General features: G+C 41.5%; 3 protein-coding genes across 5 annotated transcripts; 2 read left to right on the top strand and 1 right to left on the bottom strand.

The window, feature by feature from the left end:
* The first annotated feature begins 877 nt into the window (after positions 1-877).
* On the top strand, positions 878-3,271 carry LOC136463015 (uncharacterized protein At2g34160-like). The gene is made up of 5 exons (XM_066462064.1): positions 878-1,148; positions 1,413-1,461; positions 2,629-2,691; positions 2,770-2,834; positions 2,949-3,271. The coding sequence occupies exons 1-5, from the start codon at positions 1,002-1,004 to the stop codon at positions 3,042-3,044; spliced, it is 420 nt and encodes a 139-aa protein (XP_066318161.1). The 5' UTR covers positions 878-1,001; the 3' UTR covers positions 3,045-3,271.
* Positions 3,272-35,543: 32,272 nt separating this feature from the next.
* On the bottom strand, positions 35,544-37,097 carry LOC136463014 (adenine nucleotide transporter BT1, chloroplastic/amyloplastic/mitochondrial-like). Its single transcript, XM_066462063.1, has 3 exons — positions 36,489-37,097; positions 36,197-36,358; positions 35,544-36,065 (listed from the first exon to the last, which is right to left on the bottom strand). Exons 1-3 carry the CDS (start codon positions 37,095-37,097, stop codon positions 35,544-35,546), a joined length of 1,293 nt encoding a protein of 430 aa, XP_066318160.1.
* Positions 37,098-39,553: 2,456 nt separating this feature from the next.
* Positions 39,554-62,437, top strand: LOC136466851 (nuclear pore complex protein NUP205-like). Of its 3 annotated transcripts, XM_066465369.1 has the most exons (44): positions 39,554-39,933; positions 40,038-40,133; positions 41,963-42,037; positions 42,137-42,241; positions 42,326-42,436; positions 42,926-43,085; positions 43,261-43,343; positions 43,452-43,571; positions 43,666-43,866; positions 45,653-45,742; positions 46,187-46,342; positions 47,423-47,539; positions 47,606-47,812; positions 48,423-48,524; positions 48,631-48,762; positions 50,868-50,998; positions 51,101-51,220; positions 51,421-51,526; positions 52,259-52,456; positions 52,546-52,664; positions 52,813-52,963; positions 53,047-53,159; positions 53,237-53,318; positions 53,405-53,491; positions 53,573-53,650; positions 54,039-54,230; positions 54,771-54,863; positions 54,925-55,038; positions 55,131-55,289; positions 55,377-55,432; positions 55,506-55,578; positions 55,675-55,865; positions 55,970-56,102; positions 56,177-56,254; positions 58,281-58,445; positions 59,472-59,771; positions 60,206-60,349; positions 60,428-60,550; positions 60,642-60,734; positions 60,900-61,022; positions 61,238-61,338; positions 61,457-61,576; positions 61,658-61,733; positions 62,166-62,437. In XM_066465369.1, the coding sequence occupies exons 1-44, from the start codon at positions 39,787-39,789 to the stop codon at positions 62,247-62,249; spliced, it is 5,505 nt and encodes a 1,834-aa protein (XP_066321466.1). In that variant the 5' UTR covers positions 39,554-39,786; the 3' UTR covers positions 62,250-62,437. The 3 variants fall into 3 exon arrangements, with proteins under 3 accessions (XP_066321466.1, XP_066321468.1, XP_066321467.1); XM_066465371.1 differs by lacking the exons at positions 60,206-60,349; positions 60,428-60,550; positions 60,642-60,734; ... (3 more) ...; positions 61,658-61,733; positions 62,166-62,437 and having other exon boundaries at positions 59,379-59,522; XM_066465370.1 differs by lacking the exons at positions 59,472-59,771; positions 60,206-60,349; positions 60,428-60,550; ... (4 more) ...; positions 61,658-61,733; positions 62,166-62,437 and adding an exon at positions 58,608-59,369.
* Positions 62,438-71,567: the final 9,130 nt, after the last annotated feature.

The following is a 71,567-nucleotide window of genomic DNA, read 5'->3' as shown; positions in this document are numbered from 1 at the left end:
ATCTTCAATTTTTAGATTTAGGCATAGTATGAGATATGTCTAATTTTCTGAAATATTTTAGTTCACAGCATATCGGATTGATTAATGTCCTTGCATAAACCTTGTTATCTATATTATTATGTAAAGAAGTTGCTTTTGACGTTTGTACCAACACACACACACACATATATATATATATATATATATATATATATATATATATATATATATATATATATATATATATATATTTTGATACATGAACAATGTATCTACTCATCTGATACACGATGCTGCAGGGTAGCAGCAGCCTGTCGCCACCGAGATCAGCGTCTCATGCTGGTGACGCACACAATGGCGATATCGCTGCTAGGAGGCCAGAACGCACGATGTCCGTGGAAAGTTTTAAGGTCCGTAGTAGTTGGTGACATTGCAATTTTTTAATATGTAAGATGAGAAATAGCAACTCTGTTGAAAAACTCTTTTTTTAGGAGTTCTATATTTTATAAAAGAGCTAAACTATAAAATTTAGCTATTTATTTTAGCACATCTGTTGGAGTTGCTCTTAGAAGCAAGGTTAATAATACAGCCAGCTGCTGGCTGCAAGGATCCTTGCAGCCTACCTCTCAGCTTAACCATACAGTAGTTAACTCTTCGGTATTAATATATGACCCATATATCTCAGAGTTTCATGATTTTTATGTCTAAATCAACTATAAATATATAGCCCGTTTCTTCTCTCTTTTTTCTCCTCTTTTCTTTACATCAACGTTCTGCCGGCTTATAGCATGCTATTATATTTCTGTAAACACGAACAGACCCTGAGCCGGTGCTGGATACGGACCCTATTTTAGGCAAAAAGAAATAACCGGTGACCCCGCCGACCGCCGTAAGCCCGTAACCCTACCCCGTATAAAACACGGCAGCGACAGGGCTTCCCTTCCAATTCCATCCATCGCCGCCGAATCCCGTTGCCTCTCTCGCGCGTCACCAAGCTCTCAAGTTTCCTCGCGGCGACGGCGATGGAGGAGGTCACCGAGGCCGTGAGCAACCTCAGCATCTCGGGCGGAGGAGCTGCGGCCGGTGCCGGGGCGGAGGAGCACAAGAAGAACCGCATCCAGGTCTCCAACACCAAGAAGCCCCTCTTCTTCTATGTCAACCTCGCCAAGGTGAGGAGGGGGGAAAATAATCCCAATCTTCTCTTTCGCGGTGGAGGATAACACAAGAGTTTGCGGTTATTTGCGATTGCTTGTGGTTAGGATTTCGATTTGTTCGCGGGGTTTATATAAAGCTAAATAAAAGGGTTTCCCTTTAGTTGGGGTTTTGCCTGACGAGATGTATTTGCCGGCGATTTGACTGGATTTGAGCGTATTCCCGAGTATAGAGGATGCAAACGGAGGCCTAATCTGCTGTCTGATGTTGTTCTTGTGCAGAGGTACATGCAACTGCACAACGAAGTGGAGCTGTCGGCCCTCGGCATGGGTAAATCTTTTGCCTCCTGAAGCTTTTCCGTTTATTTGTTATATTTAAATCTCCTCATAGCTATGCCTGCGAGTGATTGAGGTTTTGTAGAAGGTTTGTGGAAAGATGTGTAGCATTGATTCATTATTCCATCCTATGTACATGATTGTCAATGTGTGGTATCTTTGTACTTGCCAGATGTGTAGATGGTTACTTTGGTACGTGTTTACTGGTTTAGTACCCATCTTTCTTTTTTGATTATCATATATACTCATTGTATATGTCCAGGAGTATTTATGTATATGTCCACGGCACAACTTTCGTTAATTTTACATCTGTGGGCAGATAGCTCATTGTAGTATTATTCTTTACCTAGAGAACAAGTGGCAGATGCAGAGTAAATGCGAAGCAACTAGCGCTCGGATAACCCTAGTCCATATTGGCACAATCCATGTCAGGTGTTTCCTCATGGTGTGAGAGTGTATCCACACGAGGACAGCGGTGAGCTTGTCTGGGAACTAATGTGGCATACAGACATGCAGTAGATGGTATGGAATTGGCCACAGAAGTGGGTGGTGAATTTGGGCCATACGGTAGTGCGAGGTGGCATTAAAGGCTTATATAGTATATAATGGGGCATATGTGTGCCTTAAAAAGCTTGGGTCAGGACTGGGTTTCATGCGTTCTTCGGCCTAGGATCCCCTGAACACATCAATATTGCCTCCCAAGGCCACGGTTCAAACATAGAAAGTAACTTTGGTTTTTAATTAGTTGTGGTTAGCTTCTCTGATAGAACATGGAAGAGTGTTCCTGACAATCGTTGGATCAATTGTGGGGGTGGTTGTTTCTCTAAAACTAGGTGAAGTTGTTTTAGAGTTCTGGAACTTCCAGTTTATGTGATCACAAAAACTAGTGCCCTCATAGCTTGCTGATTAGAGTTATGGTTGAAATCTTGTCCTCAGTTGTTGCAATCCGCCATTCTACTTTCGCTACAACTTGATTTAGTCATCATGTATAGCATTTTGCCATCAGTTCTGTTGCAAACAATTTCTAAGCTCAAATTTGCATTTATATGTTATGTTAATTTACACTTCAGGCATTGTTTTATGATGAATCGTTTTCCTATTGCGTATGCTCTTTTTGCACTACTGAACCTGCTAACTTTTGTCTTTTATTTACTCTTTTCAGCCATTGCAACGGTGGTGACAGTAGCAGAAATTCTGAAAAATAATGGCCTTGCTGTCGAGAAGAGTGAGTCTTGTTTGTAATAAAGTAAATGTTCATAGAGTTCTGTTCTCTTTCATCCTAACCTTCGAGAATCACATGCAGAGATCATGACATCTACTGTTGATGTCAAAGACGAAACTAGGCCCCGAACTCTCCAGAAGGCCAAGGTAAATGTTCTTCCCGTGGTCAATGGTTGCACATTTTCAAGTTTATTTGTTGGACTCCTTTCTTTTTTTTTTAGGTCAAGTTGGACTCCTTTCTTATACTCTTATAATGCGCAGATTGAAATATTGCTTGGCAAGACGGAGAAATTTGATGAGCTGATGGCAGCGGCTGCAGAAGAGAGGGAGGCTAATGAGACCGAGGAACAAAGCTGAATAACCTGCAAGAACCCTGTTGTAGCCTATTTACTGTTCTGCAGCTAGATTTGTCCTCTTCATAGTTTGTCGAGTCGGCAAGAGACGATTGCTTGTATAATCAATTAAGGGCGCAGCTTATTTAGTGTGCTTTTACTTGATTCATTTAGGTTGGAATGGTACAAGTTGTCTTCAGTATGATACTCGAGATTCATCGCTATTTTCCATTTAGAAGATATCCCGTTGCTTCTGATGCATCTTCTGTTTGTTGTTGTTGGTGGTGGTGGTGGTGGTGTGATTTTGGGTTTGGGTGCCTGAAATCGAGATCGATTTCAAGTGCCACTGTCGCACCCACCAAGAATTTGGGTTTGGGTTTAGGCACTGCAGGATTAGAAATGGCTTGGGGGAGGCAGGCGGAGGCGGCAGGGGTGGAGTGGTGGGGCGATAGGGACAATCATTTGAGGGGCTTGGGTAAGGCAGGCAGAGGCAAGCAGGGTTTGGCTTAGAAAGGGGCTTGGGTAAGGCAGGCAGAGGCAGCAGAGCCGTCGTCGGCCGTGGGAGAAGGACCACCAGGGAGGAACGGGAGGCATAGAGACATCCATGTGAAGCCGCCGGGTTAGCGCGGCAGGGGACTAGTGCCAGACGTGGCGGTGAGAATTTTGTTACGAAAGGCTGTCTGTTCCTAACAGACACAAGTGATCTCATCGACAGATGAAGAGAATTAGCAGTTAGTTAGTATAAACAGTTAGCACTACGAAGGGGCATGTCTCTTCGGTAGTAGACTGTTTCAGTGAACAATTGCTTTTTGCCGAACAGTCATGTCCGTACGGCGTCCGTACAACGTGACCCTTCACTTTATATAATCTAAGAGATCAATGAAAGCAATAGTTGTTTCCAAAATCTTGTTCATTCTATTCACTTTTAACACGTTATCAGCACGACTCCGCCAACGGCTCCTCCTCCGCCCGCGACTTGCGCGGAGGCTGTGGCCCGCATGAAGGAGAAGGCCCTCCCGGCGACGACTCCATCTCAGGCAGAGGGCGCCGCGACCACCCCACCAACGCTCCGGCGTCTCCTCGGCCGCTAGGTGGCGGCGGTTGACCGGCGCCCCGGCATCCGCGCGGGCTCCTGGAACCCGGCGGCCCTTGGTCTCCCGAGCGCAGAGGTCCTCAATATGGCGCTGGGTGGCGGCGGCTTCTACTCCCCCGACGAGGGGGGGTCCTCCTCGAACTGAAGACCGGCGGCAGCGGTGGCGCAGTGGAGTGCGACGGCGAGGTGGTTTGCGGCGGCGGCGGCGGCTGCTTTTTACAAGGCAGCGACGGCGAGCACTTAGGGTTGCCACCCGACCCCCCCCCCCCCTTTATGGGCTACGCGCGCGTAAATGGGCCGGCCCAAGGCCGGTATCCTGCCCTCCCTGCTCTGCCCTGTGCATGCCTACTGGACCTGCATGGCCCAAAATCCAGGCTTCCGATGAATTCAAGCTATTTACTGTTTTTGTCAATTTAATATTTTCAGCATTAATTCGTACTTGTTAGTCTCTTATAATTATGTGCTGTAAAATTAAGTACTCTTATGTTTAGTCGCTGACTTTAACTATAGTTGTACTTGTGATATTTTATCATTGTAAAATATCCATTTATGATATTATTCAAAGTATTTGTCCCTGTATGTATGGTAAATCCAATAAAATAATATCCTTGTTATTACGACCATGATCTCGCAAATTATTTATTCATTCATCATTTTTGCAATCGATCATTTTATTTAAGCCCCTTTTATGCCTTTTTGTAACACCTCGGGTGTTTAAAATACTAAAACCTGACATGTCATCATATGCATTGCAAAGCATTTGGCATTTGGTGAAAACTTTGAGATGCATACACTAAAACAAGTTCATATTCATGTGGTATGTGTTGAATTGTATTGTTTGACTTAAATTCAAAGTTTATTTGGATTTTTGAATTTTTCGAAAAAACCTCGCTTTTCAGCATTTAAAATCCTACCCTGAAAATCCATTTCAAAATCTAAGCATAATTTGGGGTTGATCCCAAAAGCAAAAGTGTAGAGTTTGGCAAGTTATACAAAGTTTGTTTTTGGAGTTTTTCAAGTTGTTTAGAAAAATTTTGAGTAATTCAAAAAGACGTAATTCGTTAAATTTCCCTATTCAAATTCAAAAGTTCATTTCAAAATCTAGACCGAATTAGGGGATGGTTATAGAAGCAAAGTTGTAGAACTTTTGATTTTGAACAACTTTTGTTTTTGGAGATTTTTGAGTTGTTATGAAAATTTGAGAGTAATTTGTGAATTTTGGCGAATGGCAATTCTGTAATTTCGATGAACAGTAACCGCGGAAGCCAACTCATCGCCGGCGATCTTCGGTTCGCTTCCAGGCGCAGTCGTGGCCGTTTTTGGCGTCGCGCTGGCGCGGTGAAGGCTACATCGCAACTTCCTTGAGCTTCTGAGCCGTGTTATTTGAACCGAGGCACCGTCGTCGTCGTTCTTTTCTCTTGCTCTGTTTTCTCCCGCCGCCACCGCCATTCTCCGTTGAGCCCTCGCCGTCGAACCAGCGTCTGCGCCGTCGTAGCGATGCATGTCCCAGCTCCGCTAGTTCCTTGCGCACCCAGCCAGCTAGCTCTAGTCGCTTGATTTCGCCGTGAACTCACCGTTCATCGTTTTCTTCCTCGCGGCCGGCAGCACCACCGTGGTGTGCGCGTCGCCGTGGCCAGCGCGTTACGGTGAGCCTCTGCTATTTCTGACTCTTGCTTCAGCTTTGCCTCGATGCCATGGTGCTTTGTGCCCGGTTGATTGACCATTTCCTCCACCGCAGTCGCCAGCACACCATCACCGACGACCCTTGCGCCGCCGTGATTACCGTGGACATCGACCCGCGTCACTGTTGCTTCTCCGACCTTGTTATCTGCTCAGTTGTGTTCAGGGTAAGCTGCTGGTGCTTCCTCGACCTTTAGTTTAACCGTTACTGGCCTGTAGTCGCCGGCGTAGTACCGCCGAGGCGCCGTGTCCGCCATGGCCGGCGTTGAGCTAGGATTGAGTCGTAATCGGTGCAACTAAGGACGGCAGTAGGTGCGTATAGTCGTGGGGAACATGTTGGTGTAGTCGCCATCGCCGATGATCTCGCCGTCGGCGAGTTTTCACCGGTCAGCGCGCGTGTCGCCGTGGTCAACGACGGAGGTTGAAGATGACATGTGGGGTCCGATGTCAGTGACTCAGCGTTCAAATGAATTTTCTGTTTTTCAGAATTAAATGAATAGTGCTGTAATTTGTTATTTTTGTGTAGAATTATTTAGAGCTCCAAAAATTATGAAAATTTTTGTGTGAATTCTCTATGATGTATATTATGTGACAAAAATTTGAAATATTGATTTTCAGTATTTTTGGGGTATGATAAAAATTGCTCAGTTAATTAATAAATGACTTTCCATGATTTTTCTAGGCTTAATTAATTATCCAAAAATTATGAAAATTGTTTTGCCACTTAGTTAACATGTAATGAACATTTACTAAAATTTTGAGCTCAATTAGAATAAGTTGATTTATTTCATAATTTTGAATTAAATAATTAATTCATAAAAGCAAATAGTAACCTTTAATAATTTAGGTTTTGTTTGAAATTTTGGATTGAGTGATGACCTTGGGTCATTAGTTGATAATGATCCTTGGCAGTTGATGTATGTGTTACGAAAAAGATTTAGTTTGTTTGACTTGCAACTGTACCGCGAAGGAAAGTTGTATTCAAAGTCTTAATTTTTGTATCCATCATCGAGCATCATATTTCGTATTCCGCATCATGTTAAACATGGCATTGTTATTACGTGTAGTGAACGAAGGTGAACACGTGGTAGTTAATCAAGTTGTTGAGGAGGTTAATCCGTCTGTTGAGGCCGGATCGAATACTTGTGTAACGTCGCAGGAGCCGGACTTTTCCGTCAACGAAGGCAAGCCCCGGATGCATACAACCCTACCTTGTGTTTTACAAATTAATTTTGCTTTTGCTTTTCGTTACTGCATTAAGTGATTAGGAGTTAAGTAAGAGCCTAATTGGTGCATTACCATCCTTGTTATTCCATATTTACCATATTACCAGTTTTTAAACTCGTATATGCCTAGTTTTGCTTAGCTATGCGTAGAACGATAAAAGTCGGGTGATTACCTGTCACCTGCAAGTTTTAAATGGAACATTGGTTAATTATGTTAGCATGTGATATGGGAATGTGGAGTAATAAATCTAGACCGGGCGGACTCGGTGTGTGTGAGCCACAAGACATGGAGGTCTTGTGAGCGGGTTCTTTCCGCCTGTGTCGATTAAGGCACGTCCGTTGTTGAATTGCATGAGGTGAGAATTTGTAGTACTAACCACATACTCCGGTAAGCCTGAACTTGGCGATTCTATTACGAGAATGGCTACTCGCGCACTGGGAGTGGAGAGATGGCGGGAATAGCGTGTACCCACGTGGCTATGGGCTGGATTGGTGGAGTACTGTATTCTCGGGTGGCGCGGACCCGTTCTTGTTTCAGAGGATCTGAGGGTAGGTTGGTATATGTAGGTCAGGGACTTGCATATGTCGTGTGGTCTGGAATCCCCAGCTGGGTTTTTAATCGGTTCGAATCGTCGTTGCTCCTCGGTTATGGAGACTCAACTCACTGTTCATCATCGTAGTATTAATACCTAGAACTTGAGAATGGTTGATGAAGGTGTTGGATATGAAGTTTCATGATCTCATTACGGATCGTGTCATCTTTGTATATGAATTTATGAAGTTTAAATTGTTGAAATAAAGAATTTTGTTAAAGAGCTTTTACGCAAAATAACTTTGAGTATTGCTAAAACCATACCTTGAATCCCTGAGCCTGCATTCCTGAGTTATCAGTTTTATTTCGGTTAAGTCTTGTTGAGTACTTTTGTACTCAGGGTTCATTGACCCTTGTTGCAGGTGAGCCTCATGAGCAGATCTGTTTTGGATCGTGCTGCATGACAGTTGTACCTTGTGATGACGATGAGAAGTAAATGTGTGACCCTTGGGCAGGGCAGTTTCATTGTGTGTTTTGTATTATATTATAATGCCACTCCACTATTTCATTTTGTAATAAACATCGAACCTAGTGACGAGGTTTGAAACTACTGTTTTGTAAATTATGTTATTGTAAGACTTCCGCTGTTTTTACTCTGGTTTTGATAATTAAATAAATGTTGTAATACTGCAATGACCCTGTAACGTGATCCTGCTCGGAAATCGTGGATGATTCGGGGTTCCCCGAGGACACCCGACAGTCTTTTTAAGTTAATGGAAACATATGCATAAATGTCAAAGGTCGTTGGACAGTGACAGGTGCATGTGGGCCCTATAACTTAGGAGGTTCTGCCACAGAATGGTATCAGAGCGATCGTTACAAGGTTTTTGTTGTATTGTTTTACAAAAACTTCAAAATGATTTGGGATGACTAAATTTAACTTGCTAATTTGGTCCAAATTGCTTCTGACTTATCTTATTTCTTTCTCACCATTCTATATTTGATTAAAAAGGTCTTGTGTGGTGGAGTAGTAATCTTACTATGCCCTATATAAAAATACATGTTATTTATGTGCATTATAAACTTTGATGTTTTTGTTCGTAAGAACGATTCATGCATCATTATTAATTCACTCGTTACTTCCTTCACCTATTAGTCTGGAGTTGAGTAGTGAGACTGGTTTGAGTAATGTAATCCATCATAGCTGCTCTTTAGACTTTGATCAAATGGTCTTACTTGGATTAAATTGGTTTCCTACAGTATGGCTCGTGCCAAGATGACGCCCCGTAAGTCCACTGGACCCAAAGGAGTTCCTCGCCACCAACTTGCCCCTAGAAACGATGGTGCTAGCAGTAGCAGTTCTAGGCCTGATCCCCAAACAGAGATATAGAGGATTTCTGTAGAATTAGCACAAGCTACTAGAGATAGGGCTTTGGATGCTATACAGTTAGGAGAATTACAGGATCAATTGAGGCGTCTCACCACCGCACACAGGAACTGCGAAAGCATGTTAGTTCATACGGTGGAGGGACGAAATGAGGCTTGGCATAGGGAAGATGTAGCTAGAGCTAGAACTCATGAGCTAGAATTCTATGTAGAAGATTTAGAAGAACATAATACCTATCTACATGAGGAAGTTCATAGGCTTAGCAATCTACTAAACCCGAATCATGAGCCTCAAGCTGATGCCATGGACCCAGGTGTCATCCTTGCTGATGAAAGTGAATCAGAAGAGGAAGAAGAAGAAGATCCTGAAGAATTAGTAATGATAGATGAAAGTGATGATGAAGGCGGTAATAATTCCGGAATGGATACCGAGCCTGAAGTTTGAAGTAATCACGAAAAAGAGTAGAGTTGTATAATAGTTAATTATGGTTAAGCTATGTATCTTGTTTTGGTACTTATAGGGCCTGGTGTTTATAGTAGTAAACCCTATGTAATGTGTCTGGAGTAAGCTTTTGTGCAATTCAATAAAGGCTTGTGAATAAAGTTTGGTTTGTTATGAGCAGATGCGTCGTACGCGGGGATCGCATATTCCTGGTACATCACAAGATGATGATGATATCCCCAACCCGCCACCAATGCCGACCAATCTGGCTGATGCTATCGCTGCATTAGTCAATGTGACTATGGAAAATTCTCGTTTGCTTCATGAGATGGCTCAAAGTAATCAGAATCAGATGCATGGAAACCGTGGCCGCAATCATAACAGGCATGAGGCTACCTATGTGGATTTCACGGATACAAAACCCCCGGTGTTCACCAAGGCAGATGAACCACTAGAGGCTGATGACTGGCTTAGGACCATGGAGCAGAAATTTGATCTTATTCACTGCACAGAGTTTCAGAAACCGGTGTTTGCTGCCCAGCAACTTAGAGGTGCAGCTGGTGCTTGGTATGCAAATCTGATGGCCATGCAACCCGCAGGCGTTCCGTTAACATGGACAGAATTTCGCACTGCTTTCAGAGCCCATTATATCCCAGATGGAGTGATGGCTATGAAACTGGATGAATTCCTTGCTTTGAGGCAAGGGGATCAAACGGTTATGCAGTATGTGGGAAGATTCAATCATCTATCCCAATATGCATCTGAACATGTCAATACAGATGCCAAGAAAAAGAAATGGTACATGAGAGGTCTGAATACCAAACTACAGACAATGATGACAGCCTGTACCAATATTACTTATCATGAGGCAGTAAATATTGCAATTGCTTCAGAGGCAAAGTATCGGCAGCATAAGGAGCTCAAGAAGAAAAAGAATGTGCCGTCTGGACCTTTTGGTGGAAACCAAAAGAGGCAGAGAGTGATTTATCATCCCGTAAACCATTATCGTCCTCCTTATCGTCCGCCGCAGTTCCAAGCCGGGCAACAGTCAAATGTCCGTCCTGCTATAACCTATCCGAATTCACAGTCAACCAATGCTCCTAGTGGTAATGCTCCAACATCCCAGGGTCACAACTATCCGTGTTACAATTGTGGAAGGACTGGTCATTTCTCCAGGGAATGTCCATATCCTAGGCAGGCTAATCAAAATTATCAGAAGACCCCTGCCAATCAACAACAGGGTCAGGCACCAAACAAGAACCACAATCAGAATGCTCAGAAGGGCAAAGATGAGAAGAAGACAGGACGGGTGTTCTATATTCAAGCTGGAGAAATTCCAGAAGGGGAGCCAGTGATGATGGGTATGTTTCCTGTTGCCAATCACCCTGCAGTTATACTTTTTGATTCTGGCGCATCGCATTCATTCATCAATAGAACATTTGTCGTGAAGCATGAAATTTCAATTGGGGCAACAAAGGAAAGTTTCTTTATACAGTCGCCCGGGGGACGTCTGTGTACTAAGGAAATGGTATACCAGGTACCCGTAAACCTGGGTGGGCATATTTTTCCCACTACCATGATTATCCTTAAGGATCAGGATATAGATGTAATCTTGGGAATGAATTGGATGTATCAGCATAAGGCTGTTATAGATGCGTTGAATAGGACTTTAAAAGTAAGTTTGCCTAATAGTAATTCTCAACTTCTCATCCAACTTCCAACCCTGAGAAGATCAGTGGGCAAGATTTGTGCAACTGCTGTTAAAGAGATTAGAGATATTCCGGTAGTGTGTGAATTTCCGGATGTGTTTCCTGAGGATTTACCCGGTCTACCACCTGATAGGGATGTACAGTTCAACATAGAGTTACAACCTGGAACAGCTCCGATTTCTCGGAGAGCTTATAGGATGCCACCTAAGGAATTGGCCGAGTTGAAGACTCAGTTACAAGAATTGATTGAGAAGGGGTTTATCCAACCTAGTTCCTCACCTTGGGGATGTCCGGCAATTTTTGTGAAAAAGAAAGATGAGACACTGAGGTTATGTGCTGACTATCGTCCGTTGAATGAAGTGACCATCAAGAATAAGTATCCATTACCTCGGATAGATTTGCTTTTTGATCAGTTGGCCGGAGCCAAAGTTTTCTCTAAGATAGATTTGAGATCAGGATATCACCAAATCAAGATAAAGCCTGAAGATATTCCCAAAACAGCATTTACCACAAGATATGGATTATATGAATACTTGGTGATGTCTTTTGGTTTGACAAATGCTCCCGCTCATTTCATGTATCTGATGAACTCAGTATTCATGCCGGAGCTAGACAAGTTTGTAGTGGTGTTTATTGATGATATACTAGTATATTCCAAGAATAAGAAAAAACATGCGGAACATCTCAGAATTGTTCTGACCCGCTTGAGGGAACATCAACTATATGCCAAGTTCAGCAAGTGTGATTTTTGGCTTAAGGAAGTGCAATTTCTTGGACATGTCTTGTCAGCCGAAGGAGTTGCAGTTGATCCCGGCAAAGTGAGGGATGTGCTTGATTGGAAACCGCCAACCACAGTTCATCAAGTTCGGAGTTTTCTTGGATTGGCGGGGTATTACCGTCGGTTTATTCCAGATTTCTCAAAAATATCAAAACCTATAACTGAATTGTTGAAGAACCAAGTCAAGTTTGTCTGGTCATCAGATTGTGAAGAGGCTTTCCAGACTTTAAAAAGGCTGTTGACTACTGCACCAGTGTTAGCTCAACCTGATATCGAGAAGCCGTTTGATGTTTATTGTGATGCTTCAGGCATTGGTATTGGATGTGTGTTGATGCAAGAAGGCCGAGTCATTGCCTATGCATCTAGGCAACTTAAGCAACATGAAGAACATTATCCGACTCATGACTTGGAGTTAGCAGCTGTGGTTCATGCTCTAAAGATTTGGCGGCATTACCTGCTTGGTAATACGTGTCATATGTATACAGACCACAAAAGCTTAAAGTATATCTTTACTCAGTCAGAGTTGAACATGCGACAAAGAAGATGGTTAGAACTGATTAAGGATTATGATTTGGAAGTACATTATCACCCTGGTAAAGCAAATGTGGTTGCAGATGCCCTCAGTCGCAAAAGTCATTGCAACTGTCTGACAGTGAGAACAATGGGTTTGAATTTATGTCAAGAAATGGAGAAGTTGAATGTAGAAGTAATTCAACAAGGAAGTTTGACCAACATAATTGTTGAAGCTACTATTCGAGATCAGGTTATTGCTGCTCAGAAGGAAAACAAGGGTATAGCCCATATCAAGGAAAGAGTCAAGAATGGAAAGGCGAAATGCTTTAGTATAGATGATGAAGATGTGTTATGGTTCAAGGATCGCCTGGTGGTACCAAAAGTTCCTGAGTTGCGGCAGTCAATTCTAGAATGAAGGCACATGCTACTAGGTTATCTATCCATCCAGGAAGCAACAAGATGTACCATGATTTGAAGCAAAGATTCTGGTGGACTAAAATGAAAATAGAGATTGCTAGATATATAGCAAAGTGTGATACTTGTCAAAAGGTGAAAGCTATACATTTGAGGTCTGCTGGTGAATTACAACCATTGCCTATTCCATCTTGGAAGTGGGAGGACATAAGTATGGACTTTATTGTTGGTCTACCCAAGACATCAAAGGGATTTGACTCAGTATGGGTTATTGTAGATCGACTCACTAAGTCAGCACATTTTCTTCCAGTCAAGACCATATATCCTACGATCCAATATGCCTAAGATGTATTTGGCAAGAATCATGAGTCTCCATGGAGTACCCAAGACTATAGTGTCAGATAGGGGTACACAATTTGTCTCTAGCTTTTGGAAACACTTACATGCTTCGTTAGGGACCAAACTTCTGTATAGTACAGCTTATCATCCGCAGACTGATGGGCAGACTGAAAGAGTCAATCAAGTACTTGAAGATATGTTAAGATGTTGTGTCCTTAACTATTCCAATAAGTGGGATGAGTGCTTACCTTTGGCCGAGTTCTCATACAACAATAGTTATCAGGAAAGCATTAGAATGGCTCCATTTGAAGCACTCTATGGTCGTAGATGCAGAACATCGTTGAGTTGGTCTGAGCCTGGAGAAAGAAGATTCTTTGGAGTTGACCTTGTGAAAGAAATAGAAGACAAGGTTAGGCAAATACAGAGTAATCTGAAGATAGCTCAGTCCCGCCAAAAGAGTTATGCGGATAGACGACGGAGACCATTGATATTCAACAAAGGAGATTTTGTATATCTGAAAGTATCACCAATGAAGGGAGTTAACCGTTTTGGTGTTAAAGGAAAGTTGGCACCCCGATATATTGGACCGTATCAAATTCTGGAGAGGTATGGAAAAGTGGCATATCGCTTGAAATTACCTGAACATCTCACAGCTGTGCATGATGTGTTCCATATTTCTCAATTGAAGAAGTGTCTCCGAGTGCCTGAACAGAATGTTGAAGTTGAAGGAGTGGAACTAGAACCGGATTTAACTTATTCCGAATATCCTATCCGAGTGTTAGATCAGAAAGATCGTGTTACTCGAAGACGGACAATCAAGTTCTATAAAATACAATGGAATCAACATTCAGAAGAAGAGGCTACTTGGGAATCAGAAGATTACTTGTTAGAAAAGTTTCCAGAGTTTCTAGCGTCAATATAGAATAGAATAATGTTAGTTGAGCTCGGTTACTACAAATTGTGTTTTGTAAAAGGACCTCAGTTGTTTTATGGAAAAGTTCTGGATGTTTTTGGAGTGACACATTTCCTTTTCCATTACTTACTCTATGGCTTTGAATCTCGGGGCGAGATTTCTTTTAGGGGGAAGGATTGTAACACCTCGGGTGTTTAAAATACTAAAACCTGACATGTCATCATATGCATTGCAAAGCATTTGGCATTTGGTGAAAACTTTGAGATGCATACACTAAAACAAGTTCATATTCATGTGGTATGTGTTGAATTGTATTGTTTGACTTAAATTCAAAGTTTATTTGGATTTTTGAATTTTTCGAAAAAACCTCGCTTTTCAGCATTTAAAATCCTACCCTGAAAATCCATTTCAAAATCTAAGCATAATTTGGGGTTGATCCCAAAAGCAAAAGTGTAGAGTTTGGCAAGTTATACAAAGTTTGTTTTTGGAGTTTTTCAAGTTGTTTAGAAAAATTTTGAGTAATTCAAAAAGGACGTAATTCGTTAAATTTCCCTATTCAAATTCAAAAGTTCATTTCAAAATCTAGACCGAATTAGGGGATGGTTATAGAAGCAAAGTTGTAGAACTTTTGATTTTGAACAACTTTTGTTTTTGGAGATTTTTGAGTTGTTATGAAAATTTGAGAGTAATTTGTGAATTTTGGCGAATGGCAATTCTGTAATTTCGATGAACAGTAACCGCGGAAGCCAACTCATCGCCGGCGATCTTCGGTTCGCTTCCAGGCGCAGGTCGTGGCCGTTTTTGGCGTCGCGCTGGCGCGGTGAAGGCTACATCGCAACTTCCTTGAGCTTCTGAGCCGTGTTATTTGAACCGAGGCACCGTCGTCGTCGTTCTTTTCTCTTGCTCTGTTTTCTCCCGCCGCCACCGCCATTCTCCGTTGAGCCCTCGCCGTCGAACCAGCGTCTGCACCGTCGTAGCGATGCATGTCCCAGCTCCGCTAGTTCCTTGCGCACCCAGCCAGCTAGCTCTAGTCGCTTGATTTCGCCGTGAACTCACCGTTCATCGTTTTCTTCCTCGCGGCCGGCAGCACCACCGTGGTGTGCGCGTCGCCGTGGCCAGCGCGTTACGGTGAGCCTCTGCTATTTCTGACTCTTGCTTCAGCTTTGCCTCGATGCCATGGTGCTTTGTGCCCGGTTGATTGACCATTTCCTCCACCGCAGTCGCCAGCACACCATCACCGACGACCCTTGCGCCGCCGTGATTACCGTGGACATCGACCCGCGTCACTGTTGCTTCTCCGACCTTGTTATCTGCTCAGTTGTGTTCAGGGTAAGCTGCTGGTGCTTCCTCGACCTTTAGTTTAACCGTTACTGGCCTGTAGTCGCCGGCGTAGTACCGCCGAGGCGCCGTGTCCGCCATGGCCGGCGTTGAGCTAGGATTGAGTCGTAATCGGTGCAACTAAGGACGGCAGTAGGTGCGTATAGTCGTGGGGAACATGTTGGTGTAGTCGCCATCGCCGATGATCTCGCCGTCGGCGAGTTTTCACCGGTCAGCGCGCGTGTCGCCGTGGTCAACGACGGAGGTTGAAGATGACATGTGGGGTCCGATGTCAGTGACTCAGCGTTCAAATGAATTTTCTGTTTTTCAGAATTAAATGAATAGTGCTGTAATTTGTTATTTTTGTGTAGAATTATTTAGAGCTCCAAAAATTATGAAAATTTTTGTGTGAATTCTCTATGATGTATATTATGTGACAAAAATTTGAAATATTGATTTTCAGTATTTTTGGGGTATGATAAAAATTGCTCAGTTAATTAATAAATGACTTTCCATGATTTTTCTAGGCTTAATTAATTATCCAAAAATTATGAAAATTGTTTTGCCACTTAGTTAACATGTAATGAACATTTACTAAAATTTTGAGCTCAATTAGAATAAGTTGATTTATTTCATAATTTTGAATTAAATAATTAATTCATAAAAGCAAATAGTAACCTTTAATAATTTAGGTTTTGTTTGAAATTTTGGATTGAGTGATGACCTTGGGTCATTAGTTGATAATGATCCTTGGCAGTTGATGTATGTGTTACGAAAAAGATTTAGTTTGTTTGACTTGCAACTGTACCGCGAAGGAAAGTTGTATTCAAAGTCTTAATTTTTGTATCCATCATCGAGCATCATATTTCGTATTCCGCATCATGTTAAACATGGCATTGTTATTACGTGTAGTGAACGAAGGTGAACACGTGGTAGTTAATCAAGTTGTTGAGGAGGTTAATCCGTCTGTTGAGGCCGGATCGAATACTTGTGTAACGTCGCAGGAGCCGGACTTTTCCGTCAACGAAGGCAAGCCCCGGATGCATACAACCCTACCTTGTGTTTTACAAATTAATTTGCTTTTGCTTTTCGTTACTGCATTAAGTGATTAGGAGTTAAGTAAGAGCCTAATTGGTGCATTACCATCCTTGTTATTCCATATTTACCATATTACCAGTTTTTAAACTCGTATATGCCTAGTTTTGCTTAGCTATGCGTAGAACGATAAAAGTCGGGTGATTACCTGTCACCTGCAAGTTTTAAATGGAACATTGGTTAATTATGTTAGCATGTGATATGGGAATGTGGAGTAATAAATCTAGACCGGGCGGACTCGGTGTGTGTGAGCCACAAGACATGGAGGTCTTGTGAGCGGGTTCTTTCCGCCTGTGTCGATTAAGGCACGTCCGTTGTTGAATTGCATGAGGTGAGAATTTGTAGTACTAACCACATACTCCGGTAAGCCTGAACTTGGCGATTCTATTACGAGAATGGCTACTCGCGCACTGGGAGTGGAGAGATGGCGGGAATAGCGTGTACCCACGTGGCTATGGGCTGGATTGGTGGAGTACTGTATTCTCGGGTGGCGCGGACCCGTTCTTGTTTCAGAGGATCTGAGGGTAGGTTGGTATATGTAGGTCAGGGACTTGCATATGTCGTGTGGTCTGGAATCCCCAGCTGGGTTTTTAATCGGTTCGAATCGTCGTTGCTCCTCGGTTATGGAGACTCAACTCACTGTTCATCATCGTAGTATTAATACCTAGAACTTGAGAATGGTTGATGAAGGTGTTGGATATGAAGTTTCATGATCTCATTACGGATCGTGTCATCTTTGTATATGAATTTATGAAGTTTAAATTGTTGAAATAAAGAATTTTGTTAAAGAGCTTTTACGCAAAATAACTTTGAGTATTGCTAAAACCATACCTTGAATCCCTGAGCCTGCATTCCTGAGTTATCAGTTTTATTTCGGTTAAGTCTTGTTGAGTACTTTTGTACTCAGGGTTCATTGACCCTTGTTGCAGGTGAGCCTCATGAGCAGATCTGTTTTGGATCGTGCTGCATGACAGTTGTACCTTGTGATGACGATGAGAAGTAAATGTGTGGCCCTTGGGCAGGGCAGTTTCATTGTGTGTTGTGTATTATATTATAATGCCACTCCACTATTTCGTTTGTAATAAACATCGAACCTAGTTGTACGAGGTTTGAAACTACTGTTTTGTAAATTATGTTATTGTAAGACTTCCGCTGTTTTTACTCTGGTATTGATAATTAAATAAATGTTGTAATACTGCAATGACCCTGTAACGTGATCCTGCTCGGAAATCGTGGATGATTCGGGGTTCCCCGAGGACACCCGACAGTCTTTTTAAGTTAATGGAAACATATGCATAAATGTCAAAGGTCGTTGGACAGTGACAGGTGCATGTGGGCCCTATAACTTAGGAGGTTCTGCCACAGAATGGTATCAGAGCGATCGTTACAAGGTTTTTGTTGTATTGTTTTACAAAAACTTCAAAATGATTTGGGATGACTAAATTTAACTTGCTAATTTGGTCCAAATTGCTTCTGACTTATCTTATTTCTTTCTCACCATTCTATATTTGATTAAAAGGGTCTTGTGTGGTGGAGTAGTAATCTTACTATGCCCTATATAAAAATACATGTTATTTATGTGCATTATAAACTTTGATGTTTTTGTTCGTAAGAACGATTCATGCATCATTATTAATTCACTCGTTACTTCCTTCACCTATTAGTCTGGAGTTGAGTAGTGAGACTGGTTTGAGTAATGTAATCCATCATAGCTGCTCTTTAGACTTTGATCAAATGGTCTTACTTGGATTAAATTGGCTTCCTACAGTATGGCTCGTGCCAAGATGACGCCCCGTAAGTCCACTGGACCCAAAGGAGTTCCTCGTCCACCAACTTGCCCCTAGAAACGATGGTGCTAGCAGTAGCAGTTCTAGGCCTGATCCCCAAGCAGAGATATAGAGGATTTCTGTAGAATTAGCACAAGCTACTAGAGATAGGGCTTTGGATGCTATACAGTTAGGAGAATTACAGGATCAATTGAGGCGTCTCACCACCGCACACAGGAACTGCGAAAGCATGTTAGTTCATACGGTGGAGGGACGAAATGAGGCTTGGCATAGGGAAGATGTAGCTAGAGCTAGAACTCATGAGCTAGAATTCTATGTAGAAGATTTAGAAGAACATAATACCTATCTACATGAGGAAGTTCATAGGCTTAGCAATCTACTAAACCCGAATCATGAGCCTCAAGCTGATGCCATGGACCCCGGTGTCATCCTTGCCGATGATAACGAATCGGAAGAGGAAGAAGAAGAAGATCCTGAAGAATTAGTAATGATCAATGAAAGTGATGATGAAGGCGGTAATAATTCCAGAATGGATACCGAGCCTGAAGTTTGAAGTAATCACGGAAAAGAGTAGAGTTGTGTAATAGAAGATCTAGTTAAGCTAGTAGTCTTGTTTAGATGTGTTCTTGTGTTTAAATAAGTGGCATCGATGTAATGTGGGTAGTAAGCTCTTTGATCTTTGAGTAAAGACTTGTGAATAAAGTTTGGTTTGTTATGAATAGATGTGTCGTACGCGGGGATCGCATATTCCTGGTACTTCACAAGATGATGATGATATCCCCAACCCGCCACCAATGCCGACCAATCTGGCCGATGCTATCGCTGCATTAGTCAATGTGACTGTGGAAAATTCTCGTTTGCTTCATGAGATGGCTCAAAGTAATCAGAATCAGATGCATGGAAACCGTGGCCGCAATCATAACAGGCATGAGGCTACCTATGTGGATTTCACGGATACAAAACCCCCGGTGTTCACCAAGGCAGATGAACCATAGGAGGCTGATGACTGGCTTAGGACCATGGAGCAGAAATTTGATCTTATTCACTGCACAGAGTTTCAGAAACCGGTGTTTGCTGCCCAAGCAACTTAGAGGTGCAGCTGGTGCTTGGTATGCAATCTGATGGCCATGCAACCCGCAGGCGTTCCGTTAACATTGGACAGAATTTCGCACTGCTTTCAGAGCCCATTATATCCCAGAAGGAGTGATGGCTATGAAACTGGATGAATTCCTTGCTTTGAAGGCAAGGAGATCAAACGGTTATGCAGTATGTGGGAAGATTTCAATCATCTAGTCCCAATATGCATCTGAACATGTCAATACAGATGCCAAGAAAAGAAATGGTACATGAGAGGTCTGAATACCAAACTACAGACAATGATGACAGCCTGTACCAATATTACTTATCATGAGGCAGTAAATATTGCAATTGCTTCAGAGGCAAAGTATCGGCAGCATAAGGAGCTCAAGAAGAAAAAGAATGTGCCGTCTGGACCTTTTGGTGGAAACCAAAAGAGGCAGAGAGTGATTTATCATCCCGTAAACCATTATCGTCCTCCTTATCGTCCGCCGCAGTTCCAAGCCGGGCAACAGTCAAATGTCCGTCCTGCTATAACCTATCCGAATTCACAGTCAACCAATGCTCCTAGTGGTAATGCTCCAACATCCCAGGGTCACAACTATCCGTGTTACAATTGTGGAAGGACTGGTCATTTCTCCAGGGAATGTCCATATCCTAGGCAGGCTAATCAAAATTATCAGAAGACCCCTGCCAATCAACAACAGGGTCAGGCACCAAACAAGAACCACAATCAGAATGCTCAGAAGGGCAAAGATGAGAAGGAAGACAGGACGGGTGTTCTATATTCAAGCTAGGAGAAATTCCAGAAGGGGAGCCAGTGATGATGGGTATGTTTCCTGTTGCCAATCACCCTGCAGTTATACTTTTTGATTCTGGCGCATCGCATTCATTCATCAATAGAACATTTGTCAGTGAAGCATGAAATTTCAATTGGGGCAACAAAGGAAAGTTTCTTTATACAGTCGCCCGGGGGACGTCTGTGTACTAAGGAAATGGTATACCAGGTACCCGTAAACCTGGGTGGGCATATTTTTCCCACTACCATGATTATCCTTAAGGATCAGGATATAGATGTAATCTTGGGAATGAATTGGATGTATCAGCATAAGGCTGTTATAGATGCGTTGAATAGGACTTTAAAAGTAAGTTTGCCTAATAGTAATTCTCAACTTCTCATCCAACTTCCAACCCTGAGAAGATCAGTGGGCAAGATTTGTGCAACTGCTGTCAAAGAGATTAGAGATATTCCGGTAGTGTGTGAATTTCCGGATGTGTTTCCTGAAGGATTTACCCGGTCTACCACCTGATAGGGATGTACAGTTCAACATAGAGTTACAACCTGGAACAGCTCCGATTTCTCGGAGAGCTTATAGGATGCCACCTAAGGAATTGGCCGAGTTGAAAGGCTCAGTTACAAGAATTGATTGAGAAGGGGTTTATCCAACCTAGTTCCTCACCTTGGGGATGTCCGGCAATTTTTGTGAAAAAGAAAGATGAGACACTGAGGTTATGTGTTGACTATCGTCCGTTGAATGAAGTGACCATCAAGAATAAGTATCCATTACCTCGGATAGATTTGCTTTTTGATCAATTGGCCGGAGCCAAAGTTTTCTCCTAAGATAGATTTGAGATCAGGATATCACCAAATTCAAGATAAAGCCTGAAGATATTCCCAAAACAGGCATTTACCACAAGATATGGATTATATGAATACTTGGTGATGTCTTTTGGTTTGACAAATGCTCCCGCTCATTTCATGTATCTGATGAACTCAGTATTCATGCCGGAGCTAGACAAGTTTGTAGTGGTGTTTATTGATGATATACTAGTATATTCCAAGAATAAGAAAAACATGCGGAACATCTCAGAATTGTTCTGACCCGCTTGAGGGAACATCAACTATATGCCAAGTTCAGCAAGTGTGATTTTTGGCTTAAGGAAGTGCAATTTCTTGGACATGTCTTGTCAGCCGAAGGAGTTGCAGTTGATCTCGGCAAAGTGAGGGATGTGCTTGATTGGAAACCGCCAACCACAGTTCATCAAGTTCGGAGTTTTCTTGGATTGGCGGGGTATTACCGTCGGTTTATTCCAGATTTCTCAAAATATCAAAACCTATAACTGAATTGTTGAAGAACCAAGTCAAGTTTGTCTGGTCATCAGATTGTGAAGAGGCTTTCCAGACTTTAAAAGGCTGTTGACTACTGCACCAGTGTTAGCTCAACCTGATATCGAGAAGCCGTTTGATGTTTATTGTGATGCTTCAGGCATTGGTATTGGATGTGTGTTGATGCAAGAAGGCCGAGTCATTGCCTATGCATCTAGGCAACTTAAGCAACATGAAGAACACTTATCCGACTCATGACTTGGAGTTAGCAGCTGTGGTTCATGCTCTAAGATTTGGCGGCATTACCTGCTTGGTAATACGTGTCATATGTATACAGACCACAAAAGCTTAAAGTATATCTTTACTCAGTCAGAGTTGAACATGCGACAAAGAAGATGGTTAGAACTGATTAAGGATTATGATTTGGAAGTACATTATCACCCTGGTAAAGCAAATGTGGTTGCAGATGCCCTCAGTCGCAAAAGTCATTGCAACTGTCTGACAGTGAGAACAATGGGTTTGAATTTATGTCAAGAAATGGAGAAGTTGAATGTAGAAGTAATTCAACAAGGAAGTTTGACCAACATAATTGTTGAAGCTACTATTCGAGATCAGGTTATTGCTGCTCAGAAGGAAAACAAGGGTATAGCCCATATCAAGGAAAGAGTCAAGAATGGAAAGGCGAAATGCTTTAGTATAGATGATGAAGATGTGTTATGGTTCAAGGATCGCCTGGTGGTACCAAAAGTTCCTGAGTTGCGGCAGTCAATTCTAGAAGAAGCACATGCTACTAGGTTATCTATCCATCCAGGAAGCAACAAGATGTACCATGATTTGAAGCAAAGATTCTGGTGGACTAAAATGAAAATAGAGATTGCTAGATATATAGCAAAGTGTGATACTTGTCAAAAGGTGAAAGCTATACATTTGAGGTCTGCTGGTGAATTACAACCATTGCCTATTCCATCTTGGAAGTGGGAGGACATAAGTATGGACTTTATTGTTGGTCTACCCAAGACATCAAAGGGATTTGACTCAGTATGGGTTATTGTAGATCGACTCACTAAGTCAGCACATTTTCTTCCAGTCAAGACCATATATCCTACGATCCAATATGCTAAGATGTATTTGGCAAGAATCATGAGTCTCCATGGAGTACCCAAGACTATAGTGTCAGATAGGGGTACACAATTTGTCTCTAGCTTTTGGAAACACTTACATGCTTCGTTAGGGACCAAACTTCTGTATAGTACAGCTTATCATCCGCAGACTGATGGGCAGACTGAAAGAGTCAATCAAGTACTTGAAGATATGTTAAGATGTTGTGTCCTTAACTATTCCAATAAGTGGGATGAGTGCTTACCTTTGGCCGAGTTCTCATACAACAATAGTTATCAGGAAAGCATTAGAATGGCTCCATTTGAAGCACTCTATGGTCGTAGATGCAGAACATCGTTGAGTTGGTCTGAGCCTGGAGAAAGAAGATTCTTTGGAGTTGACCTTGTGAAAGAAATAGAAGACAAGGTTAGGCAAATACAGAGTAATCTGAAGATAGCTCAGTCCCGCCAAAAGAGTTATGCGGATAGACGACGGAGACCATTGATATTCAACAAAGGAGATTTTGTATATCTGAAAGTATCACCAATGAAGGGAGTTAACCGTTTTGGTGTTAAAGGAAAGTTGGCACCCCGATATATTGGACCGTATCAAATTCTGGAGAGGTATGGAAAAGTGGCATATCGCTTGAAATTACCTGAACATCTCACAGCTGTGCATGATGTGTTCCATATTTCTCAATTGAAGAAGTGTCTCCGAGTGCCTGAACAGAATGTTGAAGTTGAAGGAGTGGAACTAGAACCGGATTTAACTTATTCCGAATATCCTATCCGAGTGTTAGATCAGAAAGATCGTGTTACTCGAAGACGGACAATCAAGTTCTATAAAATACAATGGAATCAACATTCAGAAGAAGAGGCTACTTGGGAATCAGAAGATTACTTGTTAGAAAAGTTTCCAGAGTTTCTAGCGTCAATATAGAATAGAATAATGTTAGTTGAGCTCGGTTACTACAAATTGTGTTTTGTAAAAGGACCTCAGTTGTTTTATGGAAAAGTTCTGGATGTTTTTGGAGTGACACATTTCCTTTTCCATTACTTACTCTATGGCTTTGAATCTCGGGGCGAGATTTCTTTTAGGGGGAAGGATTGTAACACCTCGGGTGTTTAAAATACTAAAACCTGACATGTCATCATATGCATTGCAAAGCATTTGGCATTTGGTGAAAAATTTGAGATGCATACACTAAAACAAGTTCATATTCATGTGGTATGTGTTGAATTGTATTGTTTGACTTAAATTCAAAGTTTATTTGGATTTTTGAATTTTTCGAGAAAACCTCGCTTTTCAGCATTTAAAATCCTACCCTGAAAATCCATTTCAAAATCTAAGCATAATTTGGGGTTGATCCCAAAAGCAAAAGTGTAGAGTTTGGCAAGTTATACAAAGTTTGTTTTTGGAGTTTTTCAAGTTGTTTAGAAAAATTTTGAGTAATTCAAAAAGGCGTAATTCGTTAAATTTCCCTATTCAAATTCAAAAGTTCATTTCAAAATCTAGACCGAATTAGGAGATGGTTTATATAAGCAAGGTTGTGAGAACTTTTGATTTTGAACACTTTTGTTTTGAGATTTTTTGAGTTGTTATAAAATTTGGGAGTAATTTGGTGAAATTTGGCGAATGGCCATTATGTAATTTCGATGAACAGGTTCACCCTGCGCTGACACCCGCCGGCGAGCTTCGGTTGCTTCCAGGCGCGGTCGTGGCCGTCTTTGGCGTCGCGTGGGCGGTGAAGGCTACAGCGCAGCTTCCTTGCGCTTCTGGCCGCGTTATAGCCAGGCCGTCGCCGTTTTCTTTCTCTTGCTCTGTTTTCCCGCACGACACCGCCATAGCTCCGTGAGCCCTCGCTTCGACTGCGTCGTGCGCACCGTGCGAGCAGCTAGTCCCAGCTCCGCAGTTTCCTTGCACCCAGCCAGCTAGCTATCGTTGATGATCGGTGAACTGCCGTTCGTCGCTTTCTTCCTCGCGGCCGCAGCACCCACCCGGGTGTGCGCGTCGCCGTGGCCAGCGCGTTACGGTGAGCCTCTGCTATTTCTGACTCTTGCTTCAGCTTTGCCTCGATGCCATGGTGCTTTGTGCCCGGTTGATTGACCATTTCCTCCACCGCAGTCGCCAGCACACCATCACCGACGACCCTTGCGCCGCCGTGATTACCGTGGACATCGACCCGCGTCACTGTTGCTTCTCCGACCTTGTTATCTGCTCAGTTGTGTTCAGGGTAAGCTGCTGGTGCTTCCTCGACCTTTAGTTTAACCGTTACTGGCCTGTAGTCGCCGGCGTAGTACCGCCGAGGCGCCGTGTCCGCCATGGCCGGCGTTGAGCTAGGATTGAGTCGTAATCGGTGCAACTAAGGACGGCAGTAGGTGCGTATAGTCGTGGGGAACATGTTGGTGTAGTCGCCATCGCCGATGATCTCGCCGTCGGCGAGTTTTCACCGGTCAGCGCGCGTGTCGCCGTGGTCAACGACGGAGGTTGAAGATGACATGTGGGGTCCGATGTCAGTGACTCAGCGTTCAAATGAATTTTCTGTTTTTCGGAATTAAATGAATAGTGCTGTAATTTGTTATTTTTGTGTAGAATTATTTAGAGCTCCAAAAATTATGAAAATTTTTGTGTGAATTCTCTATGATGTATATTATGTGACAAAAATTTGAAATATTGATTTTCAGTATTTTTGGGGTATGATAAAAATTGCTCAGTTAATTAATAAATGACTTTCCATGATTTTTCTAGGCTTAATTAATTATCCAAAAATTATGAAAATTGTTTTGCCACTTAGTTAACATGTAATGAACATTTACTAAAATTTTGAGCTCAATTAGAATAAGTTGATTTATTTCATAATTTTGAATTAAATAATTAATTCATAAAAGCAAATAGTAACCTTTAATAATTTAGGTTTTGTTTGAAATTTTGGATTGAGTGATGACCTTGGGTCATTAGTTGATAATGATCCTTGGCAGTTGATGTATGTGTTACGAAAAAGATTTAGTTTGTTTGACTTGCAACTGTACCGCGAAGGAAAGTTGTATTCAAAGTCTTAATTTTTGTATCCATCATCGAGCATCATATTTCGTATTCCGCATCATGTTAAACATGGCATTGTTATTACGTGTAGTGAACGAAGGTGAACACGTGGTAGTTAATCAAGTTGTTGAGGAGGTTAATCCGTCTGTTGAGGCCGGATCGAATACTTGTGTAACGTCGCAGGAGCCGGACTTTTCCGTCAACGAAGGCAAGCCCCGGATGCATACAACCCTACCTTGTGTTTTACAAATTAATTTTGCTTTTGCTTTTCGTTACTGCATTAAGTGATTAGGAGTTAAGTAAGAGCCTAATTGGTGCATTACCATCCTTGTTATTCCATATTTACCATATTACCAGTTTTTAAACTCGTATATGCCTAGTTTTGCTTAGCTATGCGTAGAACGATAAAAGTCGGGTGATTACCTGTCACCTGCAAGTTTTAAATGGAACATTGGTTAATTATGTTAGCATGTGATATGGGAATGTGGAGTAATAAATCTAGACCAGGCGGACTCGGTGTGTGTGAGCCACAAGACATGGAGGTCTTGTGAGCGGGTTCTTTCCGCCTGTGTCGATTAAGGCACGTCCGTTGTTGAATTGCATGAGGTGAGAATTTGTAGTACTAACCACATACTCCGGTAAGCCTGAACTTGGCGATTCTATTACGAGAATGGCTACTCGCGCACTGGGAGTGGAGAGATGGCGGGAATAGCGTGTACCCACGTGGCTATGGGCTGGATTGGTGGAGTACTGTATTCTCGGGTGGCGCGGACCCGTTCTTGTTTCAGAGGATCTGAGGGTAGGTTGGTATATGTAGGTCAGGGACTTGCATATGTCGTGTGGTCTGGAATCCCCAGCTGGGTTTTTAATCGGTTCGAATCGTCGTTGCTCCTCGGTTATGGAGACTCAACTCACTGTTCATCATCGTAGTATTAATACCTAGAACTTGAGAATGGTTGATGAAGGTGTTGGATATGAAGTTTCATGATCTCATTACGGATCGTGTCATCTTTGTATATGAATTTATGAAGTTTAAATTGTTGAAATAAAGAATTTTGTTAAAGAGCTTTTACGCAAAATAACTTTGAGTATTGCTAAAACCATACCTTGAATCCCTGAGCCTGCATTCCTGAGTTATCAGTTTTATTTCGGTTAAGTCTTGTTGAGTACTTTTGTACTCAGGGTTTATTGACCCTTGTTGCAGGTGAGCCTCATGAGCAGATCTGTTTTGGATCGTGCTGCATGACAGTTGTACCTTGTGATGACGATGAGAAGTAAATGTGTGGCCCTTGGGCAGGGCAGTTTCATTGTGTGTTTTGTATTATATTATAATGCCACTCCACTATTTCGTTTTGTAATAAACATCGAACCTAGTGACGAGGTTTGAAACTACTGTTTTGTAAATTATGTTATTGTAAGACTTCCGCTGTTTTTACTCTGGTTTTGATAATTAAATAAATGTTGTAATACTGCAATGACCCTGTAACGTGATCCTGCTCGGAAATCATGGATGATTCGGGGTTCCCCGAGGACACCCGACAGTCTTTTTAAGTTAATGGAAACATATGCATAAATGTCAAAGGTCGTTGGACAGTGACAGGTGCATGTGGGCCCTATAACTTAGGAGGTTCTGCCACACTTTTGACTTTAAAGCACTACGCGCTTAAATAATGGATGTGACATTTTATGTATATTTTCTCATCAATTGTATAACGCGCATGTCCCCTATTTGTTTGTTGGCCATACACAAGGTAGCACCATTGTTGCTACTGCGGGATCTACACTAAGTAAACAACTTAGTGACTATCCTCAACGTACGTACCCAACATCACAAATGAGAACATTTGGTCTATATCTTTTCACAAAGATGACCACCGTTAATTTGCATTTCTATTGGTCATACACAAGGTTGCACCATAGTTGCTACTGTGGGATCTACACTAAGTCCACAACTTAGTGACTATCCTCAACGTGCGTACCCAATTCGTTTATGAATTGACTAAGATCTACATCATTTTTTATGACTATCTTAAGACGTGTTTATACAACTTGCATAATTACTTGGCATCTACTGTTAATACAGACTATGCCAAATTTGAGGTCTACACTTTTATGGTGACTACCTCCATTATTTCATTATGCACATAAGATCTTTACAACATCAATAATACAATATTTATCTTGTCTCTATTTTGCATCCCATAATTACACCACACCACAACATCAGCATATCTAAAATGTTTTGATGGTTTGCCTCGTGTAGGATCAATGACCGTCAAAGAGTTTGATTTGCTTGCTCTAGACGGCCACAATTATCCCACATGGGTTGTGGACGTAAAGGTTAGTCTTGCATCCCGTGGACTTTATTGAGCTGTGTTACCACCCGAAGAGGGTGTTGCACCACTTGATCAACATGTATACACTGCCCTGTATCTCATTAGGAGCCATATTCATCCTGGCCTTAAGGCTGAATACTTGTTGGAAGAGAACCCACAAAATCTATGGAATTCTCTTAAGCAACGCTATGAACAACAAAAGGCACTTGTCCTGCCTACGGCCAACTATAAGTGGATGCAACTTCGCTTACAGGATTTTTAAACTATAAGTGATTACAACCATGCTGTTCATAGGATTTGCTCAAAGTTGCAATTCTGCAAGAAAGAACCTACAGATGCGGATAAAATAGAAAAGACTATGTCTACTATGCTTCCCTCTAAAAGGATTCTTCAACAACAATACTGTGAAAGGCGTTTTCAGGTTTATTCTGAGCTTATACAAACTTTACTTAAGGCCGAAAAACATTCTAAACTTATGGTTTGGAATAATCCGCAGCACCCTATAGGGTCTGCTCCATTGCCTAAAGTATATGCCTACACTCAGAATAAACCCAAATTTGATGGTGGACTTTCTAAGACCCATCCTCAGGGAAATTCCAAAAAAGGTAAAAAACAACGCAGACGCAATAAGAAATCCTAAACTCGTGTTTCCAACAAGGGTAAGAACATTCTCAAACACAGGAATGACAAACCTGTGTGTCAGAAGTGTGGTTGTTATAACCATATTACAAAGAAATGCCGTATCCCAAGTCATCTTGTTGATCTCTACTTAAAGTCTGTGGGTCGCGGACGTGCTGCACCAGGACAGAAGTATGAAGCCCACTTCAACATTCGACCTAACACCACCAGGAATGAGGCTAGTTGTTCACAACAAGTTCCAATGGAACCAAGCAACAACAACATACGAGGAGGCGAGGATCTTGCTGATACGGGGAATATGATCATGGAATATGCATCCAACGACATATTTGGAGACTTTGAATAGGCTCCCAATCCCTTATATTCTCATGTCTTTATGTCCTAGTGATTATAATAGTTAAAATAATTTATGTCCTATGTGTTGTAAATATTTAATAATATCATCACTATTTAGTTTGAATACCCAATAAATGTATTGTACACATTTGATATTCAATAAATAAAGTATGTATTCTATATATCATCAAAGAGTTTTATATCAAATTCTTTATTTATATATAGTTTCTATGGGGGTCAATCTGATGGAGGAGGAATTATGCCTAGTGGACAGTGGTACCACTAATTCTATACTTAGAGAAACAAAATATTTCCAAACTCTTACAAAAAGACAAGGAAATGTTTTGACAATCGCCGGGCGTGATGCTACAATAGTTGGCTCTGGTCGTGCCACTATTGTACTTCCCATGGGTACCTAAATTACAATTGAGGATGCATTATTGTATCTCAATTCAAAGCGTACCTTGTTAAGTTATAGAGATATCCGTTAAAATGATTTCCATATAGAAACCCGTGATGACAACAATGAGGAAATTCTCTTTGTTACTAAAAATAGCGGATATGTCAAATGAATTGTTGAGAAAATTTCCTCTTTTTCGTCCAGATTGTACTACACATACATCAAACCCGTACCATATGTTGTGTACAAGGTAATTTTTTAGAATGTTGACACATTCAAAATTTGGCATGAATGCCTTGGCCATCCTGATATAGGGATGATGCGAAAAATTATCAGCAATTCTAAAGGTCGTGAGTTAAATACTGCTAAATTCCCAAAATCTTCAGATTTTATGTGCACTTCATGCGCTACAGGAAAAATGATCGTACGGCCATCGCCCGTTTAGATCCAAAATGAGCCACTAAAATTTCTTTAACGCATTCAAGGAGATATTTGTGACCCCATACAACCAACGTCTGGACCGTTCAGGTACTTCAAGGTTCTAATAGATGCATCTACTCGATGGTCTCATGTGTGTCTTTTGTCCACACGTAACCATGCATTTGCAAAAATTATTGCTCAAGTTATTAGACTTAGAGCACATCATCCTGAACATCAAATTCAATCAATTCGAATGGACAATGCTGCTGAGTTTTCCTCAAAGGCTTTCAATGATTATTGTATGGCTTTGGGAATTCAAGTTCAGCACTCTGTCCCATATGTCCATACACAAAATGGTTTAGCAGAATCTCTTATTAAGAGAATTAAACTCATTGCAAGACCATTATTACAAAATTGCAACCTACCAATTTCATATTGGGGTCATGCAGTCTTACACGCTGCTGACTTAATTCAATTGCGACTAATTGCATATCACGTTGTCTCCCCATTGCAATTAGTACGTGGGAATATGTCAAATATTTCCCATCGGCGAAAATTCGATTGCGATGTATACGTACCGATCTCACTGCCAAAGCGTACTTCTATGGACCCATATAGGAAACTTGGTATCTATGTGGGATATCAATCTCCATCAATTATCAACTATCTCGAGCCTCTTACAGGGGACTTATTCACGGCCCAATATGCTGACTGCATATTTAATGAGGACCATTTCCCGGCATTAGGGAGAGATTTCAAGTACCAAGAACGAATGCCAGGAAATCCTCTGGAATGCCCAAGGCATTCCCCCTCAGATCCACGTACTCTAGAGACTGAACAACAAGTTCAGAAAATCATAAACTTGCAACATATTGCAAATAACCTGCCAGAAGCATTTACTAATTATAAGGGTGTCACTAAATCCTCTTATCCTGCTCGCAATGCGCCCAAAAGAGTGGAGGTACCAATAAAAACCATTCAACTCCCACTTCCAAAGAAGAGAGGGAGAAGTACGGCCGCTCCTAAGGATAATGCTACATGTAAGCGTCCGAAGATATCAAGGGCTAAATCCTCCAAATCAGTAAATCCAAGCCAACCTCAAGTTGGTAGACACCCAATAGTGGATAAAAATCCAACATCAGGACCAAATCCATAACCCGGATCAACGGTGCATCCAAATTCTGATCTTGGGATATCGGAACACCCTGACTCCATAGTTTTGGGAAATGTTGAGTCAAATAATGGGGTGAAAGAAATTTCCATCAATTACATAGATTCTGGAGAATCATACGATCATAAGATGACTGTTGTCGACATGTACTTCTCTGCAGCAATTGCAGAAATATTTCTTAATGATCCAGATCCCAAGACCATGGCAGAGTGCAAAAAGTGCTCAGACTGGGCTCAATGAAAAGAAGCAATTAAAGCTGAGATAGCTTTGCTCGCTAGAAGAGGGGTATTTACATCTGCAATACCTACACCTTCTAAAGTCTTTCCTATAGGCTTTAAATGGGTTTTCGTCCGGAAACAGAATGAGAACAATGAGGTGGTGAGATATAAAGTGAGGCTAGTAGCACAAGGGTTCACGTAGAGACCCGGCATTGATTACAATGAAACCTATTCTCCAGTAATGAGTGGAATTACTTTCCGATACTTAGTATCATTGGTAGTTCAAAATCATCTATCTATGTAGTTGATAGATGTGGTGACAGCATATCTATATGGGTCACTTGATTTGGACATATACATGAAGGTTTCCGATGGAATCCAAATTCTGAATCCAAACGCAAATCGCAACATGTATTGTGTAAAACTACAAAGTCATTATATGGCTTGAAGCAGTCGAGACGAATGTGGTACAAACCGACTGAGGGAATTCCTTCTAAAGAAAGGATACACTAACAATGATGGATTGTCCATGTGTTTTTATTAAGAAATCTCGAATGGGATTTTATATTATATCCGTGTATGTTGATGATTTAAATATCATTGGCAGCCCAAAGAATATAGATGAAGCACGCAAACATCTAAAGAGAGAATTCGAGATGAAGGATTTGGGTAAGACCAAGTATTGCCTAGGCTTACAACTTGAGCACCATCCTTCAGGGATTTTAGTGCATCAATCAGCCTATATCCAGAAAATATTGGAGAAATTCAATATGGATAAATCATATCCTAATAAAACTCTGATGATTGTTCGTTCCTTAGAAATAGGGAAAGATCCATTTAGACCACGGGATATTGGGGAAAAGATATTAGGACCAGAGATCCTATATCTCAGTGTCATTGACGTACTTATGTATCTTACAAATTGCACCAGGCTTAATATCGCATTTGTAGTGAACTTACTAGCTAGGCATAGTGTGGACCCAACTCGTCGTTATTGGACGGGAGCAAAGTGTATCCTCAGATACCTTAATGGCACAATGGATCTTGGTTTATTCTTCAAGAAAAACCATGATCCCAGTATGATTGGTTATACTGATGCAGGTTACTTATCTGATTCTCATAATAGAAAATCCCAAACATGATTTATATTCCTATATGGAGGTACAACTATTTCATGGAAGTCTTCAAAGCAGACTCTGACAACAACTTCTACTAATTATTCTAAAATTATTGCTCTATACGAGGCATCACAAGAATGTGTATGGCTTCGCAGAATGATTAACTACATACAACAGTCATGTGGTATTAGTTCAATTGAATCACCTATAATTATCTATGAAGATAATTCCGCTTGTGTTACACAGATGCAATCAAATTACATAAAGGGCAATATCATTAAGCATATTGTTCATAAAGTATTTTATCCCCATGAATTATAAGAAAATGGAGAAATAAACATCTTGCAAATCAAATCATGTGATAATCTCGCTGACCTATTTACTAAGTCATTATCAATTTCTGTGTTTCAAAAATTAGTACATGGAATTGGTATGCGGCGACTTCGAGATTTGTCAGAATCAGGGGGAGACATCTCCTAAATGTTGACCTGTACCAGCATCATATTATACTCTTTTCTTTCATAAGTTTTACTTACAAGGTTTCTTGTTAAAGTTTTTAATGAGGTAGTATTAACATAAGCATGTGTCATATTTCTAATTTTCTCCACCGGGGTTTTTGTGGGAAATATCAAAGACACATATTGCCCTCACAACTCATTCATGGTTTTTCCCCGAAAAAGGTTTTTCACGTGAGTTATCCAAGAGGTAATACCAATAATATGTCGTCATATTTTTTCCTAATTTTCCCACTGAGTTTTTACAGGAGTTTTAACGACATATCACTTTATATTGCTCATCATATTTTTCCTGAAATGGTTTTTGGGGAGTAATCTATATATCGTATATCCTATATTTTTTCCCACTGGTGTTTTTAATGGGATACTAATGATATAATGATTTATTTAAATCACACTCATATATGCTACTTTCTCTTTATTTTTCTATAAGGTTTAAAAGAGTTTTTATAGCATATCTATACATACATATTCCTCAGATTTTTCCACAGTTTTTTTTGAGGAATCCAAGCATACAGCTGTATTGATTTCAAAGAAGATTTGATCAAGGGAGAGTGTTACAAAATAGTGTCTGTTCCTAACAGACACCAGTGATCTCATCAACATATGAAGAGAATTAGCAGTTAGTTAGTATAAGCAGTTAACACTATGAAGGGGCATATCCCTTCGGTAGTAGACTGTTCTAGTGAACAGTTGCTTTTTGCCGAATAGTCACGTCCGTACGGCGTCCTTACAACGCGACCCTTCACTTGTATATAATCTAAGAGATCAATAAAAGCAATAGTTGTTTTCAAAATCTTGTTCATTCTATTCACTTTTAACAAATTTGTCCCTGGCTAGACTCAGCGGTCGAGAGGCTGTCACGGACGGAGGTTATCTGACTGTAGTCGAGGGCACATGCGAACGACATGAGACAGATGTTGAAGAACAACCAAGGTAAAAGGCGAAGAACATTTCGAGGTAGAAGATGAACAGGAACACCATCCCCGATCTAAATCTAACAACCTGATTTTTTAAGAGACACCTACTACCTCTGTCCATAAAAGAATGCAATTCTCATATTTTAAGGAGTCAAATAGTCTAAACTTTGACTAAATTTATATAAAAAAAATATAAACATTCTTGATACAAAATAAGTATTATTATATTATTTATAAAATACATTTTCATAATAAATTTATTTTGAGACATAACTGCTAATACTATTTACTATAAACTTGGTCAAACTTGAGGTCAATTGACCGGCACGGATATCATAATTGCATTCTTTTATGAACGGAGAGAGTACACTATATAGCAATTCCCTTTTTTTCTCTGATAAGGCAACTCCCCTTTTTTCCCTAACGATGCAATGATGGCGCTGCTCAAATTTGATGTTATAGAAAATCAAAAGGCTAGCTTGCCATTCATGTCTCAGACTCTCAATAAAGGGCGTGTTTGGGACGTGTTTTCTGCTACGACGATGAAAAGAATCAAAGAATTACGCCAAACACCCTGGCGATATCGATGATTCTTTCAACTGCACATGACACCAGGGACTCAAAAATAAACTAACTCACATGTTTCCTATATCGTGGATTGGCGGCCGCTTTACCCATACGGCACTGCACGGTCCACATCCGCGGTCCCAAACAGGCCTAAATAGAGGCATGTTTATTATAGGGTAAAGTCCAATTTACACCCTCCAATTTTTACCATAGTTCGGATTTCAACCTCAAACTTCAAAATCGGATAACTTTGGTCTTCCAACTCTTGAAACCGTTCAACTTTCAACCTTCTGGGCGGTTTTGCGGGTGAACAATAACCTTTGATGTTTTCGCGAGGCGCCAAAATTTTATATTATTTTTTCGAGCATCTTAACGTCCTCAAATTAAAAAACCAAAAACTACAAAGTTGTAGATCTCATCGACGTCTACAATTTACATATAAAAATTATCTTCATCTGACATCGTATTGAAGGGTTTTCTATTTTTTGAAATTTGAGTCTCATCACGCGATAAAATATGGTGCTGAAATTTTATATTATTTTTTCGAGCATCTTAACGTCCTCAAATGAAAACAAATTAAAACTATAAAGTTGTATATCTCATCGAGTTCTATAATTTACATATAAAAATTATCTTCATCCGACATCGTATTGAAGGGTTTTCTATTTTTTAAAATTTGAGTCTCATCACGCGACAAAATTGTTTTGTCGTGTGATGAGACTCAAATTTCAAAAAATAGAAAACCCTTCAATAAGATGTCGGATGAAGTTAATTTTTATATGTAAATTGTAGACCTCGATGAGATCTACAACTTTATAGTTTTAATTTTTTCATTTGAGGACGTTAAGATGCTCGAAAAAATAATATAAAATTTCGGCGCCACCCGAAAATATCAAAAGTTACTGTTCACCCGTAAAACCGTCTAGAAGGTTGAAAGTTGAACGGTTTCAAGAGTTGGAGGGCCAAAGTTATCCGGTTTTATAGTTTGAGGTTGAAATCCGGACTTTGGTGAAAGTTGGAGGGTGTAAATTGGACTTTACCCTTTATTATATACCAAAATACATGAAAATGAGTATTGTGACCGTAAGTGATCACATCACGGTTTACTAACACAACGAATTGGCTTCAAAATTGAAATAGACAAATATAGTAATTATTACACGAAACAGGCAACATGAAAACATTAACTTCGACTCCAAACATAATACACTTTAAAAAAAAATTGAGACAAACATACGACCCCAAAACGCCACATCAAACTCCAAATATACTTGTCCATTCGTTTCCAGTTCCACACACTTCACGACATTGCCATCTTCTTGGTCGAGAACTTTTATCATTCAACCTTCTTCTTGTCCTCGTCTCCGGCGCCGGCTTCATCCTCGTCCTCCTCCTCATCGAGGATCTTCTTGCACGCCTCGTAGCACATGAAGGCGATGCCGGCGGCGGGCATGAGCTTGATGCAGCTAGGGCCGAGGCCTCGGTACAGGCCAGCGGCGCCCTCCTTCTTGAGGATGCAGTAGATCGCGTGGAGGACGTTCTGGTACACCTGCCTCCCGCCCACGGCGCCCACCTGCATCTGCTTGCGGGCCACCTCCAGCGGGAACGTGGCCGTGCTGGCGATAGCGCCCGCCGCCGACCCGATGAGCAGCGTCGCCACGGCGCCCACGTCCGCGCCGGGGCGCCGCCCGGTGGCGCGGCGGTAGAGCCGCTTCAGCGTCTCGTAGGCGTAGAAGTTGCAGGCCGCGTACGGCACCACGCCGATCAGGCTGGGTGCCAGCCCACGGTACAGCTCCGACGGGCCCTCGTCGCGCACGATCTTCACGAACGCGTGCGCCACGTTGTCGTATGCGTCCTTCTGCATGCCATATTGCCATGTCATCACACAATGCAATGTGGGCACGCATCCGTGCATGGGATTATGGTAGTAGTCAGCAGTGAGACCATGGCAAAAACTTTGCGAGCTGCTGTGTTTGTGTTGTTGCTCACCTCGATGGTGATCCTGGTCTTGATCAGCTCCATGGGATAGGTGCACAAGGTTGAGGCGAACCCGGCCAGAGCTCCGGCAACCAGCGGCGTGGGGATAGGGATCTTGGGTGGCTCGTCGGCCTTGGGGGTTAGCAACTTCTTGGCCGTGTCGTAGGTGAAATGCTGTGCGCCACAACCACCATGGAAACAAAACATCAGAGCTCAGAGGAAGGTGTAGTAATGGTCACTGATGCACACGACCGCCATGGATTCTGGACGTTCCAGAAACCTGTGTGGGTTGTCGTACTCATACCTCGATGGCCTTGCTCGGAGCGACGCGGAGGACATTGACGGCGTTGCCACGGAACAGGCCGGTCCACCCCTCGTTCTGCATGATCCACCGGAACACCCCGGCCATGGAGTCGACGCCGATGCTGCCGACCATCAGGTGCGTCCGGATCGTCTCCAGCGGCGCCACGAACGTCCTCGACACGGCGCCGGCGATGGCGCCGCTAACCAGGCGCCGCAGGTGCGGGTTGGCGATCTTGACCCTCACCTTCCTCAGATCGCCCAGCTTCTTCTTGCCTCCGCCACCCTTCTTCTTCTTCTTTGCTGCCTCCTCCTCCGTCTCCCCGGCGGCCTGCTGCTGCTGCTGCCCGGGCACAGCGGCGCCAAGCTGGCGCGCGACGTCGCAGTTGTCGGCGGGCCGAGGAGCCTTGGGATCGGGCTCCCGCGGGTCGCGCCCCGCCAGGACGCCCGGGCACACGTTGAGGCCGACGCTGGCGAACATCGCCCGGCGGGGGAACTCCAGGCCGTTCTTGCCACATCGTGGCTTCCAAGGGAGTGAAACCGTCGGGACCTGCAAGGACCAGGTCTCCTTGCTCCTGGTCACCATCGTCGTCACTGCCATTGTCGCCGCCATCGGTCAATTCAGAGCACGTCCTTGCCTGAAAAAATACCACGACGACTCAGATCGACGTAACCGTGCATGTAATTAATCATTCTTATACGAGACATCATAAAGGTTTGAAAGGGCAGCAAACTAAGAATTACCTCGAGTAAGGAAGCTCAATCTGATGCCCTCTTGATGAGGAGATGGCTTCCCTCGTTCTTTAGGCTTGAGCGGGGAGGGGCTCCTTTTTATATCCGTTGCTCACTGTTCATCGTCATCAGGTGCCGTGCTCACTGAGTACTGACAAAGCTCTCATTCCCACTCCAGTGGCAATTGTCCTCTATGCCCCCAAGCCAAATGTGGCAGTACTGCACACCGTGCGCTTCAAGGGTAGATTGGTCAGTGTGAAGAAGTGACTAGGATTTCCAAGGGCGCGGAACTGTCGATTTGTCAGCCCTCCTGTGGAGCTGGCTTTTCCAGCTGCACAATGCCGTGCACACTGTCTATGTACTTGAGTGTACGTGCCAAATATAATCTTGCTCGAGATGGTGTCTTCCGGGAGTCTGTTGCACGCGTCATGGACTCATTCGCAACAGAAATGGCGCCGGGTTGCTTTGCAGCTTCAGTTAGGATGTAGGAATGCCCCGGGAGGACGTGGTCAAGGGCGCCCACTGATCCCTAGCATACCGGTGATGGTTATGTGCGGTGGTCATGTTCTAGACGCCACTCGGCGTAAGATGTGCCCCTGCTGTTCTGCATGATGTGAAACTTTTCATGTCGTTTTAGGGCTTGTTTGGATCCATTAACACTAAAAATTAGCTACATAATAGTAGTTAATAGCTGCTAATTTTTAGCGGGGCTGTTTAGATCCACCTGCTAATAGGTGGTTGGATAGTGATTTGAAGGTGTATATGAACTATTAACACCTATTAGCAATTCTAAACCTGCTAATAGAACTTAATTAGTAGCCATCCAACTAATAATTAGCATGTCTGTTTAGATCTATTAGTACTAACAGATCCACACATGCCCTTAATTTGATACATGTCTATAGGTGTCCTATATACAGCTATAAAGAAAATGCAGCTGCAAAGAAAATACGATATTTGAACAATAGGCAAGTGGCAATGGACAACAAAGGGAGGAAGATGACGCCCGTAAATCGCTTGTCTTCTCTAAAGTTATTGTTAGGGAGTGCATGCGAGCATGCAAGGCATTGGCAATGGCATGAGGCAAATGGAGTAAGGCTATAGTTGTTGAGATGCGAGATGTGTTATTCTAGATGGCCGTTGGACACCAGTGTATGCGTACACAACGCATGCATACATCCGGTGGCGGGTGAGCTCACGCGGTGCTTGTTGCCTTGTAGGTGCTCTCGTGTGTGTCACCATATTCCCTACGTAAGGACTGACTGACTGAGGACCTTGCATATTCTACGCATTGTCCAGGGACACACATGGTTCGACCTTTGAGAAACAGATGCCATGCAGTATGTGGGTGTTGTCGCCTTGTTCAACATCGCCAGTGTGGTTTTGCACGGTTGTCATGTCATTTTTTACAATGCAAGTGAGTGCTAACATTGGTATTGATGTGTACTTGACTTCTTCCGATTGGTAACATACTTTTCCTATATGGAGCATTAATTTGTTTCAGCAAGCAACTCATCTTCTACGATTATGTTGTCAAGTCACCCCTCTATATAACTGGAGTTCCTCATATTTATAAGGAATTTGCTTAGTGACTGAGGTGGTATAGATCAACTAATAATCTTGTACTGTGGTACACGATGTTTTGTTGGGAATGTGATAGATATATTGATTGCATAAGGCCCTCCGCAACGTGGAGCTTGAGTGACGCTTATATAGGAGATAGAGAATTTGGGAACCACTCATCCCACTACAGCTAGCGATTCCAACTTCAATTCTATCCATGCCAACAAAACGTGGAGCGGGCAAGAACTTGCTTCGGTGCCGAAATAATATAATACAATTTCATTGGTACTTCCTTGCTCACACCAAACTGGCGCAGCACCAGTGATGCCAAAAGCTCTGCACATTGCAACAATTGAAGAGCGCTCCTGGTTTTGGTCATGGGGCCCAATTTTCTTGCTAGCTCTACTCCCACGTTGTGCAAGGCCTAATACTAGCATTTAGGGGACCCCTGCTTGGTGCCTTTATTTACGATCGCCATTCATCGAGATCTCTCGATCAAGAGAGATCGAGATATTATTTATGATGAACTATAGGTGTATTTATCAAGAGAGATCGAGGCAAATGGCAATGGCGTATTTACTGGCTGAAGGAGAAATTTGCCAAAGTTTATTTTACGGAGTTATTTAAAAGTATTAGAGGTATTATATTATTATTTTATTTTTTCAAAAAAGGTAAATTAGGGAATCGTTTTATTAGCTAAAAAGGAAGGTATTAGCGCGTTTTGGACCGCGCGTGTCCAACAGGCCAACCTTCCAAACTTCTGAACGGCCCAGATGCGGAGATGCCACAGCCGCCGGCGCGTCTTTGCGACGCGACCGCGCTCGTCTCTCGTCTGCCTCGATGAACAGCCTACTGCGGACTCCGCCGGGGCTTCCCTGAGCCCCACCAAAACCCAGAAGCCCGCCCGCCCCGTGCTCGCCCACTAGGGTTTTGAATCCCTTCCGTACCCTCCCATTCCGCCGACTCCTCCTAGGGTTCCGGCCGGAGACCGGGTTTGTTCTCCGGCGATGGCGCCGCTTCCGCCGCGCGAGCTCCTCTCTGTCATCGAGGCGGCGCTGCTGGGCTCCGCGGCACCGTCGCCGGCGCAGCGCGTGGAGCTCCTCCACGCCGTCCGTGACGCCGCCCCCGCGTTCCGCACGCTACTCTCCTATCCGGTGCACCCCCTATTCTGGACATTCGCTTGATTGTACTATAGGATTTGTTAGGGCTGCCTTAGAATTCGGTTTGATTAGACTGGGTTTTTGGCGTGTGTGGACAGGGGCCCAAGGCGTCTGATCGGACTCAGGTGGAGAGCAAAGAGGTGCGGCTCCCAGGCATGCCGCCCATCACTCTTGATGACACCGACGTGCAGACTGTAAGCTCCCTTCATCCTTCCCAATTACTTAGTGTAGTGTACAGTCATTTAGCTAGTGTCCCTTGATTATGCTGTCTAAGATAAGGTCGCATCGAATGCTTGTTCTCTTGATTAGAACTCTGGAATGAGTATGCTGCTTTATCCTTTAGCTAGTACATCATGGTGCATACCTGTTTGTCGAACTAGTCTCTGATAGAGAACTAAAAAAAAGTAACTTTATCATTTGTAAACCCTATGACTTCTGACTTCTGTTGAGATGAGCTATATTTTACTTAGTAATTTGTTTTCTGTGTAGTCTGGCATTGAACATCATGGTATTGAACTGTATCATTTGTAAAGTTTGTTTTCCTTATGTTAGGGCCTGTATGGATACCACTAAAGTTTAGTCCTAGGCCATCCAAACAAGGTGGACTAACAGGTAGACTAAAGTTGAGTCCATACCTCCACTAACAACTGGTTCTCTAGATGGCAAGAGAGAGAGAGAGAGAGAGTGGACTAGTAGCTATTAGTCCATGTATCCAAAATTCCAAATAGCACTGGGCTAAACTTTATCAACTAAACTACTTCAGTCACCTAGCAAGTAGTTCTACGAACTAGTTCCGAGGTGATCCAAACAGGTCCTTATTCTCCCTCCATTTTGAAGTGGAGGCTGTTTTAGTTTTCTCTTAAGTCAAACTTCTCTAACTTTGATCAAGGGTGTAGAAAATGCACTAACATTTACAACACTAAATTACTTTTGTCAAATTCAGCATGAACTATGTCTTGATAGCATTTATTTATTTGTTTTTGTAGACATTAGTATATTTTTCTGTAAACTTGGTACAATTCAGATATGATTGACTTGGACCAAGACTAAAATGACCTACATTTTGGAATGGATGAGTGCCAGGATTTTATGTTATGGTGGATTAGTGTCTTCTGGATAGTGGCTCATGTTACGAATAAGGGATACTGAATTGGTCAATTGGATGGTCGTATTGAGGCCATTCAATTGAATTGGTCAATTGGATGGTCGAATAAGAGAAACCCTAGACTAGGAGATTACACTAATACCCTTGACTATTATACCTTAACAGCTTAACCTGAGTTTCAATTCTATCATACATCCATACCACAATTTGCTTGGGACTTTAGTGTCTGCTATTTTTTTTGGCTTTTGGGGAGTGGAGATGATAGTGGAATGTGGCTTCTACTACAATGTTCTGTGGACAAGGTTGGCTTTTGGTATTTGGTAGCACTGGGCTTAATACGATGGATTAATACCATATTTGACAGTCTAACACTTGATGACTCTTTTTTCTCGAAGGATTGAGAAGATAGTGTGTTTATCACATCAATGCCTTGCTAATTAAATGCTAGGATGTTGCTAACTTGGACACCGGGTACGGGTAGTAAAAGTATGAACATGCTTATAGATTCCTGGCCTGTTGCAACATTATTACTGTTATTAAGTGGAGAGCAATGCTCAAGCTACCACCTTTTCCTGTAGGCTTTTATCTTTTCACATCATACGCTTAAAGTTGTACAACAAAAGTATATCGCATGATATATCGGTGATAAAAACAAGTGCAATATATTCTTTACTCTACTGTGCTAGCTGGATTCTTACCTGTGGTTGCACCCGCAAATCTTTACCACGTGCTCTTAATAATTATGAATCCCCGTGAGGCACAACTTGCCTTTTTATTTGTCTCTACGAATCCCCATGAGAGCATGACCTGTATTTTTGTCTATTGATCTACTTATGCCTTTGATTTATGATAGCAGTATTTAGCAGTTTCACTTTTGCTTTTCTCAAGACTTCAAATTTGTATCTATATGTTTTTCAGGCGCTTAAGTTAAGTGATGAACTCAATCTTAATGAGATTGAGTGTGTTCGTTTGCTAGTTGATGCTAACAGAGAGGTATGATTTGCAGAATTCAAGTTCATTGCTCTATTGTTATTAGCCAAGTTTGAACTGTTATTTGACCATCTTACATGCATCCCTGTGGTGATTTTTCAGTGGGTTTTGTATGGTCGAGAGACATTGGAAATATATAGACTTGCAGCTGGCCTATGGTACATGGAGAGAAGGGATCTTATAACCGCTCTGTACATTCTGTTGCGAGTAATATACTAATCATTTTCATTCTAATTTTGGAATAACTTTTCTTGAAGGATGATTTTGATGTTTTTTTCATGACCTTTGTAGTCTGTTGCACTTGACCAAGGTCTTGATGCTGATCTGATGTCTGAAATCGAGGAGCAAATACAGCCTTTATTTAATGATGGTCTTCGGCAACGGATAATTGCCCTTGTAAAGGTTGGACCTGATGAAACTTGAATACACCATTTGCATGCCTTTTCATTTTTGTTCAACAAATTGAATTGGACACATTTTTGAAAAAAACAATCATGGTGATGTTAAGGTCACGTCCTTCAACAAATTGAATTGGGCACATTTTTGAAAAAACAATCATGGTGATGTTAAGGCCACGTTCTGTAAACTCAGCACTCAAAGAATGGTTCCTTTGGGCTCAAGTTTAATGGCTTAACAACATGTAAAATAGTGTACAAGGGCAGGGGTTGATCTTCTGCACTAAGCTAGGTGGGCTTATGTTGGTTTGTGCTGGCTTCTCCCTGGTCAACTGTTTATTATTTTTTTCGCAGGTATATCCAAAGCTAGTTAATTCCAGCTACTTCTTAGCAACTAGTACAGCTTAAAAATCATTTTAAAAATGCACCTTCAAAGGTTTAGTTCTTTTTCTTTGTGAGAAATGATGATTGAGGTATATTTGACTTTCCATAAAAGGAGCTGAACCGGGAAGAACCAGCTGGAATTGGCCAACCAAGCTCTGAGCGTTATGTGCTTGATTTCAGAGGGGCTCTTGTGGAAAGAAGGGCAATTGTCTCAAGAGAGAGATTAAGTTTGAGCCACTGCCTCGCTCTTTCTGCACTTATTAAACTAATGAGTAAGTTAAAACTTATTTTAAATTGCCTCTTATCAAATTAAACATTTTTTTCCTAGCGCTTACCAGGTGGTGTTAATCATTCATTGGCATGAGCCTTCGTGCTGTGCTTGTATAACCTTTTGGACATGTCAATTTATGGGAAGCAAGGACTAATGCTTTATGCAATTTCATTTAGGCCCCAGAGAGGTTAAGGATGTATTTTCAATATTGAAAGACTGTGCAGCTGAAGCAAATCAAAATAGTAGTGTGGAGCTCCAGGTTTGAAGTTTGAACCAATTACTTTGGAATGGCATGATGGTTGTTGACATGTTGTTTGTGTGCATCTGTATAATGCTATGTTGTTACAAAAAGTTACTATCATTGCAGATCACCTATGGAGTTCTGTTCTCTCTTGTGGCAACTTTTATTTCTGATGCCCTAAGTACTCTTGAGAAAGCATCATTGTCATCGTCTGATTCCTCATTTAGACGCGAATTTCATGAACTTGTAAGCTTTGATATGTGCATCTTCACTGATCACTGTTTAATACTTTGATTGAACATACAAATGTTTTATCATTGCAATCTATGATTTCTTTTAGGTGACGAGGACAGGTAACAATTCGACTATTGAAGGGTTTGTTGGTGTTGTGAGACTTGCGTGGTCTGTTCATTTGATGCTAACTCAAGATCGAAGTAATTCAAGAGAAATGTCAGATATTTGGTCATGTCTGGAAACTATCTGTCGTCAAAATTCTTTTGAGTTTTTGCGGGAGCAAGTTTTGAAAACAGCTGCATACCAGGTATAGCAAATCTGGGTTTCAATGCAGTCTTATACCAGATCTGGATTTCAATGCAGTCTTATTCCACTGTATGTCCACTTGTCCAGTTAACCATGGTCCTAAGGGTTGTGCAAATATTTTTTTTTAAAAAATTGAAATGTTTCGTGTCCTCCACATATTATATTCTAATGTGTTTGCATAATCTTGCCCCAGTAAATTTCTCTGTATGTTTCCCCTTTGTTTGTCATGTTAATCTGTTGTCTCTACCAATTGTATTAGTTTGATTTGCATTGTGACATACTAGAAGCAAATTAAAAAAAAATCCCTTTATCTAGTTGACTTATGTTGAAGGGCAGGCCTGGTGCAGTGGTGAGAGCTGTCTCACTGAGTCACCAGGTCGTGGGTTCGAAGTAGCCTCTCCGCAGATTTTGCGGGGGAAAGGCTTGCCTCGGTTTTTTCCTTCCCCAGAGGCCCAGACCCCATTCATGTGGGAGCCTCCGGCACTGGGTCCCCCCTCCCCCTTTTAGTTGACTTCTGTTGGTTCCATTTCTAGCTTCATTCCTTTCATAATCTTTCCTCAATTTGAAATCCTTGCTCTCTTGAAATCCAAGCCCATGGGAACCGTGCAAGTTGGCCTTATATAGTTATATGGGGAGCAGGTTCAGCGAACACATGATTAGTGCATATTATGTGATATTAGTATATCTTAAAGCAGATAAGGTAGGCTAGGAGTATCCTTCTGTAAATGAACACCATGGTAACGCTTTGTTTCCATGTATTATGTGTCTCGTCTTGGTGCAGCCAACCTAACATCTCCATAGGGCAGGCCGGCAGGGTGACCCAACCAACCAACCAAAAAATTGTTTCAGGAAGGATACCTTTCGATATTTAGGATCAATGCTACAGAGAGACGGGGATATTGATGAAGATGTTAGCCATAGAATCAAAGCAGGGTGGATGAAGTGGCGCCAAGCATCTGGTGTCCTATGTGACAAAAGGGTACCACAGAAGCTAAAAGGCAAGTTTTATAGGACGGCGATTAGACCTGCTATGTTGTATGGTGCAGAATGTTGGCCTACGAAAGATGACATGTTCAACAGATAAATGTCGCGGAAATGCGTATGTTGCGTTGGATTTGCTGTCATACAAGAAGGGATCGAGTTCGGAACGATGATATACGTAATAGATTAGGGGTAGCACCAATTGAAGAAAAGCTTGTCCAACACCGGTTGAGATGGTTTGGACATGTCCAACGGAGACCTCCAGAAGCACCGGTGCGTAGTGGAATCCTAAGCTAGGATAGTAACGTGAAGAGAGGCAGAGGAAGACCGAAGTTGACTTGGGTAGAGGCAATAAAAGGAGACTTGAAATGATGGAATATACCCAAAGACTTAGCCTTAGATAGGAGTGCATGGAAAACAGCTATTCACGTGCCTGAACCTTGATTGCTTCTGTTGGGTTTCAACTCTAGCCTACCCTAACTTGTTTGGGACTTAAAGGCTTTGTTGTTATTGTTGTTGTTGTATTGCATCCTGACTCTTTGTAATGGCAACAGAACATGCTCATTTGTAATTGCTGTTGAATTTGATCATGCTACTATTGTATTTACGTCCGCTATCAAAGCTTGTCCACTGATATATGTAGAATCATAGATTGGCTCCACCGAAAGAGGTGTTAGTATTTCTTGTGGCCAGTCTTGATAATTCGTGGTCAAAGTTTGTTTCCAAGAATATCAAACATATTTTATTTAGATAATATAGTACAGTGTTTTTTCTTGTTTATCATTATTTCTTCTCATCTAATGCAGAATGATGATGAGGACATTGTCTACATGTACACTGGCTACACTCACAAGCTAATGATGTGCTTTATTTCCCACCCTACTTCTAGAGATAAGGTTAGAGGAGTACTTCATTGAAGCATATAGTAACCTAGTAGAATACTCTTGTTTGAGAAAAAAACCCCCTAGTAGAATACTCCCTCCATTTGTAAACATATATTACACTATTGACTTCTTCACACAAGCTTTGACCATTCGTCTTATTGAAATATTTATTGCAAATATGCAAGAATATAAGTCATGCTGGCAGTATCTTTAATGATATAACAAGTCACAACAAAATAAATAATACTTACATAGTTTTTTTTCCTAAAAGACAAATGGTCAAATGTCATGTGCGAAAGTCAGTGGTGTCATATATTTAAACATGGAGGGAGTATCCATTTTCCTGTCTTGTAACCTCTGGTGGTCACTATATGATTAGTGTCCTATGATGGGGATAGCATGCAAGTAACTTTCTTCATTCTGTGTGCAAAATCGATAATATTATCTTCTTGACAGATAAAGGAAATTAAGGAGAAAGCAATGACTGCCCTCAGTCCATATGGGCCACCGTGGGGTCATCGGGAAGATCTTGGTAGAAATGGGGAACAAGTTGATCAGCCTACTAAGGAGCCTTTTGTATCCCTGCTGGAACTAGTTAGAGAAATCTATCAGGTAATGCGTCTGTCATTTATATAGTCGAATCAAATCTGTGGACCTGAAAACATGTATGATTTAGCTTGACATGGGTCTAGTGTCCTCCCATGTGTTAATCTTGTCTTTTTTTATAATGATATATTTATGTCATCTTGTGTGACCACTTGGTAATAGCTAGTGCTAGTTCTTCCTGGGTAATAGATGCAAATGCATTGTTGCAAAGTAAAAGTAGAAATCAAACGATGCATCATGCATTATTCCTGCATTGCTGTCTTTTTGCTTCTCTGTGTCCTGGGCAAAGTGGACTTTTTTAAAAAAAAAACTTTTTGCATGTGCACACAACATTCTGCACTCATAGGAGTCATTTTGGGATGTAAAAACCTTTCGAAATACCATTCTAGGGCCTATGTCAATGATAAATTGAATGACTATCAAATGCTACTAGGACACCAGTGTTCATTTTTCTTTTTGCCGGTTTGTGAACTTGAGTCCGAGTCAGATTCTAGCAACATGTGTCCAAGCTCGATTGTTGTTTCTCTTTCTCACGACCAATATTTCTTTTATTGAGTTGGATACCTTCGAGGCAGTCAGACACACTATGCCACGATGACATGTGATGAAATGTAATTGATGCATCTATTTCAACTACTGTTGACCTTTGTAGTATAATGCAACGTTTAGTTTGACTGTTTTGTAGACTCTTGACTTGTTTCCGATTCAAGGTTAAAATTTTCTCTCTAGTCTAGTAATTGCTTCCATCTGTGACCATCAGAGGCATGATCATGCATTTTCATTTGTGGAATTTAAATATTTTCTCGGCATCACTTCGAACCCCGTGATTTGATCTTACAAATGTACATGAAGCAGTAATAATATTTTGAAAGCACATTAGATGCTAGTAAGGTTACTGCATTTCTGTTGAACACATCTATTTGATTAGTCTTTTTCAGTCTACTATATGTGCAAAACTGTATGTCCATCGTTCTCAATAAGGCATGATATTTTGTATGATCTCTCGAATGTTCCTTTTTTTCTGTGTTTTGGTTTGAGAAGTTTACATAGCAATAACATTTGTTTTTTTTTGTGTGTTGTCTTCAGAAAGAGCCTGAGCTAGGGAATGGAAATGATGAACTGTGGACCTTTGTTATATATGCAGGAGAAGACCACACCAACACACAAACTCTTGTGGCCTTCCTTGGACTTCTCAGTACTTTGGTATGCATTATGGTTACTGCTCTGTTCAGTTTTCCATTGTTTGCGCTGACTGAACAATTTTGTCAGGCTTCCACCGAAGTTGGTGCTGCCAAAGTCTATGAGCTTCTCCAAGGAAAAACTTATCGTTCAGTGGGTTGGAGCACTTTGTTTGATTGCTTATCTATCTATGAGGAGAAGTTCAAAAAATCGATTCAATCTTCTGCAAACATACCGCCTGATTTTCCTGAGGGGGATGCACAGGCACTTGTTGCATATTTAGCTGTTCTTCAGAAGGTGTGAGATTTCTTGCACTTATTCATTTGTTTTGTTCATCTTGGTCAGCTTTGTTCACAGTAAACTGCACTTGCACCTCTGACGATGATGAATTTGGAATCACTATATATATTACCTTTAGCATTACGCTCCACTTTCCATGGCTATATCGTCATCCTGAAGTTTTTTTTATCATCGTAGCCTGTGTTGTGGATGTCATGATTTTGCTGCATCTCTTTTACACTTCAATTCTGTAGTTGTGACTGAACATCATCAGCTATGCATATTTCTTTGAAAAATGAGAAAATATAATCAGCCTTTGTCTCAGCATATCAGTCTTGCTTATCTTATAACCCATTTGAGAGGTTCTGTTACAGGCTTACAGCTGCATCGAGCTTCTGGAAGCTCAGTAGAAATTTCAATGAATCAATATGCTTCTGGTCTCTCAGCTGTACTGGCCATAAATTACTACTACCAAGTAGCTTGTTATGCCAGATGCGCTATGTGTCTCATAAAGTGCTTTGTTCATCATGCATAGTGATTACTGTTGCTGTTGTGATTTGTTTTCTCGAAGGAAGTTGCTTTGAATTGTCTACTTGATTAGATAAATCATTAGATTGTGAACATGTAGGTGGTGGAAAATGGGAATCCTATGGAACGCAAGAAGTGGTTCCCTGACATTGAACCTTTATTCAAGCTTCTCAGCTATGAAAATGTGCCTCCGTACTTGAAGGTACAAGCATTTATGTTTTGAGTCCATCTGTACATCTGACATCCTTTCTTTTTTTAGTTAGGTCGCGGTTATGTTTTCTCGTAATATGTGCTTGAAACATGTGCAGGGGGCTTTGCGAAATTCAATAACTGCATTTATCAAAGTGTCACCCCTACTAAAAGATGCTATTTGGAATTATCTTGAGCAATATGATCTTCCGGTGGTTACGGCTCCATTAGGTCACCATACAGCAACACAGGTGCCCTTAATGTTCACCATTTCACTAATTTCCTAATTTTACTGGCTACTTTCTAACTCATTTTTTTGGTCCTCAAGCAAAGCAACATAATTCCTCTAGTCATAAAAGTGTCGTTTTGGGCCTCGACACAACCATCAACCTATTACTTTGACCACTAATTGCTTACATAAAACATATGGGTAATATCAAATCTGTAATGTTAATGTATTATGAATTTTTTTCAAGATAAAATCTAGCTATACTGTTTTAAAAATTTAAACTGATATGTTAAAAGCAACATTTATGGTCAAAGTTAAAACATGTTGACTGAATGCCACCCCAAATGACACTATTTTGTGATCGGACGGAGTATAAAAAAATCCTATTTTCTTCTTTTTTCACATATTTTTTATTAAGTACAATGAATTAGGAAAATTAACCTCGTATGCAGAGTTTTTTTTCTGTTGTGACAAACAATGAATCTGTGAATAATATTCAATAATAACACATTTAGTATTTCATATAGCTCTTAACCTTGCATCTAAGTCTCTAGTTTATCATTTCCCTTACCCTTAGTGCTCTCATCTGGACGCTACTATGTTTGATTGTGGTTTATATTTTATAGTTGGGACTCAACTATTTCTCAGTTTATATGATTTTACTATTTGATGTTTATTCCCTTGTTCTCTCTTGTTTTGGTTGCCTTAATACCTAATCTCTAAAACCACAACTTTCTTAGAATGCCAATTATTTATGACAACTAGCAAGCACTTAGGTTAGGTAGTGCAAGTTCTGGTTCTTAACTGGTCAGCTTCTTCTAAGGAAAGGCTTGGTACCCATCGCTTGAATGATGCAGCAATTAAAGCTTGTTCATACCCTGGAGCATAGTCACAAAGTTTCCTAGTCGACAGGGTCGAGGAACGTGATACGCTACTCACGAGAGGTTTTTACATGGCAGGGTCGAAAATGACCCCGCGTACCTGGGTCAGGGACGACGTTCCTGGATCAAGGGTTGATGCCTTCGACCCCCTCAATGTGGAAACAATATCAAAGTGAGGACAGAGTCTTTGATCTCTGTTTTTGCACCCGAGAGGGAGTGATTTTTTGTAATGTTATTTTAAAATAATATTTTAAAAATAACCCACTAAAAAAAATATATTTGCAAATCTAACTCTTTTGGCAGCACCAAGCGTCGTGGCGCGACAGGACCATGCTGCCGCGCCGCATGCATCAGCACAGCAATGTTGCCACGCTGGTGCAACTGGGTGACATGGTGCAAGGCTTGTGCTGAACGCGTTGGAGCGGTAGCGCTATCGTGCCAGTCTGCTTGGCGTGGCAGCCACAGTTAAAAAAAACGATGTGCCGCTTGTCTTCATCCATCTGTCTCTCTTTTCCTCCTGAACCATGCATGGGCGAGCCATGTTAATAGCAGGAGGAAAAAGAGATGGAGTGGAAGACGAGCAGCGCGTGGAGAGAAGCGTTTTAACTGCAGCTGCCACACCATGCGGACTGGTGCGATAGCGCTGCCGCGTTCGTGTCAAAGGCTTCAGTGTGACAACCCCGGTTCCATGTCAGCTACTTGGTATGGTCAGAAGGGTTAGATTTGCAAATGTTTTTTTAGGTGGGTTATTATAAACTAATAATTGAATAAGGTTAAAAATAAAAAATTCAGACCATTATGCATTTTACTAGTTGTCTTTTGTCCTTAGTGTTAGTTTTTGATGAAAAAACTAACAAAACACTTAGTTTATGTGAAGCAAGGCCTGTTTCTTTAGGTCTTAAAGCAACTACAGCTTCCTCTATCGGAGGATGTGGTGCCTGTCATCTGAATATTTGATGCATTGGAAAACAAAAACTAAAGATTGTTGAAGTTGCAACCCAATTCGTTTCTCATTTATTTTCGTTCGACCTATGAGTCAATAAATATACACGGAATACTTCAATCTATTCTGGCCAAACCCTTAATGATAGGTGGTCAGCTTTCTTTTGTTTGATCTTTGGTGTAAAATCAACTATCAGCGGAATCTAACATAAGGTCTACTAATATTCATATGAAAAATACTACTATAATCTCTAATCTATTCGAGAAAACTATACAATATCTAATCGTTCTATGTTGGTGGTAGGTCTATGATATGAGGTTTGAGTTGAATGAAGTAGAAGCGAGGATGGAGAGTTACCCCTCAACCATATCTTTCCTCAGATTGATCAATGCACTTATTGTAGAAGAAAGAAACATAAGTGACAAAGGCCGGAGGTGCATACTTTTAATTAACTGATTTTTTTGTTTCATATCCTCACCTTCAACATCTTTGAGAGTAAGATACTTTTTCTAACAGGTTCATACTTTTTCTAACAGGTTCATGGGTATCTTTAAGTTTGTTTATGAGGATGTCTTTGGTCCTTTTCCTCAAAGAGCTTATGCTGACCCCCTGGAAAAATGGGAGCTCGCACTTGCCTGCTTGGAGCATTTCCGCATGTGAGTAGAATGATTTTTTGTTTGAAAATCTAATTGCTTATCTTTTTTTTTGGATGGGGAACCATGCAATGTGAACCCTGATGATGCAAATACGCCCTTATACCAGGATAGCTTCTTTTTTGATCTACTAATCCCTGAGACATTTTTTGCCGTAAAATGCAGCAGTCCACTTGGTAACTAATTGACTATTGTTTATACAGGGTTTTGAGCATGTATGACATAAAGGATGATGATATTTATGCTTCTGTGAACACATTAGCTCCTTCCTCTATCGAGAGACAGCTCCCTCTGCTAGAACTACTCAAAGTATGTCCATGTACTGATTTTGAGATGCCTTAATTGATAACATATTACTGATGCTCAGTCTGGGATTATTTATACTACTTGGAAGTTGATTGAAAATCATGTTGCCATTGGAACACTTTTCATTGCAAATGTTGCACACTCCTTACTTAAGATTCCCTCCTTGACGTGCCTATAATATTTCTCAGCTAGTGTTGACAGGCATTTAGCATGTTTTCAGGATCACATAGTAGAGGTGGAGCTATGTGCTATGGTTAGAATTATGTATGAATATTGCTAACAAACATAGGCAAATACATATTGTCTGCTGTATTCAGAACTGTAGGCCAGAGAACACTAACTAGGGTCACCGGTCAAATAGTGAGCTGTGAGATTTCTTTCCACGTATACTTCCTATATAGCAGTAGTATGAGCTAAAAAAATAATTGTTCTTTCTAGAATGTACTACTGATTGATATTTCATGTTCACAAATCACAATATATATGGTGATGTTCTTGTTTTAAAAGCTTTTCTTTATCTTTAGCAGAGAATTATATGTTTATGTCCTTCAGATCACCTGAATTAATATGCTTTGCTTAGGTGGATAAGTGCTTGCTTGTTTGCCTTTTGCTCTGTGGCATATTTTTTTCCCATGTATGTATGTCTGTTTAAAGATACTAAAGTTTTGCATAGACTTCTATTGCACCTCTATTTGTACATTATTTATAATTTGTGGTTGTGGAATTTTGACTCAGGATTTCATGAGTGGGAAAGTTGCTTTCCGGAATATTATGAACATCATATTAGTGGGTGTTGACTCTCTTATCAAGGAGCGAACTACCCAAACATGCGGTATCATTTTGGAGAAAGCTGTCCATCTATCTCTTGAAATATTTATTCTTGTCATGGAGAGAGATCTGGCTCTTGCTGATGTTTTTCGGCCACTCTACCAGGTTTTGCATTTCGTCTATCTCAACTGTGGGGTTTTGCCTGGTCGTTACTTCATCTAACTGTTTTTCTGCTTTCATTTGGGATTATGCAGCCATTGGATGTTATATTAGCTCAAAGTCATAGACAGATTGTAGCATTGCTAGAGTTTGTACGATATGATTATCTTCCCCAAATTCAACAGTGTTCTATCAAAATTATGACCATCCTGAGGTAAATTCAAATTACTTACGTTTTTCCTTTGTGCTGCCACTCTGCTATTAAATGTCTGCTTTTAATTCCATATGTGAAATTTCTGTAACAAATTGTAGTGTGCTAGTTTGCTTATTTGTGTTCTTACGGTTTGTTTATTTTACGGCAGTTCTAGAATAGTTGGTTTGGTACAGTTGCTTTTGAAAGCTGATGTTGGAAAAATGGTAATAGAAGATTATGCTGCTTGCTTGGAGTTCCGGTTTGATGATTTTCAGGTCATCGAAGACACGAAAGATGATGTTGGAGTTCTAATACTGCAGGTTGTGATTTGTATTTCCTTTGACCTTGGAGATCCATTTGACGGGCTGTGTTTTAATTATGCTAATCAATTATATATATGCAGTTGCTTGTTGACAATATTTGTCGTCCAGCTCCAAACATTACACATTTGCTCTTGGGATTTGATGTCAATGGATCCATTGAGCAAACAGTTCTAAAACCAAAATCCCACTACAGGTTAACTCTAGACTCTGCCTTTATTGTGTAGTGATATATTTTATTAATTCAATTGAACTCATCTCGTTATATCTCAGTTGTTTGAAGATAATCCTTGAAAATCTTGAAAAAGCGACAAAGCCAGAGATAAATGCCTTACTGCACGAATTCAGTTTTCAGGTTTGATTTTTTTTGGCTTAGTAGTCAGATGTGAGATTTTCATCTTATTTTTATGTTATAATTGGATTTTTTCCATCTTAATTCAGCTTCTCTACGAGTTATGTCTTGATCCTTTAACTTGTGGGCCTGTTATGGATCTCCTGAGTACAAAGAAGTACCAGTTCTTTTCTAAGGTTTAATTTCTTGTCTGTTCTTTTGCATCATTATAACAACATTTAGTTAGAACTCATATTTTCCTTGCCCACTAATGTCAGCATGTTGGAACCATCGGAGTGACACCGCTCCTGAAAAGGAACAGTAACCAATCTCTTCGTATCAGCATGCTCCATGAGGTATACATTGAGATTTCTTCTTTCGTCAAAATCTTAATTACTTAGGACACTCAGAGATTAATAGAAGTGCAAGTGTGATGTAACCTTTGCTAATGTTTTATGATGCCAATCTATTGTAAAATGAACCTTATATTGAATTATCCTTGATAAATGGCACAACAGTTACTACTGGGGTTACAATTGGATCGGCACAGTAGTAACAGTGCTCCAGTCATACATGATTGCATATTCGAAACATTGAAATTCTGCTATTTATAAATTGCATTTGAACAGCAAAATTGAGGTGCATGGCTGTTTTTAGGCTGCTATTGCTTTTGATGGTCTCCTGCCATATTTAGCTATGTTGGTATTTTTCATTCTGTTAAAACCTTGATTTGTTTATTTTCAGAGGGCATGGTTGCTAAAGATGTTAGCACTGGCATTACATATATCCGATATATCGTCATCTGTATACAGGGAAGCCTGCGTGGCTATTCTTTATCATACTTTTGGTCAGTGTGCTGAGAACTTCCAGAGCACAAGTTTGTTCGATTCACGTGCTTTGACTAGCATCAGCGATGTACCAGCAAAGAGGAATAAGGTAACATTAGGCATCTGTTATCCCCCCACTCCCTCATTTTCTTTTTTTTTTCAAGGTGATGAATCCTTGGATAGGAGGTGTGGAATGGAAACCAGCAATCCATGTGCCCAAGACATAACCTAGCGTATCACTCTCCTTTTTATGTTTTTTGTTCTTTTAAATTTTTGTTTCTTGTCAACGGTGTCTCTTGTTAGTTTCATCTCTAGCCTGCACCAAATTGCTTGGGACTAAAGAGTCTGCTGCTTTTTTCTTGGCGATGAATAAATCGTGTCTTATATATACACCTTTTTGTGACTTTTTGACCTTTTTAAGTTTTGTTTGTGCAAAGCTATGTCTGTATACTTTCATGGTCCTTATTAAGCTTGCTTTCATGTGGCCATTGAAATCTGCAGTGACATGCACACCATACACCATTTATGGTTTTTAAAAACTAGTTAGATAAGGAGAGTTTAAAACCTCATTCATTTGCTGGTCAAGTATGATATTTGATCTACATATCCATTATCCAGAACCTTATATCACTTGAAACGTTGCACTTAGGTTTTGGACTTGCTTGAGGTTCTACAGTTCAGATGTCTGGACACTTCAATGAAGTATCCACAGCTGCTTTCCAACCTGGGAATTGAATCGAAGGTATGGCCTTTAAACTTCCAGTTAGTTTTTTTTTTAGTTCTCACTATATTTTGGTGCACAGATTGAAGAGATCCTAAGGAACTCTGCAACTTTTGAAAATGGCGGTGTATATTATTATTCAGAGAGAGGTGATCGACTGATTGATCTTGATGCTTTCCATGAAAAACTTCTCCAGGTTGTGTGTTCATTTTTATGCGTCCTTTTTATGTTTGATTTTTTCTTTCAAAATTGATCTTGTGTTTAATTAATTGTTCTTTTGTTCTTTAGATGTCACAAGAATTGAACTCACAATTAAGTGAGTCTGAGAAAGCCGGACTAAAAGAATCAGTTCATCATTTGCTGAAATGGGCCTGGCGATATAACAAAAATCTTGAAGAGCAGGCTGCCCAACTTCACATGTTAACTGGTTGGTCACAGATGGTTGAAGTGAGTTGGGTTTATCCTCATCTGCTTATCCTTTGTGTAGGTTGGAAAATTTTATGTGATGTGCTGTTTTCTGTTTATGAAAACCAGGTTGCTGTATCAAGAAGGATGTCATTATTTGAGGACCGTTCTCAGCTATTGTTTGAGTGAGTGGTGCCTCCCTTCATGCAAAATGAAAAACTATTATTTCGATAACTGTACCAATATTGATTTATGCAGGCTGCTTGATGCTTCATTGAATGCCACAACATCTCCAGATTGTTCAGTGAAAATGGCATATGTTTTAACGAATGTAAGAAGCTTGTTCTTATTTGTTAAATTCCATTCTCCTAGTCTTGTACCACACCTTCTGTATATGTTCTGAACTTATTTGGGTGGTCATTTTAAGGTATCGTTGACCTGTATGGCTAAACTGCGGGATGAAAGATTCATATGCCCAGCTGGTACAGATTCTGATGCGGTTACTTGCCTTGACATTATTTCGTCAAAGCAGCTACCAAATGCAGCTTGTAACTCATTGCTATTCAAGCTTGTGATGGCAACACTAAGAAATGAATCATCTGAAACCTTGAGAAGACGGTAATGTAGATGTAGTTGGTGACTGTTAGCGCCACTAACCGACTCCTTGTTTCAATGTTCCTCTTCACCTTCTGTGAATACTGACCTTCAGTCGCCCTCTGCAGGCAATATGCATTATTACTGAGTTATTTTCAGTATTGTAGTAGCATTCTTGACTCTGATGTCCCTCCATCTGTTCTTCGCTTCTTGCTACTGGAGGAGCAAGAGGGTGATGATGAGGACATCACTCTTCAAAAGGTCCATCTCTGTTGCATTACCTTACTTCCTTTTATATAGTGACTATTGCCTGATAGTTCTTTGTCCTTCTAAAGGTTCTCAAGGAGCACAGTGAATTAGCACATGCCAACTTTTCCATCATAAGGAAGGAAGCTCAAGCTATCGTTGATTTGGTATGCCATTCTGTTCATGTGACACTCGCATATTTTTAATATGTTTGTGTTTGTGCAAGGGAAACATAACTCACTGTAAAAGCATGTCTGGCTGATGGCATGGATTGGTGATATCAGTAACTCAGCCTGTCATCACCTGTAACACGCCAACCTGACACTGGTTAACAGTATGCAACTACCATAAAAAATATTCCAAATTTTAGCAGCAATTGACCCTAATAAAGTAACAATATGAAAAAAGTGCGTACCCAGTGCAGAGAGCTCCCGCTCTGTGCGGGGTCTGGGGAAGGGTGTCAGTGGCAAACCTTACCCTCGCCTGTGCAATGCGAGGAGAACCTGGGACCTTCCGGTCACAGGCGGTAAGACTCTACCGCTTGCACCAAAAGGATATGAAACAACAAAAGGTATTAATGTATAATTAAAAGGTTTTACGCCTCTTGACGAGTATAGAAATTAAGAATATGAAAACTGAGCATTCCTAGAACAAAACTATAGCTGTTATTCCTGTTAACAAATCAGTAAAGAACATGTGTGTGACAGTGTGTTGCATCACATTTTTTATTTTGTAGTGCAATATAATTCTGAACATTGTACTAAAGATAGCTTCTGGTCCCTATCAGTTTCTTTTACATCACTGTCGATTCCAGTACATTTATCCTTTTAACTCTAGGCACTTAATCCAGGAATGAGTTACTGCCTATTTTGTTGACACGCTTTAGTCCAGTTTATGATTATTCTAAATACTTGCCATGCTGTGATAGGCCCCGTTCGCGCCCTTAAACCCGCCTTGATCCACATCTTTTTTTTGGAAAAAGTCTACTTAAAACCCCCCCCCCCCCCCACCTTTCATACTTGGTCTACTTCACCCCCCCAACTATGAAACCGTCTATTTTACCCTTTGGGCGGTTTTGACAGTGGTTTTACTACTGTAGCAACCCACTGTCACTGTAGCAACACGCTGTTACTGTAGCAACCCGACGATGAAAACCGCCCGGGGGGTAAAATAGACGGTTTTAGAAAGTTCAGGGGGTAAAACAGACGGTTTCATAGTTGGGGGGTGAAGTAGACCAAGTATGAAAGGTGGGGGGGTTAAGTAGACTTTTTCCTCTTTTTTTTCATCTGGAACAGTGTTCCCTCTCATAGATTCCTCCAAAATTCCTCCAAGCGAACGGGGTCATAGTAAAATAAACTTGAATACACAGTAGAGCTGTGTATCATATCTGAAAGCAGGAAGGATTTTGTATAATGCATTGAGCCTCTCAAGCGGTATATATAGAGTACAGAGACTTGGGAGACAAGACACCTCCCCCGACACATATGGTAGTACTAGGTTACAGTATCCTACCTACCAAATATACTCTAACAATATTGTTAAAGTAGAACTATAATAGGCAATTGATAGTTTTGTTTGGATATGGTGCTAAGGGAACTCAAAGGGACATCTGTTGTATATTTGCATGCCAGATTTGTATCTGGATATATTTTGTCGCAATAGTTCCAATGTTATTGTGTTTATTTTTGCCGAATTCCATTTTTAATTTGTAATTGACTGACTCTGCATTCTATAGCAGCTAGCTGCTTCTCAATAATCAAACGTTCCCACTTATAATTTCTGAGATCCCAAGGCAAAGTATAAGATCATTAGGGATAAACACTGCCAGGAAGATAGCTGGGCAGAGTTGGCTTGGAGGAAGACTAGACTATTGGGAATACTTGGGACTAATTTGTCATTGATTGCTCGATTCCCAATGACCGCTGTGGCGCCATGCCTCTGTATATATAGAGCAGGCAGCTAATAACTTAATAATTTTCCTAAAAACCAACTAACTGATCCAATCGGTTTCCTAATCCTTACATCTTGATGTGAAAGATAGATGGGCTGGCTCTTTGGTCACCCATACTCTTAGTGCTGACCAACTATAACATCACGTCTTGTTGAGGTTTGAAGATGATTAAACGAACCAGTCAAATGGTTGACCATACAGGTAATCTAATACTCCGTTCATTCTTTGTATTCTTGTTACAGGTTACGAAGGATGCTGTCCATGGTAGTGAAGCTGGGAAAGCAATTTCCTTTTATGTTCTTGATGCATTAATTAGTATTGACCATGAAAAGTATTTCTTAAATCAACTTCAAAGTCGAGGGATTCTTAGATCATGTCTGAGTGATGTTACAAACTATTTGTCAAAGGTATGTATTGCCACTACTCTATCTTGTTTTTTTTTTCCATTTTGAAATCTGCTGTCCAAGTTGGAGGCTTTAGCTATCATGCATTCACGCCACTTTCATATTACTGATTTTCTTGAAAACAAATGACACTGTGGACTCTTTTTCTTTTTTATGCATGCTCAGGTGGGTAATGTGAAAATAGGAGAATTGTAACTTACATTGGTGACCTGGTAAGAGTTGGATAGTGCATGCTAAGGTGTCGCAGGGGGAACTGCCAATCCTCTAGATGGGAAAAGAGGATAGGACATTCCTGGAAAACTAAAGGATTTTCAATGCATCTACCTAATTGCCAAGCTTGCTGGTTTTGATTTTCTTGTTTCAACTTCAAGAAGGGATTTATAATGGACAATTTTCTCAATTTATTTAGAATAGATTTTTTTGTATTGATTTAATATCCTATTTCATAGCATGCCATTCCTGTTTGTGTTTGTTTTCACAGCAAACAGTATAGATGCAAATATGGTATCATCCTTTTCCATTGCCGTATTATCTGAGCTACATATGTACAGCATTGTGCATACTTTATTTAGCACTAACTGCTTGGGCACAATCTTTTAAAATCAATGTGTCTTTTATTTCTTTATATGTTGAACAATGAATTGTATGTTTAAGTTTAGTTGGATATATGGGGCTAAAGTTACATTAACATTTTGCCGCTATACAAGGTATTTGGATATCTGAACTTGCTCGAGATGGATTGATATTTATTTTGTAACTGTATTCGAGAATATTCATAATTTCCAGAACTCTAGTTATTCTCTTTTTTTTTTATGAAAGGCGGTGCACAAACATCTGTCATGTTTTATGCACCCTGAACCATGTATCATATGCTAAAGATGAGCTATGAATCACTCTGAAAATGAAAATGATTTGTCTAGAAAATGCCTCATGCAGGTTTTGTTGTGATAATCTATTCATCCTGCCCCTCTTCGTGTCTGGAATTTTACCCAGATATGTTGTGTCATCAGTTTTCTGGGTATTTTCCAGGATTCGTCATGGGCATCAGAATCTTCACAGCGGTTTTGCACTGTTGATGCTCAGTTTTCATTACTGCTGAGAATAAGTCATCATTATGGCAAACATGGCGCTCAGATTCTGTTGTCCATGGGTGCTTTACAAAATCTCTCATCATGCAACCTCATGGGTGGGCAGAAAAAGGTGCCACTTGCTCCCAAAATCGTAAAAGAACGGATTGGTGAAATTGACAAGAAGAGGTCACTTATTACACCTGTACTGCGAATAGTCACCTCTTTTACATCGCTTGTGGACTCGGCTGATTTTCTTGAGGTTCGCTTATTTTGAATATCCAGATTTCTTGCCTGACATATGTATGTAGGGCGTCTGCTAAACATTATTGGTTTATCTCCTAACTGAACTGAGTGTTAGAGTACAGTCATCGCACAATTTTATCGTGACAAATTTGAAAAACATCAATGAATAAAATTGGTATCTGTGGTTCGTTACTGGGTCAATGGTACATGTAACTTAACTTCACAATGTACTGTTAACTAAGAGGAACTGTATCTTGGTATATATATGGAGTTTTGATAGCTGGATCCTGCATAACTTAACTGCTGTGTAGTTTGAAATTTTGAGAATCTTGCCTTAGGAATCACATCACCTTTGTTGCCTTGGTGATGAATTTTACACGATGCATTTGTCCTTTAGTTCTGTGAATTTTCCATACCAATGTCCCTTATAAAGTTTAACTCTTGATTCAGGTGAAGAACAAGATTGTACGAGAGATAGTGGACTTTGCGAAGCAGCATCAGTCGGTTTTTAATAGCATTTTAAGGGAGAACATGACTGGAGCTAATTTGCTCACATTGGAGCAGCTTAGCATGGCAGTTTCTATTCTCAGCAAGGTTTGCTATTCACTTTGTATTTGATTTTGGCCACTTGTAATCTGTTGTAGAGGTTTAGAGGTGCTAAAAACTTTGTAGGTTTGGGCGTACGAGGAAAATGAGGAATGCAGCTATATTCAAGATCTATTTTCCTTGATGCATTCTCTTTTTAGCCTCGACTTTGGTTCTCTAAATCTTATGCAATCACCAAACATGATTGAGGTGAGCTTAATCCTCTTTATAATAGTTATATTGTAATGATGGCTTTATGCACCCATATAACTTTTCTAATGCTTCTACATGCTGCTACCAGAATCATAAGTCAGAATTGATAGCATTTGGTCTTTGCTTCAGCCTTGTCTCTTATCTTTATGTTCTGGCTACAAAGAAGAACATGCGATTTCAAGTGAGTAATACTTGAAACCTTCCCTCTGCTAAGAAAAATGTGGTTGTTGCAAGTTGAGTTTTTTCTTAAAAGAAAATCAGGCAGCACAAATGAGGGTCAGAGGGATTAGTTCTTATGTCCAAATCTTTTGACACTGACTGTATTTGCAACACCTTGAATTTGCAGGTTTCGTATGGCCATAATAGTGATCAGCAGCACCCAACACTACAAATGGTTTCTGATCTTCTGAATTCAGTAACACTTGCCCTAGAAAGAGTAGGTGATGAAAAATATATGCTTTTAAACAAGGTATTGGTGTTTCTGACCTGCATGGTCACAAATTTACTTGAAGTGAATTTTGTTTTAACGGGTTAAAGTATGGAGAAGATAAGTTATACATGGCAACATGAACTCGAAATACAGATATGGAATTGAGCGAAATGTTCACTATTATCTGGAATTCTGTAGTAGTTCATACTTTTCCTGCAATAACTAAAGCTAACTTGTCTGAATTTGTTATCTAGATCCGTGACTTGAATGAGTTGTCCAGAAAGGAGGTTGATGAGATAATAAAAGTATGCATGAAGCAAGATTGTATCTCTCCCAATGATAACATCCGTAAGAGGTAAGCTCTTATTTTTGTCTCAGAATCTTCACAATATTTTTTGTTCTGACACTGGCTGATTTTGTCTAGCTAATCCTTCAACAATATGTGCTGTAACAGTTTTTTTATTTATTTGCAGGAGGTACATTGCAATGATAGATTTGTGTTGCATGGCTGGCAACCGAGACCAGCTTATAACCCTTCTACTCCAAATAACGGAATGTGCCGTTACTATTCTCCTTATTCATTTTCAGGACGAGTAAGAATGCTTATCAGTTTAACTAAAGGTTTATAGCTCACTATTCTGTTCTTACATTAACAATTTTCTCTGCATTTGCAGTGCTTCTGCAAAAGGTCTTTCTTCATTTTATGATGAACTCCTTCCTGTGCTGGAGAGACTAGAGCATTTGAAAGAGGTAAAGCTCATATATGTACTATATACTAGGGCTTTAGGTGGCTACCATGGTGTACTCTTGGCACCTAGAAATTAGACGTTTAATGCTGGGATATGCTGCTACACTAAAAAGGGCGTACCCAGTGCAGAGAGCTCCCGCTCTGTGCGGGGTCTGGGGAAGGGTGTTAGTTGCAAGCCTTACCCTCGCCTGTGCAATGCGAGGAGACCGCGACTCGAACCCGGGACTTTCCGGTCACAGGCGGTAAGACTCTACCGTTTGCACCAGGCCCGCCCTTCGATATGCTGCTACACTATTAACAAGAAATCAAAGTATATGGATTTGGTTGTTCAATAGCTAAACATATAAATTTAAAAGAGCAAAGATGCTTTCACATAGATTATGTTGATTAATTTGGTCAGGAGTATTAAAACCTTCTTTTTATTGGCCCCGCAGGACAAAGTTGGACGTAATCTGAAGTTGTTCCACAGATCCGTTACTACACTTAAGGAGATGACCATCAGAACCATGACCCTATGAAGGCCGTAACGTGTACAATGTACAATATACATGTTTCTTAGGATAGCTACACCTCGCTAGATTTGTTGATGTAAAACATTGTTGTGTAAGCTCTCTTAACACGGACTGCCCCGAGGCGGTGACCTGTATGTCACATGCCATTTTTCAGAGTAAAATGCACCAGGGTCAATGGGGTTGTTATCTAATAACTAACTCTCAAATTGCTTTTTTGTCGTTTTGCCGTTAGATCTAATGTGGCATGTACACTGCAACCAGCGTGTGGTGTATTTTTGCAAGAAAATACGGGTCAACCATATAGACCATTATTCCTATATGCTAAAAGTTTCCACACAGCGAGCCACGTCATCGTTTACTACTGTCCGTCCGACCTCCGATACATCGGCTGAGATCGCTTGGAACGGCTTCCATCGTCTCGTGGTTATTTTTTACCTCTCCTACTCAGCTTCGCTTGCCTGATTTTTTTAACCCTTTTTTTGAAATTTTTTCACTGATATGTCCCTAGAGAAAAGATTTCAAAATCTGGACCCTTAGCTCGGCATCATCGCTGCTGGCGTCGAGCTAACACGTCTCGGCGCCAACGTCTCTGGTGTCGAGCTCTTGGGCACGAATCCAACGTAGCGGTGACATGGCACAGAAGCTCGGCGCCAGTCACCCTAGCGCCAAGCTCGGCGCCGTAGATCTTGGCGTTGAGCTTGGCGCCAGGGTGACTGGCGCCGAGCCTACCTTACGTGAGGCCCCAGTCCTTTCTCTCCTCTCCCTCTCTCTCTCTCGCTTTTCCCTCGCCCGAGTGCCGAACCGTCGCTGCCACCTGTGCCCGCTCCCACACTCGGCCGCCCGCGCTGTGCCCCGTGCCCCACGTCGGTCCCCTCGCCGTTCCCCGCGCTCGGCCGCACGCGCCGCCAGCGTGGCCGCGCCGCGCCCTCGCCTCGCCCGATGTGCCGCCCGCGGCCGCGTTGGCCATGCCCCGCCGTGCCGGTGCCGTGACCGTGACCGTGCCGCCCCCACCGCCGGCCTCGGCCGTGCCCGCCGTCCCGCCGGGCATCCCGCGCCCGCCGCACGCCACCGCCGTCGTCGGACGCGCTCCTGCCGGCCCCGGCACCTGCAGCGCCCGGCCTGGCTCGTCGGCAGGACCCACGCCCGGCGTCCGTTGTGACTCCGTCGACGTCCACGACTCCATCGTCGGATAGGTAAAAATTGTGAATTGACAATGTGTGTACTTAGTTAGCTTTGATTGTAGTGTAGTAGTTTTGGCATTTGTTATTTACTAGTTAATGTGATGACTCAGGTAGTTGATTTAGTTAGTGATCTAGTGAGATATATATGTATATAGATAGAAACATAGATACATGGGTATATAGATATAGTTAGATAGCTACTTAGATAGGTAGTTACATATTTAGTTAACTAAATAGGACCTAGCTATTTAGTTAGTACATTGTATCTATGTATGCAGTTATTATCTTATTTACTTAGTTTGTAGTTAGAAAGTACTTATTAGGTACTATCTATCGTCTAATTTGGACTAAAGCACATGTGTTTCGTTATGTGTTTAAACAAAATGGACAACCTAGTGACCATATATCATGGAGGCACCGTTGAATACGATCGCTATGGATATGTTGAGTTTGTTGACATGCAAAGCGTGCCTGTGCTATTCAATGATAGGCCTTCATTTAGTGAGATGGTTGCAAGGGCTCGGGAGGAGCTGCATTGCCTCGGAGATGATGGCATTGCAGTTGAGGGTGTACTGCACCTAGGTTCTCCCAACATCCTCAGGCGAATGATTCCAATTGGGTGTGCAGATCAGTGGGAGAACTAGGTGAGATCGGCTATGAAGAGCCAGCTGCAATGTTTGGACGTGGTCATGTGTCGGGTGTTAGTTGATCCCATCCCTCATGGGTTTTCCCCACCAATGGGTTAGCAGGCACACATCGACCCTCCCATCTCGGAACCTGATATAGATGTGGAGGTTGCACCTACGGTTTTCGATGCTCAATCTACCCCCAATACGGTAGTTGAAGATGCTTGTCAGACTCATTTTGTTGTGGCAGATCCTCCTCATGAGATCCATTTGACACAGAATCATCCAAGTAAGTGCCTTAATCGCATGGTTATTGGGAGCTTACCCCCTTCCTTACATCCATTTCTTTCATTCTTTCCTCATTTCTCTACTTATGTTGCAGGAGACATTCCTGAGAATGTGGATGTGCCCCCTATTGCTGCGCAAGTGTACTTTGGAGATGGATTCCGTGGCTCCAATAGTGTTGAAATTATGCATGATTCAGAGCCATATGAGATGGCAAGGGCTCTTGATTCTGATGATGATCGTCCTGTTCGAGAGCTGATAGAGAGTGATATTGAGATGCTGAGGCGTATCTTTCCCGACCGTCGTGATTCAAGAGTTCATGAGTTCAGCGATCTTGCTCATTCCGATCAGGCGTGTGCAGAAGGACATGATGATGAGCTCCTAGAAGCTCCTGAGGCCGGCCCTAACATGGTAATTGAGAATGGGAGGGTGTTCAATGACCTCCCTGCATTGAAGAGGTGGTTGCAGGCGTTTGCAGTGATACGAAAGAGACCTTATAAGGTCTTGCATTCATATGCGGAGCGCCATTACACAGTTGTGTGTGACAAGGAACGCTGCCCATGGAGGGTTTGTGCAAGGAAGCAAAAGGTCACCGGAAAGTGGGAGATCACAAAAGTTATTGGGCCACACAATTGTGCTGACCATGAGCTGACACTGAGGCATCACCCGTTGACATCTACCCTCATTGCCAAGCGGTTGATGGGAATATTGCAGGGAGAACCCAACATGAAGGTGAGGATAATTATCAGGACCGTTGAAGCGTTATATGGAGGTTATGTGATAACTTATGGTAAAGCTTGGAGGGCTAAGCAACGAGCGTGGAAGATGATATATGGGGATTGGGAGGATGGGTACGAGCAGCTGCCAGTACTTTTCAATGCAATCAAAGCGGTGAATCCAGGCATGCATTATGAGTACATCCCAAAACCAAATACATGGAAGAATGGGAGACAGATATTCTTCCGTGCTTTCTGGTGCTTCCCTCAGTGTGTCGAGGCCTTTAGGCACTATCGTCCCATCTTCTCCATTGATTTTACGTTCTTGATTGGCAAATATCAGGGCACACTTCTTATAGCCATATCCTGCGACGCGAACAACAAGTTGGTTCCTTTAGCATTTGCTTTGGTTGAGAAGAAGAACAATGATAGTTGGGGATGGTTCTTGAGGCTAGTCCGGATATATGTGGTTGGGCCTAGCAGGGAGGTTGGCGTCATATCTGATAGGCACCAGGGCATACTTAATGCCGAGCGAGAGCAGATAGAGGGGTATGTACCTTTGCACCATCATTGGTGTACTCGACACCTTGCCGAGAATCTACTCCAGAAGGATGGTGTGAAGGGTAACTTTGATCTGTTCTAGGAGACGGCTCGACAGCTTGAGGACAAGTACTCTCAGAAAAAGTTGGAGCAAGTCAGAACCGCATCAAATGTAGAAGGTAGACAGTGGCTCACAGGTTTGATGAGGGATTTGGAGAAATGGACGAGAGCTCACGACGCCGGTGGATGGAGGTACGAGTTTTAGTGTAGCAACATGGCGGAGTCATTCAATAAGTTGCTATTGGGGATACGTGATATGCCTGTGAATGCAATCGTTTAATTCACCTTCTATAAGCTTGTTGCCTGGTTCAACGATAGACACACACATGCATTGAAGTTGCAGAGTGATGGAGAGATATGGGCTCCGAAACCAAAGGCACACCTAGAGAAGGCAAATAAAAGGGCTGGCACACATGAGGTTACATGCTTTGACCACGCCACAGGGACTTATTAGGTCGAGCATAGGGGCGGTACAACGTCCAACGGTGAGGTCCGAGAGTTGAGGATGCATGTTGTTGTCCTCCAAGATTTCAAATGCACTTGTGGTAAACCAAGGCAGTACCACTTTCTATGTTCCCATTTGGTGGCAACAGCTAGGCATCACAACTATAATATCGAGAGTAGGATACCTCACGAGTTCAGTGTCGACATGCTTGTGCACACATGGAGCCCCCGCTTCGTGTCTTTCCGGGACCTTGGAGAGTGGCCTCCATATGATGGGCCAAAGTACATTACGGATCTAGCTTACCGTTGGAACAAGCGTGGATCAAGGAAGAGGACGAGGCACAGGATGGTTATGGATCAGATACCTGGAAGAACAAGGCGTGGGAGAGGAACCCCATTTGTTACTAACCCCGAGCAGTACGAGTGCGGCAAGTGTGGTAGACTTGGCCACAATTCATGAAGTTGCCATTGGCAGATTAGTGCGGTGCGATTATTGGTTGATTATATTATTTAATATTTGTTGAATTCATTTAATTAATTATGCATGTAATTGTGTCAATTACTTGTACATTTCTAAGTTCATGTTTCATTGTATATTGAATTTCTAATTCATTGACTTTTTTGTAGGATGACGCAATTCCACCTGCTTGACCCAACGTACGAGGCGACCCACCGAGGACGTCTCATAGCGCAGGGGCAGGTAATAATCTATACGTTTTGTTCAAATTTTGGTGAGCGTACATGTGTTTGTGAAGTAACAGGAGACTATGTTTTATTCCATATAGGACCTTCCGCTCCTTCGTCCTAGAACCTGTAGGACACGTGGACGCCTAAGAGGGGGGGGGGGGGGTGAATTAAGCAACTTAAAATTCTAACTCCCAACTATGGCCTCTTTTTCTACCTCTAGCAAAACCTATGCAAAAGATAATCTATCTAGATGTGCAACTATGGTTTTACTAGTGTGTTGCTATCTCTACCGCAAATGATAATAAAATGATCAATGTAAGTGCGGAAGCTTAAAGAGCAAGGTAGAGATATGCAAACTCCCATCGACGACTCCGGTATTTTTACCGAGGTATCGAGAAGCGCGCAAGCTTCCCCCTAGTCCTCGTTGGAGCCCCTCGCAAGGAATCTCTCGCAAGGGCCAAGCTCCCGGTCGGGTAACTCCGTGGATAGCCTCAGGCCTTCCCCACGCTCAAGTGGGTCTCCGATGTGCCTTCCAGCAAGCCTCTCCCGGATGCTCCCCGCCGTCTTCACTATCAAGCTTTCGGCCGAAACGCCGCGGGCCTTGTTCCCTTCGGTACACGGCGGCGGCCGCACCACAAACGCGGTTGGTGCGATCTCGCAAGACTTCAAGCCCCTCCGATGTACAACTCTTGTGCTCGCAAGCACGGGGTGGCAAGAGGTATGCAAACCTCACTAAACACTAGGCATACACCTAGAGCAAGCGCATAAGCGGTGGTCTAATCAACCTAAGCACTTCGCAAAGCACCTACGCTAATCACCTGATGAAACACTAAGCACTATGCAAGTGGAGATCACTAAAATAGTGTATCAACACCCTTGGTATGTTTCCTCAGCTCCACACTTACCAAATGGCCGGTTGGGGGTTGTATTTATAAGCCCCACTGAGAAAGTAGCCGTTGGGGTCGAACTCCTGCAAATCTGCTACTGACCGGACGCTGAATCGTCCTGATCGGACGCGTCCGGTCGTCCCAACCATTGCAGCCGCGAACCACCGATCGGACGCTGCCAGCGTCCGGTCGCCTGCCACCGGACGCGTCCGGTCGTAGTTTCACGCGCCTGGAACCTCTCTGTACTCGATCGGACGCTGTGTTTCTGCGTCCGGTCGGTTGCCGCCAGCGTCCGGTCCTCGCGTCCGGTCGCCTGTCTGCCGAGCCACCGGTCCAACGTCCGGTCGTGCTTCCAGCGTCCGGTCCAGCGTCCGGTCGCCTCTGCGAGCTCGTTTCTTCGCGATATTGCATACGGCTTGGTTCCTATCTTCATGCTTGGACTTTTGCTTGATATCTTGGGTCTTTTCTTGTGCTCCTAAGGTCTTGCTTGAGGTGTTGATCATCGGATCATCACGTTGCCTTCGTCCAAGTCATGTCTTGCACCCTATTGGACTACAAAACCAACACTTGCAAATTCATTAGTCCAATTTGGTTGTGTTGGTCATCAAACACCAAAATCCAAAGTAAATGGGCCTAGGGTCCATTTTCCTTACAATCTCCCCCTTTTTGGTGATTGATGACAACACGACCAAAGCAAGCAAATAATAAAATTTTTGAAAATTAAAAACTACCTACTTGCTAGGATGCAATGCAAAGGGCAAGGTTATATGATTCTAGAAAGTCCTACTTAGATACTAATTGAAGACCTTCTTGCCCTTGCAAATGTCCCCATGTGGCATTATGGATTAAAGTCTTGCTTCTTATAAATTCTCCTCATTACTTAGACTAATCCATAATCAACTATCCTCCCTTTCTCGGACCATTACCATTTGTAGACATTAACTTAATGCTTGCCTTTGGTCCTCCAAATTCTCCCCCTTTGGCATCAAACACCGAAAAGGAAGACATTAGTAGCACAAGGGAGGGTCAAACTTTGTGATCCTTTGTATGTAGAATTAGATCGATCACAAAATTTGACTCTCACATTATATAGACTAAGCTCCCCCTAAATATATGCATACATATGATAGAAGGCAAACCATATGCATAATTGGCAAAATATTGCACAAAGGAGTTTAATCTATATAATGTATGGAGAAAGCATATAAATATCAAAATGGAGTCAACATGATGATACCAAATGAAGAACGATGCTTATCTCCGAGGACTCCATTTTCCTTGCAATGAGACTACTACACACGTGATAAACTTGAAAAAGGTGTTAGTCTCAAAGCGTCCATCTTGTAGATGATCCTCCCCCTAAATTTGTGCATGCAAGCGCGGAATACTTGTAGTACTCATGCACATTGATTTTAGAATCAAAATACCATTTGAAGATGATATTTAGGAGAAAATTATCTACAATTTGGACTTTGGCACATATTAAATGAACAATTGTAAGACAAGCTATGTGCCTTGCTTCTAAACAATTTTAAACCATGTAGGTTTGCTCCAAGGGTTAAGAATTAAAACCGAACAAGCCTACCATAAGATATACCTATTGTATGCATGGCAAATGATTTAAACATGTAAATGCAAACATAGGCATGGAAGATAACTAGATGCTTAAAGATACCAATTGTAGGAAAATCTAATACCAAATGAAGTAAATGAAATCTAGTTACCTAACATGGGAAGGGGAATTTGGGTCCATAGTATTCACTAACCCACTTGGCAATGACTTTGTCCATCATGATGCACCCCATGAAATGCACCCATACTTTGCCAAGTCTCCAAATTCCCCGAAGTCCATTGGACTTCTCACTTCCCTCTCGGGATCCAAACCTTCTTGGTGCTTTTCATGTTGGAAATGATTTCCTTTGGCACCCAAAAGCTTTTGACCCCATTGTTGGCTTGCTTGTTCACCTTGATGGCCACCACCTTGTCATTTTTCTTCTTCTTCAAGAGATAAGGTGTGGAGGCTTTCTTGTCCACCTTGTTGGTGTAGGTGTTGGAGAGCTTGCTTGTTTGCTTTTTCTCTTTCTTCTTTTCTCCTCCCCCATTCTTCACCTTGCACTCATAGGACTTGTGACCTTCCTTGTGGCACACGTAGCAAACCATGGTTTGTCCTTCATCAAGCTTCTTCACTCCCTTGACGATGTTATCTTGATGAAGTTGGGTTTGCTTTGCCTTGCCTTTCACTTGAGTCAAGTCCTTGGTGAGGCGAACTACTTCTTGCTTGAGTTTCTCATTCTCCTTTACAACCTCTTGTGTGCATGTATCTACAATCACTTTCTCAACACAAGCTTGGTTGCACAAGGGTGAGTCTAAAAATAAATCATTGCAAGAAGTAGAGGCATCCTTTTTAATTATGTCATTTCTTTTAGATGCCTTGGTGGGGGTATTTTTGACGGCCTCAAGATTAGCAACTTTATTTGTTAGCTCATCACAATGCTTGCACATGATTTCCATTTTAGCAAGCAAACTTTGATAATCATTTTGTGAGCTAGCTAACTTTTCTTTTAATTTTTCATTTTTCTTTTCAAGTTGCTTATCATTGATTGTGCATGCACTCGTTGTTGCACTAGCCTCAAGTTGCTCAATTTTAGTAGATAGTTCAACATTGAGATTTGCAAAGTTTTCATATTGTTCAAGTAAATTCTTGTATGCTTCTTGTGAACTACCTAGCTCTTCTTTTAAAATTTTGAGCTTCTTTTGTTGACTAGTGCAAACTTTTGCATATTTAAGATTTTGTTGCACAATTGTATTGTAAGAAGGCAAATCATCATCACTATCACTCTCACTAGAGGATGAGCTTTCGTTACCTCGTGCCATAAGGCACACATGAGAAGAGCTTGATGATGAGTGCTTGCGCCCTCGCCTCTTGTGATGGTCTTCTTCACTTGAAGAATCATCCCATGACCTTATTGATATGAGGGCTTTGTTCTTGCACGCCTTCTTCTTTGTCTTGGGTGTGGGCTTGTTTGGACAAACTTCCACAAAGTGCCCCACCTCGCCACATCCATAGCATCCTCTCTTTCTTTGCTCGTTTCTTTGATTGGTGAAAACAAGGTCTTGGATTTGGATGGGCACACCCTTGACATTGAGCTTTTGGATCATCTTTTCCACCTTGTTGATAAGTTTGATTGATTCTTCATCAAGGTCGGAGGTGGAGGAGGAAGATTGATCATCACTTGATTCTTCTTCATCATCATCATCATCCTCAACTTCATCTTCACTTGAGGAACTTGAGCTTGAGCTTGTCTCAACTTTCTTGCTCTTCATCTTCTTTTTTTCGCTACATGCGAGAGCTTTGCCTTTGCTTGATGAAGAGGTTTCTTCTTGACCCATCTTTCGTGACATTTCAAATGCCACTATCTTGCCAATGACAATGCCCGGGGTCATGGTGCTCAAGTCCTCTATATTGTGAAGGATGGTGATGATGCTTGAATATTTCTTTTGTGGTAGTACGGAGATGATCTTCCTCACGATGTCCGCATCATCTAGCTTTAATAATCCTATAGAATGGAGCTCATTGATAATTAGATTCAAACGAGAATACATATCACGAACAAGCTTATCATCATTCATAGTAAAGGAATCATAGTTTTGCTTTGCTAGACAATGTTTTTGCTCACGGACATTACTTGTGCCGTCATGGAGCTCTTGGAGTTTTAACCAAATTTCATATGACGTATTTAAAGTAAATACTTGGTTAAAAACGTCCATGCTAAAGGATTCAAACAAGCAATTTTTTTGCTCTAGCATTAAAATGCAATTCTTTTTCATCACTCTTTGTGGGTTTTTCGGGATTCTTAATGGGTTTCATCCCGTCATGAGTGACTCTCCATACACCTAA

Source organism: Miscanthus floridulus, chromosome 7 (genome assembly GCF_019320115.1).
Source record: "Miscanthus floridulus cultivar M001 chromosome 7, ASM1932011v1, whole genome shotgun sequence".
NCBI classification, from domain to species: Eukaryota; Viridiplantae; Streptophyta; class Magnoliopsida; order Poales; family Poaceae; genus Miscanthus; species Miscanthus floridulus.
The sequence above is the reverse complement of the archived record's forward strand: the minus strand, read 5'-3'. Positions and strand labels throughout refer to the sequence as shown.

Bases quoted from the DNA above. Each gene is read 5' to 3' on its own strand.
- LOC136463015 (XM_066462064.1), top strand. From the start codon at position 1,002: ATGGAGGAGGTCACCGAGGCCGTGAGCAACCTCAGCATCTCGGGCGGA. The intron at 1,462-2,628 runs GTAAATCTTTTG...TACTCTTTTCAG, and splicing joins GCTGTCGGCCCTCGGCATGG to CCATTGCAACGGTGGTGACA. The intron at 2,835-2,948 runs GTAAATGTTCTT...TATAATGCGCAG, and splicing joins GAACTCTCCAGAAGGCCAAG to ATTGAAATATTGCTTGGCAA.
- LOC136463014 (XM_066462063.1), bottom strand. From the start codon at position 37,097: ATGGCGGCGACAATGGCAGTGACGACGATGGTGACCAGGAGCAAGGAG. The intron at 36,359-36,488 runs GTATGAGTACGA...TGTGGCGCACAG, and splicing joins CTCCGAGCAAGGCCATCGAG to CATTTCACCTACGACACGGC. The intron at 36,066-36,196 runs GTGAGCAACAAC...TATGGCATGCAG, and splicing joins AGACCAGGATCACCATCGAG to AAGGACGCATACGACAACGT.
- LOC136466851 (XM_066465369.1), top strand. From the start codon at position 39,787: ATGGCGCCGCTTCCGCCGCGCGAGCTCCTCTCTGTCATCGAGGCGGCG. The intron at 48,763-50,867 runs GTGCCCTTAATG...TGTTGGTGGTAG, and splicing joins GTCACCATACAGCAACACAG to GTCTATGATATGAGGTTTGA. The intron at 54,864-54,924 runs GTATGGCCTTTA...TTTGGTGCACAG, and splicing joins ACCTGGGAATTGAATCGAAG to ATTGAAGAGATCCTAAGGAA.